Consider the following 72,089-nt stretch of genomic DNA (forward strand, 5'->3'; position numbering starts at 1 on the left):
GCTACAGCGGTCATGTAGTACCAGTGTTAGGAGCAGCAAAAGTCAAAGTGGAACATGAAGGCAGTGCTAAGATGTTAGCAGTAGTGGTCGTCAGAGGTTCAGGGACCAGTTTACTGGGGCAAGGGTGGATGAAAGCTCTCAAGATAGATTGGAAAACTGTACATAAGATATAAGACAGAGAAGAACCACTACAAGAAGTACTGTTGAGACATGACACAGTATTTAAGGATGAGCTAAGGACGTTAAAAGGCTTTGCAGCAAAGATACATGTAGTTAGTGATGCGAAGCCCTGCTTCTACAAGCCAAGGTCAGTTCCTTTTGCAATGAAAAAGAAAGTAGAGCAAGAACGAGAGAGGCTCTTAGAGGAAAAAAATCATTGAACCAGTGAAATTTTCAGACTGGGCAGCGCCTATAGTACCAGTTCTAAAACCAGGCTCCAGAGCCAGGATTTGTGGGGACTATAAGCTAACAGTAAACAAAGTGTCACCCATTGAGCAGTACCCCATTCCTCGAATGGAAGATATGATAGCTTGTCTTACTGGGGGTGAGAAATAGACCAAGTTATACATGAGTCATGCGTATCAGCACACAAGGGACTTTTCACATACACAAGACTACCCTTTGGTGTGAGCTCCAGCCCAGCTATATTCCAGTGCACAATGGAGGGTGTGCTACAAGGAATCGAGAATGTGGCAGTATACCTTGATGACATCATTCTGACCGGAAAGAATGACAAAGATCATCTATAGACATTGGATCAAGTACTGCAACGACTGCAAAATGCTGGGCTACGCTTAAAAAGGAGTAAGTGTCAGTTCATGGAGACTGAAGTGACATTTTTGGGACACAAAGTGGACAAGACAGGGTTGCACTCACTGCCAGCCAAGGTGAAAGCAGTGCAGGAGGCTCCCGCACCTACATCAGTGACTGAGCTTAAAGCTTATTTGGGACTGCTGAACTTTTATAATAAGTTTCTGCCTAACTTGTCGACTGTACTAGCACCTATGCATAAGTTACTCAGAAAAGATGAAACCTGGGTATGGGGGCAAGAACAAAAAAAAGCTTTCGAAAAGTCAAAAGAGCTGCTACAATCAAGCAGTGTGTTACGATGAGAAGAAAGAACTGATACTTTCCTGTGATGCCTCTCCATATGGGGTTGGAGCGGTACTAGCTCACCGTATGGCAGATGGTGATGAGAAACCTATAGGGTTTGCATCACGCACACTCACCGCTGCTGAGAAGAATTATTCCCAACTTGATAAAGAGGGATTAGCTGTCATTTTTGGAGTGCAGTATTTTCATAAGTATCTGTATGGTAGAAAGTTTGCGATTTGTACAGATCATAAGCCACTGATAAGCTTATTTAAAGAGATGAAAGCTGTCCCACAGATGGCGTCTCAAAGAATAATGAGATGGGCTCTGCTGTTGAGGGCATATGAGTATGTCATATTTTACAGGGCCGGTAAAGACCATGGTAATGCTGATGCTCTCAGTCGACTTCCTCTGTCAGAGAAACCCATGGAGACAGAACCAGAGGAACATGTACTGATGCTGGAACAGAGCCCTCTGACAACATCAGAACAGCTGCGGCAATGGACAACTAAGGATCCTATACTCTCAAGAGTCCGTGAGTATGTTCTCAGAGGATGGCCTGATAATCTGGACAGTAACTATATGCCTTATAAACAGAGACAACATGAGCTCAGTGTACAGGATGGTTGTGTGCTGTGGGGAGCTCGCATCGTGATCCCAGTGAAGGGACAAGTTCTGCTGATGGAACAATTATCAATCACACATCAGTCACACCCAGGCATGAGCCGCATTAAAGGACTGGCCAGAGGCTACATGTGGTGGCCCAACATGGATGTGGACATTGAGAAAAAGATAAAGGCATGCCACACCTGTCAGGAACACAGAAAGGCACCTGCCTGTGCACCACTCCACCCCTGGGAGTGGCCTGAAAAGCCATGGAGAAGGCTACACATAGACTATGCAGGACCTTTCAGAATCAGAATCAGAATCAGAATCAGAATACTTTATTAATCCTTCAAGGAAATTGTTTTGTTGCTGTTGCTCCCAAAAAGTGACAGTTGCTAGTTGAATAAAGGTAATACAAAAATATATAAAAATAAGTAAGATGCATTTAAGGAACAATATTGCACAAGTATTCACAATATACAAAGGTAGAATTTGCAAATAAGTTAACAGCGTCTAAGTGTTAAAGAGTGACCAACACTCGGTGGGAGTTTGATGGCCACAGGCAGGAATGACCTCCTGTGGCGTTCTGTTGTGCATTTGGGTAGAATGAGTCTGATACTGAAGGTAGACTGGCTAGTGTGTTGTGGAGTGGGTGAGATGTGTTGTCCAGGATGGTCTTAACTCTTGCCAGCATCCTCCTCTCTGACACTGTGTTTAAAGAGTCCAACTCCACCCCGACAACATCACTGGCCTTGCGGATCAGTTTGTTCATGGGGAAAATGTTCTTAGTAATTGTGGATGCTCATTCAAAATGGTTAGAGGTCTACCCAGTAACTTCATCTACTTCAGCAACCACAATAAACTGTCTTAGGAACAGTTTTAGCACGCATGGTATTCCAGAGATGATTGTCTCAGACAACGCACAGTGTTTTGTCAGTGAACAAACCAGAGAGTTCATGACACGAAATGGAATAACACGTCACATCAGCACCGTATCATCCATCATCTAACGGGTTAGCTGAAGGAGCGGTGCAAACATTCAAAGAGTAATAGGGCACTGTTTAGCTATCGTATCACTCCACAGTCAACAACTGGACTGTCACCTGCTGAGATGTTGATGGGTATAAAATTGAGATGTACACTTGATCTCATACACCCAGATGTTAAAAAGAAGGTGGAAGCAAAACAAACAAGTCAGAAAGCACATCATGACAAACATGCTAGAGAACGCAACTTTGTGGCAGGAGATTCCATCTACACAAAGAACTATGGATATGGACCAAAATGGGTACCAGGACTGATACATGGGACTACAGGACCAGTTTCCTACACAGTGTTGCTAGGAGATGGAAAGCTGGTCAGACGACACGTGGATCAGCTGTTCAACGCAGTGTTTAGGCTATAATTAGGCTATGTCCTGACGTGCAGCCACTCTGACAATCAGCTGATTGTTGTCAGAGGGAGCGGAGTCATATCAACCAGCTGATCAGCATGTCACTGATTTCCGTCAGGCCCATCAGCTGGTGTATATATGTAGGTCAGGAGCGGTATGTGAGTTGCTCCTTTTTTTTTTGGTTAAGTAGATGCATGTTTTTTTGACCGTTTGAATCAAATAACTTTGTTTCAACATGTCAACCAAAAATACAAACAAAAAGGGACCCGTTGGAAAGTTGCACTTTTATTCGTCAAAAAACCTCCGCTGCTTTAAGAACCGTTCAAATTGTTTTTGGTCTGTGGACTCAAAACCCTAAACAACCTGTCAAACTACCACTCAAAGCTCCCTCACCGTATGCATCCATGTCTCCTTTTGTTTATGAATGAATGAATGAATGACGGGACCACTCCGCTTGGATGGACGTTGTCAACTGTGTTTAATGATGGTGCGTTCAAAGGATGTGAATTCAGTGGGAATTTCTGAAGAGTATGGAAAACGCCTTTGGACAAATACAAACAGCTATGCAAAGCAATGCAATTCATTGGAAGTTTGAAAATAAAGTGAAATACAAAAGGAGGACTTGGAGTCAAAATCAAAATACAAAATGGAGTCAAATGAAAGAACTGAGGACTTGGAGAGCTTGGAGAGTGACATTGAGAATGTGTTTGGGGAAAGGCTCAGGAGATTGAAAGCATCAAGGAGTGCAAAATTGGGTGCATTAACAATAAAGAGGAATGAAGTCAAAGAATTGATGAAAAATGTATGTAATGTTGAAGTTGTGAAATCTTAAATGGAAAATGAGTTTCTTAAACTTTTCAAAGAGGTGGAAGAATTGAATGATTTCATTCATGATTTAATGAGCACTCAGGATGCAAAAGAAGGAGAAATTGATCAGGTCGAATGGTACAAACCCAAGGCAGCTGCTTAAAAAGAATTCACAGATGAAGTGACAAAATGGACTGCTGCTCCTCCTGTATATGTGTCTGAGGAAAAGGATGTTAAATCAAAAATTATTACTCCACAGGACAGTGTTTCAAATGTGAAGAGTACACATTCAAAAGGATTAAAGAGGTCCTCACGATCTTCTATTGCATCTGCAAAGCTCAAACTGGAAGGACAAAAGGCTGAATTGTTGGCACGTGCAGCCATGCTTACTCAGAAACAAGCTCTGGAAAGAGAAGAAGCTATCTTAAAAGCAAAAAGGGAACAGCTTGAGCTGGAAACAGAAATAGCGGCTAATACAGCAAAACTGAGTATCATTAAAGAGTTTGAGCAACTACATGTTGCCCCACCCCCTTCAGGAGACGGGATGAATGATTACTTTGAAAATGGATTAATTGGGGACCCATATAATGAAATGAGTGAAGTGTACACTCAGGGAAAGGCCCTGCCTGCAAGTGCAACCCTGGAGCCTGCTAACGCACATACCAAGACAGACAGGCAAAAAACAATTATTCAGGTGAGCAAACCAGCTGCTGAAGATGTCGCTCCAGTTGAAATTAGCTCTCAAGTCGTTGCTCCAGCTGCTGCGTCCAGTGCTGTCACTGCCATAAATGACACACAACACATGCCAAGAGGTACAAGATATCAACGTCAGCAGACATCTTCTGTATCAAGCTCCGGCACATCTTCTGGTATACAGGCAGACGGCAGGAGTAACTTGCTAGACATCATGGAAAGACAGCATGTCATCACAGAAGCACTTGAAAGGCAACAGAAAGCTCTTCATTACCTCCACTCAGTATTCCCACTTTCAATGGAAATCCTTTGGATAACAGTTTTTCATCAGAGCTTTTGAACATGGTATAGAGGAGAAGACTGAGAACAGCAAGGACAGACTGTACTTTTTGGAACAGTGTACTGTCGGCCAACCAAGAGAGCTTGTACGTAGTTGTCAATATATGCAAGCAGATAGGGGATATACAGAGGCAAAAAGACTGCTAAAACATTATTATGGGGATGAATACCAGATTGCTATGGCTTACATCGACAAGGCCCTGCATTGGTCACCTATCAAAGCTGAAGACCCAGAAGCTTTAAAGGCATTTTCAGTGTTTCTTAACGGCTGTCTTAATACAATGGAAACAGTGGACTACATGGAGGAAATGGATTATCCAGCTAACATGAGGGCTGTTCTCTCTAAACTCCCATACAAGTTGAAAGAGAAGTGGCGGGTTAAAGCTTGTGATGTACAAGACAAAGAGAACAGGAGAGCCAAATTTGTAGATCTGGTAAACTGGCAAGAATTCTGTCTCATCCAGTGTTTGGAAACCTAAAAGACAGTCCCATGATTAAACCAAGCCACACATTTGTCCCTGCTATCAGCATGAAAACTAAACAAAGTAAAAGTGGTTTTGCCACAAGTGTCACAGCAGTATCTCAACCAACCTTAAAGGAACCGTATGTAAGAAATGTATTTCAATTAATCACAAAATGGCCCTGATATGTCACTAGACATGAAGAAATCATGTTCATTTCAAATACTTATATCACTGACAACAGTGGTCCGGCCAGGATATTGTCATTTAAAAGTGAAAGTTGCAGCCCTCAACTGATGTTGATGTTGTCATGTTGTGTTTTGGCCTGAGGGTGTCAAGCTATCTACTAATCACGAAGTCAGTAGAGTTTCGTCTTCCGGGTTGCCAGCTCTGCTCTAGTTACCACAGCTGCAGCTACGAACGTGTCGGATAAAACATGTATAACGTTACTAAACCTAAAAGACCTCGTTATGAATACGAAATACGTCGTGACAAAGTCCGGAATGGCATGGAATTGACCCTCGACTTTTGGATGCTATATTCTACCATGTTTGTTGGTATAGGCTAAAAGCCCCGTGCTTCCGTACATATAGACAGTGGATTTTCCATGGTCGCCCGTGCTAAATGCGTTCATAAAAAGCTTTATATCGCACCACTAGCAAGGTATGAAAACAATCTGTGTTCCGACTGAAATGTGGTATTACAGTACATCTTTACGAAATATTTGGCTAATCGCCATTAGTAAATTTTTGCGACACATAATTACTTCGCAAAACATCTCTCATGAAGCATAAACTTTATTAACAGAAAAAAAGTAGGACTCGTCACTTGCCATTGGAAGCTCCTTGTAGCAGCCTACGTTCCTGCTGGATCCTGCAGCTTAGCTGGCAACCTCGAGTCAGGGGGGAGGGGGAGGGGATACACCGTTCTACAGTATTTTGAAAGTGATTGCAGTACCAGTTTTGGCCAGTTTTGGCCACAATCCTACATAGGGGTGGGCGGTACACCGGTGTCAAGGTCATCACCGGTGTGACATTGCGCCACGACATGGATTTTGCAATACCGTCAATACCGTAATAAATCAGTTGTGCGCCTTGAACGGCTGCATTTACATCAATAATAGCCTAATTCTAAACAAGGCATTAAATTTTCTTCAAAAGTTCAGTTATGGTCTGAATACCTGTCCTTATATATATTATATATCTTGTTACAAATAAAAAAGTAAAACATATTCGTATCAGCTTTGCAGGTGGTAAAAAGGGAGTGGCCATTAAATTAGCGTAACGAGCACTTAACCTGGGTAATCAATAAAGAAACGACTGGTGAAACATCGCGAAGAAAGGTCGGGCCTGTAGCCTATATTATCTGAAAAGAGATGAGTGGAGTGTCGGAACCAGACGGAGAGACCGAGGCCGCTGGAGAGGAAACTCTCGTTCCAAAAAGAGGAGGCACCTCCGTTATTTGGAACTGGTTCGGTTTTAAATCATCCGACACGGAGCAAACTAAAGTAATATGCAAGGTTTGCCGCCGTGTTGTGACAGCAAGAGGTGGAAACACAAGCAACCTGTTTCATCATTTAAAAAACACGCACGTCCGTGAATATGAAGAGGCAACCCGGGCCAAAATGAGCGCAAGTGGGACCAGCAGCACCAGCGGAGCACGTCCCAAGACTACACAGCTTTCACTGCAGGCATCGTTTACTGCTGCTACACCTTACGACAAGAGTAGTAAGAAATGGAAAGATATTACCAGGGCAATTGCGCTATATATCGCAAAGGACATGGTGCCCATTCAAACCATAGAGAGAGATGGCTTCAGACATGTGGTTCACACTCTGGACTCAAGATACGAGCTGCCTGGTCGGAAATTTTTTACCCAGAAGTGTCTGCCAGAGCTGTACACGGCGGTACGGGACAGAGTCATGAACGAAATTCGCCACCTTGAAGCCCACTCGGCCACTACTGATTTATGGTAAAGCGGGACTACTGAGCCATACATTAGCCTCACCATCCACTTCATTGACGATGTCTGGAAGTTGCGCAGCAGATGTCTACAGACCACCTTCTTCCCCGAAGGTCACACCGGAGCAATAATTGCGTTAGGACTGCAGGATGCACTTTCTGCCTGGGGCTTGGATGAAGCGCGTCTGGTGTGCATGACAACTGACAGCGGTGCAAACATGGTGCGCGCTCTGGAAATCAATAAATGGATGAGACTCGCATGTTTTGGACACAGACTGCACAACGCTATTGGTAAGTTACACTATCTAAACCTAACATTTCATATTCAGAAAATTTGTCAAGTCCTTTTCTGTTTGTATTAAAAAAAGGAAACAAAAACAAATTAAAGGCCACCACATTAGTATTGTATTGTTCATTGTTAGTATTGTTTAGCCGTGATTCATCTGGGGACCGAATCAGAAAGTAAAAAAAAAAAAAAAAAAAACATAATTATAAAATACAAATATCATCAGATTATATGAAAAATATTATTAAAAATATGTACAATATATATGTGTTTAAAATGAAAAAGCTGTACTATTTGTGCAGGAATGTGCAAAATAGTGACCAACATACATACAATATGTAGGCCTGTTAGATTTGTAATAGCCTAATGTTCAGTGTGTCCATACAGTAAATACTTGTGCTGCTCTACAGTTAATGGTTTATTAAGTTTTTCAACTATGATAACCTACTTTTCCACTTATGCTAATATCTTTATTCGTTCTTTTTACTTCCCAGAGAGGAGTGTCCAACATGATGCTCGAGTTGCACGGGCCACAGGTATGTGCAAAAAAGTGGTCAGCACATTCTCCTACAGCTGGAAAAAGAAGAAGGCCCTGACCAGTGCACAGAGAGAGCTGAACCTGCCAACCCACAAGCTGGTCACAGAATCCCCAACAAGGTGGGGGTCCCGTGTCAAAATGATGGAAAGGGTGTTGGAGCAGGAGAAGGCCATCACTCAAGTCCTGGCAGCAGACCAAAAGTCACGTCATCTTCTACCCACCTGGCAAGACATTGAGGTGTTGGAGGCCATAACCAAAGCACTGAAGCCTCTGCAAGATTTTACAGATGCCTTGTCAGGAGAGGAGTATGTTAGTGTCTCCTATGTTAAGCCAGTTCTCCATCTACTCAATTCAAACATTTTGAAGCTGGAAGAAGACAAAGCAGGACTGTGCGAGGACATCAAGAAGAGGGTCCTGGATTATTTGAATGAAAAATACAAAGATCCTGCCACTGACGAGCTGCTCACCATGGCAACATTCCTGGACCCACGGTTCAAGACCACCTACATGTCACCTGAAAAGTTGGAGGAAGTAAGGAGCAGAGTAGCTACAGAAACCAAAGCACTGGAGGAGAAGACAGCCACAGATGCCTCTTCCACAGAGGACCAAAGCGAGAGGGAAACTAGCACTGCTCCTGCACAACTGAAAAAGCCCAAGAACACCCTGGGAAGTTTCTTCAAAAAGTGTAGCAGTGCCCCACCAAAGCAGCAGGGCATTGACATGGAGCTAGATGGCTACCTGCTGATGGTGACGGCTGACAGTGACTCTGATCCACTGGAGTGGTGGCGTCTCCAATGTTCCCACTTCCCTCGCATTAGCCGTCTGGCAAAAAAATACTTATGCATCCCAGCCACAAGCTCACCCTCCGAGCGTGCATTCAGCACAGGGGGCAATATTGTAACAAGCTCCAGGGCATCACTGAAGCCAGAAAATGTTGACAGGCTAGTGTTCCTGGCAAAGAACTTGAATGTCTAGTTTCATCAGAGTTCAGATGAAGAGAGAGTTAGTTTTTGTGAAAAGTACACATTATTACACTGTTCGTGTGTTATTACACTGCTATTTTTTGTTTTGTCGTACACTGTTGAGTAAGATCTTTAGTTTTTTTGCAAAATAAATATGTTGAGAATGCATAATACTCTCCCATGTCTCTTTTTGATAAGGATACCTACCATTTACTTATTATATTATAAAAATATTAACTTTATTCACATAAAGGGACAGGACAGGCTACTCCTCCCAAAACGTACAAAAAAAAAAGTAATACCGCGATATTATACCGTCACCGTTCAAAAGATGAAAAATACCATGATATTAATTTTAGGTCATATCGCCCACCCCTAATCCTACATACGGTTCCTTTAAAGCATGTTAGCAAATTGCCATCAAACCTATGCACATATTGTCAAGGAGAACACAAGCTTGCTGCCTGCCTTCAGATTCTCAAGAAAACGCATAAAGAGAAGTTGGAATTTCTCAAGACTAGAGGGCTGTGTTTTGGGTGTTTGGAGAAAGGACACATGAGTAAAGGATGCAAACAGAGACTCACCTGCAAACAGTGTAAATTGAATCACCCTACTCTCCTTCATATTGCAAGCAAAGAAAAGGAAAGGACTGTTACAAGCGCATCCAGTGCATTAGTGGATATGGATGAAAGTCGAGGAGGGAAGGATACTGGGGCCGGTGAGCCTGAGGGCACCCTAGCTGTTGTTCCTGTAAAGGTGAAAACAAAAAAAAGGTAGCAACACAATAACAGCATATGCCATTCTTGACCCAGGCAGTACTGCCACCTTTTGCACTGAAGCAATCCTCCAGCAACTTCAAATAACAGGACGAAAGGCAGAAATACTTCTGTGAACAATGAACAGGGAGGAATCAACTAAAACATCTATTGCATGGGACTTGGAAATTTGTGGCCTGGAAAATGATCAGTATGTGGAACTTCCACATGTATTCACACCAAATAAAATTCCAGTAAAGAAAGAAAACATTCCATCCCAGGAGGATGTGGATCAATGGTCGTATTAAAGAGAAGTTAAAATCTCTAAAATTGATTCAGATGTTGGATAGCTGATTGGATGTAATGTGCCCAAGGCTTTGGAGCCATGGAAAGTAATAAACAGCCAAGGGAATGGCCCGTACGCTGTTAAAACTATCCTGGGTTGGACGATAAATGGACCATTAAGAAAAATGGATGATAAACATACTGGAAATCCTGTTGTCACAGCAAACAGAATCTCAGTCATACAAGTTGAGGATTTGTTGCAGCAGCAAATTAAGTTGGACTTCCCAGAACATCAACATAAGGAACGTTCAGAAATGTCTATGGAGGATCACAGGTTTCTGGAAAGTGTCTCCAAAACTGTCACATTAGTGGATGGACACTATTGTATTGGACTGCCATTAAAGGATGAAGGACTTGAGTTTCCAAACAATCGATGTGTGGCTGAAAAAAGCTTTAAATTTAAAACGAAAGTTTCTGCGGAACAGCAAATTCTACCAAGAATACAAAGACTTCATGGTAGATATTCTGAACAAGGGTTTTGCCATCAAAATGACACCTGAAAAAAAGATTAAAACAAGTCAAAGCAAAAGGATCTGGTATATACCACACCACGGAGTCTACCATCCAAAAAAGCACAAACTGCGAGTCGTGTTTGATTGTGGAGCATCCTATCAAGGCACATCTCTGAATGCACATCTTTTGCAAGGTCCAGACTTAACAAATAGTCTGGTTGGTGTTCTCACAAGATTTAGGCAAAAAAACATTGCATTCATGGCAGACATAGAGGCCATGTTTCATCAGGTCAAGGTGCCAGAGGATGATACTGATCTACTCCGGTTCTTGTGGTGGCCTGATGGAAACCTCAGTAACGAGTTGGAGGAGTACAAGATGGTTGTGCACATCTTCGGTGCAACATCCTCGCCCAGCTGTGCAAACTTTGCCTTGCAACAGTGTGCAAGGGACAATATGGATGGATTTAGCACTGAAACAATCTCCACTGTGCTAAGGAAGTTTTATGTGGATGACTGTTTAAAATCAGTGGAAAATGACAAAGAGGCATTAAAAATCGCTCATGAGCTCTTGGCTTTGTGCAGTAAAGGTTGTTTCAAGCTGAACAAATGGGTTAGCAACAACAGAACCCTGCTTCTTTCAATACCAGAGGATAGTCGATCTAAGGAAATGAAAGACCTGGACTTGATCAAGACATCCTGCCCGTAGAAAGAGCCTTAGGAGTGCAGTGGTGTACTGAAACTGATTCATTTGAATTTAAGATCAATATACAGGAAAAAACACTTACCAGAAGAGGTATTTTGTCCATGGTGAGCTCCATTTACGACCCTCTCGGTATGTTGGCCCCTGTCATCCTTCCTGCTAAGCAAATTCTGCAAAAATTAACTGGACTGAGACTTGGATGGGATGAAAGGATCCCAAAAGAATTTGAAGAACAGTGGTTCAGGTGGTTACATGACTTCCAATTGCTAAAATACTACAAGGTGAAAAGATGTATTAAGCCATATGATTTTGGACAACCAGTCACAGCACAGCTTCACCACTTTGGGGATGCTAGTGAAAGTGGTTATGGTACAGTCTCTTACCTTCGATTAATGAACAAGTGAAGGTACTTGCAGTAAGTGTTAGCACCCCTGAAGACTGCAATGATACAGTCAATAAGTTGCTCATGCATTACTCACAATGGCATCGCCTCAAGAAAGCTGTTGCGTGGGTCCTACATATTAAAGCTATACTGAGAGCCCGCCTAAGAATAACAGCTATGAAAAAGAACGCCTCTCTGTTGAAAATTTTACAAAGGGCAGAAGTTGAAAACATTGAGTTTTGTCAATCCACGTCATTTATGGATGAGATGAATGCATTGAAGAAAGGATTTGGAGTGAAAAAGAGCAGTCACCTTCACAAACTCTCACCCATTATGCAGGATAACCTGATCAGAGTTGGTGGTAGGCTGATGAGGTCCGCAATGCCATCTGAGGCCAAAAATCCAATCATTCTACCCACAAACCACCATGTGACTCAATTTCTCATCAGACATGTTCATGAGAATATAGGACATAGTGGAAGGAGTCACACACTCTCACATTTGAGGCAGAAATATTGGATTCCTGGTGGAAATTCGGCTATCCGGAAGGTCATCTCAAAATGGGTCACCTGCAGGAAACTAAGTGGAGTAAGAGGAGAGCAATTCATGGCACACTTGCCAGAAGAAAGAGTCACACCAGATGACCCACCCTTTACAAATGTGGGTGTGGACTTTTTTGGCCCATTTGAATTGAAACGGGGAAGAGTCACAATCAAGCGTTATGGTGTGATTTTTACCTCTCTGAACATCAGAGCAGTTCACCTAGAGCTTGCACACAGTCTCAACACTGACTCATTTATTAACGCCATCAGGAGGTTTGTTGCAAGAAGAGGCCCTATTAAAGTAATGAGATCAGATAACGGGACCAATCTGGTTAGAGCTGAGCGTGAACTGAAAGAATCAATACAAAGTTTAAATCGCACACAAATTCAAAACAAACTTCTGGACAAAGGCATAAGTTGGATATTTAACCCACCGTCAGGTTCACATCATGGAGGAATCTGGGAAAGACAGATTAGAACCATTCGACGCATTCTCAATGCCTTAATGCAGCAACAAACGCTTGATGAGGAAGGGCTCACCACCCTGTTCTGTGAAGTGGAGGCAATCATAAATGACAGGCCTATCACTAAAGTGTCTAATGACCCTGGAGATTTGGAGCCACTTACACCAAACCATCTTTTGTTACACGAAACAAAGCCTTTTCTACCACCAGGCATATTTGACCCAAATGATTGTTACGGATGAAGACGGTGGCGTCAAGTACAATACATGGCAGATTTGTTTTGGAAACGATGGACAAAAGAATATTTACCTGACCTCCAAGAATGACAAAAATGGACAACGACAAGTGCAGGTTCAGACCAAAACCAGCACACCGTGTCGACCCATAACAAAGCTTGTTCTGCTGTTGGAGGCCAAAAATGGACTGTAACATCGCCCCCCCCCCCCTTATTTTTTTTTTTTTACACACACACACACACACTCACTGCACCCATGGACTATTTATTCATGTGTTGAAGATGGACATTACATGAAATGGACTTTATATCATTGACATGAATTTAAAAAAAAAAAAAGAGGGTTGTTGACATGTATTGGCTCTATTATATATTATTTGTAATTGTCATGAGATGTTCTATGTCAATTAGGGGCCGGGATGTTGGAGCCAAAATTATATTTTGGTAATTTGAAGAATCTTGGTAAAATTATTATTATTGTTACTTTATTATTTTGAATTGATTCTGGCCGAAATTGATGATTCGTTAAATTAGGCTATGTCCTGATGTGCGGCCACTCTGACAATCAGCTGATTATTGTCAGAGGGAGCGGGGTCATATCAGCCAGCTGATCAGCATGTCCCTGATTTCCGTCAGGCCCATCAGCTGGTGTATATATAGGTCAGGAGCGGTATGTGAGTTGCTCCTTCTTTTTTTTGGTTAAGTAGATGCACGTTTTTTTTGACCGTTTGAATCAAATAACTGAGTTTTTCTTTGAGTTCATTTATTACATTTTGTTTTGTTACTTTCAACTTGACACTGCTGTGTGTGCTGCTACTGGTAAGGGAATCTTGTTTATTAAGAAGAAATGGACAATAAATATAACTAAAAGGAATCGTGGACTCAGTTCATTTTTTAAACATGTCAACCAAAAATACAAACAAAAGTTGCACTTTTAACCACTTCTATGCCGAGTTGGATCAACATGCCACCCGTCTTCAGAGCTTGTTCAGGAATAAAGCTGCACGAACGGGCAGAGTAGCAGAAGTTTTGGACCTTTAGGAGAGTTGGTTACGCTTCTTGATGCTTGATAGTGATACTACAGTGGATTATATTTGTTAGAACTCTCATCTCTGCAGTTATGGGAGGGTTTTCCTTGTGATGTATAGTATTAAAGAATATGTTCTCACACTCAGGAACAAGTTGACATCCACGTCAAACGTGCTGCTGTCCTGACACCAGGTTTCTGAAACTCTGGGATGTAAGTCAATATTATGTGTAGCCTATAAGCATAACAATGTGATCATCACACTACAATACAACAATAATAATGTGCCAAATGTCTGCACAAGATGAGAAATACTATAAATGTTTACCTGACTGTATGTATGAGAAGGAATCATTCTTAGTCTCTAAATTGTACTACATTTTCATAAGAACTGTTTCAAGTGTTAAATTAGCAAAATCAGCCAAGCTTGAATGGAAAAATGCCAGGTGCCAGACTTGAAGCTACAACTTGAGTGAATTCTGAGCTGCAGATATAAAATGCTGTCACATGAGAACACAATGTTCTGTAATGAAGATAAACATCGGTTTTATTTCACATTTCATATTGATTGATCATTGTGAAACAAACCATATTTATGGATTGTGATTAATGTTTGACTCTTTGGCTGTCTTCTGATATGTTACTGACACATTATTCATCAAATGACTTTTTTAGATCGTTCAGACAATCTTGGGTAATGGGTAACTTTTGTCTGTTGTCCAGGCATCTGAGTGTAATGAACCAACCATCAGTGACGTACCGGTTGGACTCCTCTTGAGCGGTGCAAATGCAACAGATGCATTGTTCTCCAAACCAGAGAAGATTGCGGTTGTCATTGAGGGTAATGCTGTTATTGAGTTGCCCACATTGGCTGAAGCATTTGTCATGCTTTTTGCACTGATGTATGCCCTGCATTTAAGTTACCCAAAAGACTTGGCCAATACCTTTGACTTTATCCAGAAAGTTTTGATGGGCCTGGAAGATGGGATGTTGAGGCCCAGGGTGTTGACCCTTAAAAATGACCTTTTTGCAGTGGAGTAAGGTATGTCTGAAAAGACAGCAGTGCCTGTGCTTATAAAAAATTCTCAATATTGTAATTTAATGACCAGGTTCCGTCTGGTCTGCAAAAGTTGAAGATGTTTAAAACTTCTTGCCATACATTCTTTGTTGTTTATGGCTTGTATTGTTCCTAAAATGACTGAGTGTTTTTAAGTAATTTTTTACTTACTGTTGATAAAATGGGGACTTGCATTTTGTCTGTGTTCATGTGTTTTTTAGTGTTACTGAGAGTATTTGAATTTTGGGATTGTGAGTTAAAGAAACGTAAAAATAAATGTAATCTGTTTCAAAAAATGATTTAAGTTCAAGTATAAGCTACTTAATCAATACCTATCCTTATACTTATTATTTAGTTACTTTTACTCAAAATTTTTGATGTAATCAGTTTTTAAAAGAAAATGAGTTGAATTAACTTATCGGGTTTTATTTATCAGGTAGCAAATGCTATGACGATGAAAGAAGAGTGAGACTTGTACAGATATCGTTGGCAATTAAGCTGGTAAGATGACTGGGACCCTTTTGATATGATATCTCCCTAAATGGGAGATATCATATCAGTTTCACTTTAGCACTCCACGAAACCTTTGGTCCAATTTTCAGTGAAAGCAGAATGAAACTGTTCTGCATTATGGTTTTTGTTCATTTGAAGAGTGAGACTAATGCAGATATTGTTGACAATTAAGCTGGTAAGATGACTGAGACCCTTTTGATATGATATCTCCCTAAATGGGAGATAGAAATTAACGTCAGGTTGTTCAGATTAGGTATTTCATACATATGTCCTACAGAGACAATAATTTGTCTGTGGGGAAATGCCTTGGGACTGGCATACATACCCATGTCAATCTGAAAACAGGCCAGTGAAACACTGATGCTTTGACTTATAGCAAATACAAAAGAAAGTTCAGAAATTTCAGAGCATCAACCTGATCAATTTCATAACGTCTGTGACCAGCATTGGGCATCATTATTTTTTCTGGACTGCGATGCTTGATGTCAAAGCAGTCTGACTGTAATGGTGGAAAGGGGTAAAAGCATTAGCAGCAGCAGGAGAAGTAGATGCAAATGCAATTGACAGCAGCTGATGGATGGTGCAGCAGCTATGCCTGATCTTCCATAGGGCCATCTGACATCTCAGCAATCTGTGAAAGGCCTGAGACTGATCATTTGCAGTTGGCTGATGGAGTTCCATTCTGGAAGAATTCTTGACTAGAAAAGTACCACCTGCAGCTCTACAGTGATGTCCCACACACATCAACTGGGATTTCATCTTTCCAGTCCTCACTGATGTGTAGGTATTCAGTTAGCAGTGCAATGGATATCTTGAAGGAGGCCAGTGCGGCATGTGCCACATCATCAAATGAACTCTAATATGACCTGAAACAAAGACCAAATTGGATCATTTTCAAGATCATGCCAGGCCTTATCTGGCACAAACACAGTTGCAAATGAAACATAAGTTATGACAAACGCCTAGTGGCAGAGAATGTTCCAGGAAGGGGCAGAAAGGTGACCTCCTTTTGTTGCTGTCTCTTTGTCAACTCACATATACAAGATCCCTTTAGAACTCTTGATATCTTCCAAGTAAAAATGTGAGTGAATGGATCAGTGATTTTTTTGTGGACATGGGTTTTAGCAGAAGGGAATGGTACAGAACTGAAGCCAAGGCTGAGAGCAAAGCTGATATTGACTAGCGAGAGCCCCACGCACTCAGCAGGTGATGGGTGAACATGATGGGATGTGAAGATATTGTCAGAGACAGGTGCAACATCCTGGTCAATGGATTGCCACAATTGTTCTCAGAGAGGTCTTCAACGAGTTCTGTGGATTTCATGGCTTGATTTTTATCTTTATTTGCAGAGTGGATCGTGGGACTTTTTGGGCAACTGTAAACACTGTATAAGTTTCCGCATAAAAACAGGATTCATACGGCATACAGCACAAGTGAAAATAATTTGTTAATTAGCACTGCTGTGTGGATGGAATGGCCACACCCATGACTGTACAACAAACACCATACTTACTTCATCAACCCACGTCACAACACCACACTATCTCATTTGGGTGGACGGTAAAACTATACTAATGGTTCTTTAACGAGCCTGGGTGAATTTTGGTAATCGCAGCCTTCCACTCACACTGAGTCACTGTAAAGTCTTTCTATTGTTAAAGATGCAAAAACAAACAAAAGGGAAAAGTGGTAATCACTCATAGATCTGAACACACCATGGATAGATTTAGGCTTTGAGTCAAAATATGATAAAGCAAATACAAACACTCAGAAGTATTTGTTAAAGTCTTTATTCGTCTTATTCATTCATTTTCTATACACAGTTGTTTCTGTTAAGGGTCGCGGGGGTCTGCTGGAGCCTATCCCAGCTGTCATCGGGCGAGAGGCAGGGGTACACCCTGGACAGGTCGCCAGTCCATCGCAGCTAACACACAGAGACAGACAACCATTCAACAAACTCCACACAGACAGGCCAGCCGGCCCATGGATTCGAACCAGTGACCTTCTCGCTGTGAGGGATCAGTGCTAACCACCTCGCCACTGTGCCGCCAATTTGTCTCATATCATTATAAATTCCATAACTGGTAATAATGCTGGTCTATTATTCCCACAGGTCTAAATTAGATTTGGTTGTTCTGGGTGTTTCTACTTGAACATTCAGTGCCAAAGCTGTTGAGCCTCTGAGCGCGCCTCAGACAAAGACAAAGCCTTTGCTTTACTTTTTAGTGGCTATTTCCACAGGTACAAATCACATTCATCTACTCAGAAACAGTGTTTATAGCATATATTGCATTTAGACTGTATCATCTGTGTACATCAAAGATGAAAATGAATGTGTTAGAGGAGGCAGGTTTGATTCTTGATTCTTGATTTGAACAGCTTATCCAGATCAGTAGACTTGAATTTCTTTGACTAATAGGAACCTCTGTACAGCATAGAATTAAATTATTTTTAAAATATAATAACACTTTTTTTTTAAAGCAAGAAGTTCCAGAAGCTTAAAGGTAAAGTTTAAATGTGTTCAGACAGACAGTAATCTCCAACATTCTGGTTAAATATGAACCAGATAACACATAGGTAAAATGGTGAGACAATAGTATGGAAAATATTTCTTCGAAAGTTTCTTCTAAAATAAATCAAACCACGTAATTGCTTGCCTCTACCAACCAACCAATTTACCATAAACATTACATCCATGTCTGTCTTTTGAAGGGGTTTAATAAAATGCACATGAGAATGTCACCACACTGACATGTAGTACTCCCGTGTATAACTTCCAGTGAGAAACATTCTTTATCAGAGACTATTTCACTGCATGAGGCAACAACAATCAGCTGGTGGATTCCAACTGGGTGAAATTTTGTTAGTGGTATGCATTCTGTAGCTATGGACGTGTTTTGTACAGTCACAGTGAACTTTGACAACTAACTAAGAGTTAAATCTTGAATGGAACCAACAAATGGTCAGAATAGTGGATTTTCAAAATTTCAAAAACTTTAAATGCTGGATTTACGTCCAAAAGCTGGCCTTTGTGAACAGAATTCCTGTTCCAGAAAGTTAGTTTTGTTGATGGAACCAAAATGCAGTGTTCAAACCACACTGGGTCTGATGCACACCATGGCCGTCATGGCTGTAGATGTCTGTATGAGTATCGATGGTGCTTTTAGATGTTAGACCGTCTTCATCACACATGCGAGGTGACCATCTGTTTGCCAGTCTGTACCTTGTAGGTCATATCAGGAGTGTGGAGGGGAATGAACAAGGATTACGGAAACAAACAGAACACAGGGCAGGACCCGCAATTATGAATCACTACATGAAGGTATGGGAATGCCACTCCTTCACCTGCCAAGACCTTGCCCCCAGTATAAAGGACTGGACTTTCTTTCCATCTTTCACAGAGTTAACGCAGAGAAGCAAATGGATATGGCTAACAAGTGGCTGCTATGGCTGAGCCTATCTGCCATCGTAGCTGCTTTGCACAGCGGTACGTACATTTTTCATCCATGTGTTACAGCAAAGTTCAGCCTTATTATGCTATAATGTGGTTTGAGATGTGATTACTGTTTATCTAACAAATAGCTCTTAACTGTTTCAACAGAGGCAAAGTCTACTGTGAAAACGGTCTCCTCCATGTCCCAGATTCCTGAACAAATAACAGGTGAGCTTGTTGTTGGACTTCACTTTGTTATCATCTATGCAGTGTGAGGATTCATTTTCGCAGGTGAAGACCAAAAATGCGGTTCTCTGTTCACATCCTGATCTGTCTTTACAGATGTGAGTCCCATCCACAATGGCCAGGTTTGCAGTACGTGGGGCAACTTCCACTACAAGACCTATGATGGGAGTATTTTCCAGTTGCACTCGACCTGCAACTACATCCTGACTTCCTCCTGTAGAAACACTTACAACGACTTCAACATCCAAATTAGAAGACAGGAGGTTGACGGCTATCCTACCATCAAAAACATCATTCTGAAGCTGGAGGGCGTATTCGTGGAACTCTCCAAGGGCTCAGTGATAGTTGATGGGACTGTGTGAGTTGGCGTTAAAAAACCTTTAAACCCTGTTCACCCTGCCTGCATAACTCATTGCTTCAGAATGAATGGTATAATTCAGTCTTATTCCATAATGTCTCTTAACATCCAAAGGGCTTTATCAGTTATTAGAACAGTACCCATGTAGAACCTAACCACATTAGGCACAGATGTTAATTTTCCTAAAAACACTGGCATATACTGTCACCTTGGAAATATTCCAACATGGTGAGCTACCATTTGATGAAAGTTAGAAAATGTTCATATATTGTGACTTCTTTTTTCCTTCTTTTTGCAGAGTCGTCCTACCATGCAGTCAAACAGGAGTACAAATTGAGAAAACTCCCACCTACATCAAAATCAAAGCAAAACTTGGACTTGTTGCTATCTGGAATGAGGAGGACTCTTTTCTGGTGTGATTCTGACTACACAGAAAATTATTCTATTCTCTTTACAAAGGCTTAGGCTGCACACTAAAGTAGTGAGATTTTTATGAAGTCATCTTTCTTAGACTGTATGTGAAAGACGGACGTAGCAACTGTCACACTGGTTTGTGGATGTCTGATTATAGATTTAGCCAGAGATTTTTTGGAGGGACCTAGGGACCATTAGTGTTAATGCACTTTAAGATACTTTAGCATTGGCCAAATTAACATTTCAGATTGGGTGGCTACGTCAATTTTTTAATATCCATTAAACCTTTCCCACAGCTCCTAGCTAGTGTTTCAACTGACTAATTGTTGTTCTCACAGGTGGAGCTAGACACAAAGTACAGGAACCAAACTTGTGGTCTTTGTGGAGACTTTAATGGGCTCCAGATTCACAATGAGTTCTACAGTCATGGTAAACTATGAACCACATTAAACAGTCAGTCAGTTCAGGCAGGGTCACAGAACTAAATATGATTTTTTTTTTCTATCTCTCAAACAGGTGTGAAAATTTCCCCCATGGATTTTGCTGCCTTCTGGAAAATGGATGGTCCAACTGAAACCTGTTCTGGCTACACTGTGGAAACAACAGAAAGCTGTGACGATTTGGTGAGACTCCACTTTAATCAGAGTGGCAACTTTGAATTCTTTCCTCTGTATTACAGTATTTAACTGATAATAACAAAAAAATAACATATTACCAACGTGTTTTGCAAAGTCAGCAAGCTTAAGGTTTCAAGCTTTCGAGTAAGAAAAAGCTAAGTTTGTATGCACTGTTATTTACTGAAACTGTAATAAAGTTTTATTTTTGAAATGGATAAAGTGCCAACATGCCCCATGCTTGTCAGTATGCATAGAAATTTAGGGGCCAATCCCTCCGCAGGTGGCTCCCACCACTGCATATTGTCCAATGTTCTTATAACTAACTATATGTATAAGGCACATGTGGTTAACTGATCATATGTCCATCTTGTTGACACTGGATTGATTGGTTGACATTAACTCTGCATCAGAAAAGAACTGAGGTGGAAATGACAAATTTGCTGCAATCTCACAATATATATAGTATATCTGACTCTGATTTTGTGCTGTTGATTAACACACAGTCACTGTAGATGTTAAGAACATATTCTTCACTCTATAAATCAACCCTTGAACCTTAATTAAACCATGCTTTCCATAGATTTAAGTTAAACCTTAGATGCCATGGCCTCTACAACCGTTTTGGTAAATTCAGGATTCTGCAGCTGGGTTCACACATCATCTGTGATAATGCAATTTATATGACCATGCAACTTTAACCCAGACAACACAGAAGCCAACAGCTAATCTAGTAATGAATCACATCTTAGTCCACTAAGCATGCATATCAGTTGAATCCCCAAGTACCTGCACCATAGCCTCACACAGGAAAATAATTACCAGCCATTAGCCACATTAATTTCTAAAAACTCCACAGTTTGCCACGAATTATCAATGGATAACATGTCTGTTCCTGGTCTTTTACTGTTCATCTGTCTCTTTGCAGAAACCTTTGTGTCAGCAGATCCTCACCGGTCCGGCTTTCCAAAGCTGTCACAGTCTGCTGGACATCGACTCCTTCACTTCTGCCTGCATTTCAGACCTGTGCCACTGTGGCAGTGGGGGAAAAAAAACAGTAGATCCCTCCTGCCTGTGCAACACCATGTCTGAATTCTCCAGGCAGTGTGTCCATGCTGGCGGCAAGCCCGATAACTGGAGAACCAAAGAACTCTGCTGTGAGTACTGTTTAGACACGGCTAATTAAATATTCTCCAACACTGATTCCATCCAGTCCAGTTATTCCAGACATAGACAAGTCTATGACAAATGTTGAAGAACTACACTCTGACACCAGACAACCCAGAAATAAACATCATTCATGTTTTCCCACTACATTTTTATGGAAAATACTGTGTAGAGTTTTTTTTTTTAATTTTATTTAACATACTCATTAAATAATCCTGAAGCTTATTCTAAGCTTCTTCTTGATGATTTTGGACTGTGGCAGAAGTTTCTAGCTATAGGTTGTTCAAGGGTGTGCTTGTTGACACGGACTAAACTAGTCCCTAATTAAACACTGAGGCCAGTGTGAGTAATGTGAGTGAGCTGATTTTTAAAAACATGATCATCATGTCCTCCATAACATTAGGTTTGCCTTAACACATCTCAAAGCTTAGGAGTTAGGAGTTTAGAATACTGTAAAACTGTGGCAGTCCATTCAGAATCTGGAACCAGGCTACAATACAAATGTTTATGTGCATGAATGTTAATCAGAGAAGTAAAGCAAGTTAAGTAGTAAGGAACAATTGATGTATTCACAGGGAAATCTTGTCCCTACCAAATGGAGTACAAAGAGTGTGGGAGTCCCTGTGCTGATACCTGCTCCAACCCAGAGGCCAGCCATACCTGTGACAACCACTGTATCGACGGATGCTTCTGCCCTGCAGGTGCAGCAGACAGTCCTATGCATGCAATTGCACACATACACATTGTGTTTCAGTACACTACAGTATTACTCTGATTGCTTACAGGCATGGTGCTCGATGATTTAAATGGAAAGGGCTGTATTCCACTGAGTGAGTGCTCCTGCAGCTACAACGGCAAGATCTATAGTCCTGGAGAGTCCTACTCCAGCAGCTGCAAGAAATGGTATGACATACAGCACGTCAGTTTGTCTTGACGTAAAAGAACATGCAGCATTATGGCAAATGTGTGCACTTGCTAGAACCAATATATGTGCACAGAAGCACAATAGGTCCATTGACGTGTATCTAGTCCAGTCTATAACAGCTTTGGAGATGTTTCAGATGGATTGATCAAATCCACTGGCAATTAAGATTAAACTGTGTGCATTGACAGTGTGTGTGAGGGCGGTCACTGGAGGTGTACAGAAGAGGATTGTTCAGGAACCTGCGCTGTGGACGGAGGAGCTCACGTCAGGACCTTCGATGAAAAAGTCTACACCTTTCATGGGGACTGCTCCTATGTTCTGGCTAAGGTAGAAACACAATAATCACCGCTGTTATACCCCACACCTGCACAACCTTATGGTTCAGACATGGCAAGTTCAAAGCTATATAGATAGAAGGCTGTGGTTAGTGTGAGTGAAAATAATAAGAATAATGGAGTAGAGTTTGTAATCTCTTATACATCCCATATATTCAGTCTGTTCATTTGAATATTAAAACTAATTGGACACTGGTCACTTTTTAAATTTCCTAATACATCTTTTAATAACTATACAGTAATGTAATACAGTGTGTGATACATTTATATTACTTTCTTTTTTCATAAAAATAATGATGAATGGAACATTTTCACTACTTTTAAAAGTTTGCTTTAATTAAATATATACTGTATAATTCCCTAATATTATCCCCTGATAATAACTTCAACCACTACTTGTATATGTGCTGCTCACAACTGTGCAGCATACTACAGCTAACAAATACACGCTTGCTCTCCTATTTTCCACTGCATGTTCAGTTCAGAAATGTTTGAATAGCTTTGTGTGATGTGTGTTTAGGACTGCAGTGGAACCAAGTTTGTGGTACAGGGAGAACTGGTACAGTGTGGCATGACGGAAAGTGAAACCTGCCTCAAGTCTGTTACCCTGGGTTTGTCTGGAGGGGCTAATGTGAGTGGAACACACAGATTCTCTCTTTCAACACACACACATGCCTATGTACTTCTCCCGTTTCAGACAGAAAGTTTTTCTGTATTACAATCAGTAATCATGTAAATGTGTCAATACTAATATTGTGTTTCCTTCTATACAAAGGTTATCACTATTCTCCCCAGTGGTGTGGTTTTCATGAATGGCATCTATGCTCAGTTACCCTTCTCTGCTGGTGAGTTGTTTCACTATACATTATGCACCCCTGACTTTCTCCCAACACATAGCATGTACAACAAGACACATACACCAACGGGCTACATTATAACGACACTGTTTTTTTCTATATATTTTTCAAATTTAACAATGTGAAGAAGGGAGGTGTGTAACAACACTTGAATTGCTGTAAAGCTTCTTAGTTTTTTTCTTTGAAGGCCAAACTAGGATCTCTTTCTTGACTCCATTAACTGCTACTGTAAATACAGTTTTGACTTCATCCTTTAGTATGTTTATACAGTATAATGTACTGTAGAAATGTGTGCTATCTTCCTTTTTTTTAAATTCTGTAAAGTGAAATATTATAAGACACAAAATATGGCATATTGTGGTTAGAGCTGCTGTCCATGGCTCATTATAGAAATAATTCACAGTACTGGCTGACAGTAAATGCAAGTATAATACAGGTGGAGAACGATGTCCTCATCTATGCAGTTGCAACACCTACTGGTCAGCACCAGCTCCTACACAAAAATTAATGCAGCGTTAAAGTTGGGGTGTGTAATACTCTACGTGTTAGAATAGAATAGAATGGAATGTCTTTATTGTCATTGTACAGGTACAACAAAACAGATACACTGTACCTGTCTTTGTCAGGCAACAACACAGCATCCAGGTCGCTATCACACCTCTGGAGCTCAACATTACCAACAAGGACTGCCATGTATATGGAATGATAATAATGCAAATAATGAATTAAAACGCTTATAAAAGCACTAAGAGGGCTTTGGGAGAGAGACAATGAGAGTTTATATAAGACATTTCTCAACAGCACATGCTGAATTTGTGTTTTGGCATAGGCTCAGTAATGTCATTTCTCATTATTTTATAATATCTATATTTATTTCTCTAAACATCCAGTGACTGTTTTCACACAACCCTTCCCTACAAATTGACCATGTCTATCTATCTACCTGACTGCGGGTCTACTGCTGAAGTACCTTCCACTTTTTGACAAGCTCACCTCCAACATTTCTCTTGACCTCTAGTTGGGATCACTGCCATCGGAGGATCCTCATTCTATCTGCTGGTACAGACGTCTGTTGGCCTTCTGTTGGAGGTGCAGCTAAAGCCAGTGATGCAGCTCTACATCACAGTGACCAGCGATTACCAGGCCAAGACCTGTGGTACGTACACTAAAGTAATATCAGACTGAAAAAAATTAGAAAATATAGGGCTAACAGGATATACAATGTATACCGATATAGAATGTATTAGAATATAGATATATGGACTAAGCATGAGATATAATGTATTATATGTATATATAAAGTCTAATATAAAGAGTTTTATAAGATATATAAGTTATGAGATACAGTATATAAATTACATATCAAATATATAGTAGTTACACAGTCAGGATTTGGCAAGCAAATCCAAATGAGTTGAAGGAGTTAAATCTGGTTTAATCTTAATCTAGAACTAGATGAACAGAAACACAATGAAGCCATATTGCTATCAACACTGTAAAAGGATTGGTACTGTTATTAATACGATGGTGTCTGTCTGCAGGTTTGTGTGGGAACTTCAACAGCAACCAAGCTGATGACTTCCTTAAGCTCAGTGGTGTTACCGATGCCACAGCAGCTGGTTTTGCCAACAGCTGGAAGACACGTGCTGGTTGCCCCGATGTTCAGCCCAACTTTGAGAATCCCTGCAGCCTCAGTCTAGAAAATGGTAGGTGTGACACAGCTGGATTCTCTGTTATCACTGTGGGTTCTTCAGAATGACTGATGGCTGTCCTTGTGTGTCAATGACAGAGAAGTACGCCCAGCACTGGTGTTCCATGCTGACTGACCCTCATGGAGTGTTTGCCTCCTGTCACTCTGAGATCAGCCCTGACGCTTATAAAGAGGTACTCACTGATAAAGTCTGGACATCTCTCTGCTTACTGTACCTGACAAGTACCCTGACAGCTGATTGGAACTCACACGGTTTACTTTGTTTTCTCACAGAACTGCATGTATGACAGCTGTAATTCTGAGAAAAGTGAAGACTGCATGTGTGCAGCGGTCTCCTCCTATGTCCATGCCTGTGCAGGTGCAGGAATCCAGATCAGTGGATGGAGGAACACCATCTGTGGTGAGTAGTGAGAAATAGTAAGACAGAGGAGTTCTATGCATAACTATTATATCGTATTAAAGAATAGCTCCTTAATCTTTCCTGCAATTAGTTTGTGAACATTGTTAAATTAAAGCTGAGACTCTGCACTTGTTCCACATTCATTATAAAACTGTAACTTGATAATGTTTTGGTAAGCACTGTCCAAAAATATACTGACCTAACTGTACATACCAACAAACAGATGACAACAATTAAATGTGCCTGTAAATTGGGTTAAGTACCAATAGGTAGAAAAGCACTTTGCATCTTCACACATTATCATCTTTATCAGCCTTGCACCCTCCTCTACAATAACAACATTAACAACAGTAATCATAATACCATTGCAGTGCAATATTCTCACAGTTTTTCACTGATTCTGTGGTCTGACCCTCCCTCAGGGAAATATGCAAGCTGCCCCAGCAGCATGGTGTACTCCTACAACATCACATCCAACAGTCGCACTTGCCGCTGCATCGGCTCCACAGACCTTAACTGTCACGTCTCCTTCCCACCCATCGACGGCTGTATCTGTGCGGAGGGAACCTACATGGATGACTCTGGGAAGTGTGTCCCATCCAAGTCTTGTCCCTGTTATGACAAAGGCACATTGGTTCCTCCTGGAGAGGTCATCAACAAGGATGGGGTGATGTGGTATGAAAATCTTATACTGTACAGTATTTTACATATGGTTTGGCAGGTTCACACTGATTTCCATGTGCCACAGTCAGTATGTTAGTCTGAAAGATCCAATGTGTAATGTTTTGAACACCAAAGTAAGTTCAAACGCTGTACTATATAGATTGGTTTTGCTCTTGTTTTTGTTTTTAAACTGTTTATAACTGACATTGCTTACCTACTGGGGTATGGAGACAACAGTGGCAGGTTTTGAATTTTCACTGTTGTTCTTTAGATTTTGATTATTTGGTCTTTTTTGTGATATAATGAATATATTACAAATATGTTAACAGCTGCTGTAAGGTCACACTGTATGTATGTTGATGTGTTTTTCATATTTCCACTCAAGCACCTGCAAGGAGGGCAAACTCCGCTGCATTGGAGAGGTTATTGTACAGCCACGTAAGTGACACTTGACTATGTAACGGCTACTTTATTTCTTGTCACATAATCATATAGGTACTTGTCTTATATGAGTCACATGCTAGGTCAGAGTATGAAAAATGAAAATTTTATGATTTGATTTACCTTTGGCATGATGGAGAGGGAGCTGAGCGGCCCATTCAGGGAGTAATTGATACAGTATTGTATTTAACCTCCTTGGTTTACATTGGGAAATCGAGACATGTTCTGTGTGGTCAAATACCCTGAGAAAATCCCCAAACTCCATTACCGCCCTCTTCTGGCGTTAACGAGTAACTAAACATTGGGTGGAACCAGCACTTGTCATGCACAGCAGTCTCTGCACGGTTAAGTATCCACTTTTATTCTATACACCAGAATAACCCATTGTCAACGTGTCCTCTCACACACCTGTTTCCCATTATTTAGAACCATTTGAGCACTTGTCCATATTTACAGGTAAATGTTATTGTGCTCCTCCCCGTGCTCCTCCTCTGTAGTTTAAAACACTCTTCTGTTTAGTTTTATTACACTTTTATAGTGAACATTACATAAACTCCAAAAAAGCAAAACGACAAAAAACACATGAGTAATGACACACCCAAAAACTGGTTTTGTTGTTTGTTTTTTAACTACTTTGAGTACACAGGTCCAGCTATTGTGGAGGACAAACATTTCTCCTGCCCTCTTCATGCGTCCTGAACTTGAAGAGGTTTCCAGAGCTCTGTCAGGCTCCCGTGAGCTCTGACAGTCCTTTGGTGTTGGGTCAGAGACAACACTGTCAGAGTCCCTCACATCACTTCCTGGGACACCATGGTGATCCCAGTCGGCTTCCATGTTTGTTTCAGTCTTTTTCTGGAGCCACATTCTTCGTCTTTGCATTGAGCATCTGATTTACATGTCTCTTTACTCATGTTCCATTTACATTCACCAAACATGTTACAGCACCCAAAACATCAGTAATTACAGTTGGCAATACAATGCTGTAATGGCAATGCTGCTTCATTCTTTGCAAGAGACCATTTGAAGTTCTGGACCAATCTTTCAGCCTACTCGTCGACTGGTTGATAAGCTGGTCTTATCAAGTCTCTGTCAAGTCTTAACAGGTGAACTGCATTCATCTCAAGGAATGACTCAAATTCACTGGAAGTAAACTGGGGTCCATTGTTCGTCACCACCTCTTCTGTCAACCTGTAGGATGCAAAGAGATTTCTTAAAACCTCAACAGTTTTGCTGGCTGTGTTGGTCTCTTTGTGAATTATGTCAGGCCAGTGAGCATTACATCCCTACCAATCAGACACAACTGCTCATTGTGCTCTGTAAAATCCAGGTGTATTCTCTCCCATGGACCCATAGCCCATTTCCATTTCCATTTCCATAATTTTCAATGTCCTTAGCGAGTGTTAGCCATCAAAAAAACTTCTGGACAGAGCCTTTCATTTTCACCATTTCCCAGTGGCTGTCATGTAACTATGCCACTAATCTGCTTTGTAAATTTTCAGAAACCACCACTCTGAAATCCCTGAGAACACAATCCTCTTCTATTGTGAGCTCAAAACATCACTTGACGTATGACTGCAGAACCTCCTCTGGTACTTTGGCTTTTGCCAGCACAGGATCTCTTTGGGTTTCCTGTCCAATATCTTTTGCAGTGAGACACAGTCTGTCTAAGTAAGACACCCAAGTGTCAAGTGCCTGAGCTTGGACATCCACATGTGCATAGCATATATTTTTTCCCTTCCATCCAGGAGCGGCACGCCTTGGCAATGTGTCCTTTCTTTTTACATGCTCAGCATTCCACCTCCTTGAAACAGCAGTCGCATGGCAAGTGTCCTTTACCAGTGGATCTGTAATATGGCTGTATACCTCTTTTTTCGGTGTGGCTGTTTTTGCAGTGGCATTAGCTTTGAAGGACTTGTGTGACCACTGCTGTGCATTCTGCTTTATCACCTCAAGAGCAAGTCCCATCTCATACGCTCCTGCCAATGTCAAATCTTTAGTTGTGAAGGTCAGTACTTTTAACCTTGCACTCATATCGGCAAGTACTCACTTACAGACTCCTCTCTCTGATTCCTGGAGTTGGACCTGTATCTTTTTGCAATGAAGTAAGTCTTTGGCACAAAACGCCCCCACAGCAAATCAGTTAACTCTGACAACATTTTCTCAGACATTTTTAGCGGTGCACATTAGTCCATCAGCAAGGTGTGGTTGTTCTTAAAAGAATTTTAAGACCAAGACTGATTTTGGAATACAGTCATTTATTTTAGATGTGTCTTTTCTCAACAGCCTGCGCTTCTCCCATGATGTATGTCAACTGCTCTGCTAAGAGTCCAGATGCAAAGGGTATTGAGTGTGAGAAGAGTTGCAACACGTTGGACATGGCTTGTGTAAGTCACAATTTCCCAAGCACTGAGTAGATAAACAAAGACTATTTTGGATAATCATGATAGTGGCATCAAATAAAATGTTTACTGTAAAATGTGTAAAATCATACCACATGTTTGAGGTGTGGTCTTTTTCTGTAGGTGTCTACGGGGTGCGTCTCTGGCTGCATGTGCCCATCTGGGATGGTATCTGATGGTAAAGGGGGCTGCATCAAGCCAGAGGCCTGTCCCTGTTTACAGAATGGTGTCTCCTATCAGCCTGGAGAGACCATCAAAGTTGACTGTAATACCTGGTAAGTGAATCATGATTAAAATTAAATGAAAAAGAGCTAGAAAATCCACGTCTTTTACTATGAGCCAGATCTTATCTAATCTGTATGCATTCTCAGCACATGTAAAGACAGGAAGTGGCAGTGCACCACTGACCAGTGTGATGGAACCTGCTCCGTCTATGGTGCTGGACATTACATGACTTTTGATAAGAAGCGCTTCACTTTTGATGGCAGCTGTGAATACGTTCTTACTCAGGTATGAATGCACATGAAAACAGATGGTGAAGTAACTGATGGGCATGTGCTAATGCAGTCCAAGCAGCAATAAGTATTCTGCTGGGCAATTTAATGCAATATCTAACATATTTTTTAAATATTTTAGTGTAAACTAGTTAATTTCAGACAAATATCCATTTTCTCTGACCAAAAATGGAAAAGAGTAACCAACAAGAGACTAATCACAAATTTATTTTGTGTATCCGTGTGTGTATCTACCCCTCTCAGGACTACTGTGGCAGTGCTCAGAGTAGTGGAACATTCAGAGTGATCACTGAGAATGTTCCCTGCGGAACCACAGGAACCAGCTGCTCCAAGACCATCAAGATCTTCTTGGGGGTAAACAGTCCATTTAAAGCAATAAGTGTGCCGAGACAAAGGCAACTTTTCGAGAGGCAAAACTGTTGACTATGATCATTTCATCATCTTCACTAAGCATTATACAAATAGGAAGAGTACAATTATCTTGCCATTTGCATTGATGAAACTAAACTTTTAAATGTCATGTCTCTAAAATGTAGAGAAAATCAAAACAATTGGTCTCTTGTACACGTATAAAACACGTTTTCCTCTACATTGAAAGACAGATGTGTTTTGAGGCAACAGAGCTTTGAAAATGTTTCATTTCATCTTACACATCCAGCTGTTCTTGTTTTGTTAGTTGGCTTAAATCATTCAATAGTTACATTTTTATAATTATTTTTCTCAAGTTTCTCATTTGTGTTTCTTTGTAACCAAGGCATGTACCTGAATGTATGAGAAAAAAGTTGATGTTTCTGTAAAATTGTTCTACAATCAATTTTTAAGGAACAACGTGATGTCTTTTCCCTTGTTCAGACTGCGGAACTGGTTCTAACAGAGGGAAGTTACCAGCTGCTTTCACGTGGAAATGAAGAAACTGTTCCATTCAGTTACAGAACTATGGGCATCTACTTAGTTGTTGAAGCCAACAATGGACTCATTCTCATGTGGGACAGGAAGACCAGCTTGTTCATCAGACTCAGCCCAAAATATAAGGTAACCTGGAAACACAGTGGATTAAGGTTTTTGTTTTTAATATGACTGCTAAGAGCACAAAATACCCAGCTTTATTGATCAAAGTGATATCAGAAACTTTACTTTTTCAGGGTCATGTGTGTGGATTGTGTGGCAACTATGACAGCAGTGCAAATAATGACTTCACTACAAGATCTCATGCTGTGGTGGTAAACCCCCTGGTATTCGGTAACAGCTGGAAGGATTTACCAAGCTGTCCCGATGCTCACAACATAACTAGCCCTTGCACCACCAACCCGTACAGACAGTCATGGTCTCAGAAACAGTGCAGTATCATACAAAGTGATGTCTTCTCTGCCTGCCATTCCACTGTAAGTTCTTGTTTGAAATCATGTTTTTTTGTTGTAGTACTTCTTTTTTCACACTGCATGCAACACCAAATAATATGTCATGTTAAGTCAAAGCTTATAACTTCTCCATTAAATAGAACCTCAAAGATTAATTACTTTGAATGACAATAAATTTACTTTCACCACCAGCAAATTAATCACTGGGCAATATTTTCACTTCTAAACAAGAAACATGAATATATACTGTATGTTGACAGGGTTTTGGGCATATACAGTCTTCAGATGTGAAATTATTCAGTGTCAGTATTCTTATTTAGACATGTTCGCAGTCACAACTAAAGTTAGATACCCAAGAATTAACTTAAAACAGAACAAAACATACAATAATAAAGAAAGACAAAACAGACAAAAAAGACCCCAAGGTGAAGGGTGATTTAATCTCAAACAGTGTGCTTTATAGTCCATAAATTGCACTATACTAAAATCTTACTTTTTGATTAGTAACAGTAGCTGTTAGATATATGGAGCAGAGTTAAAATGACAGTGTTTGCCATTGAGATGTAATGAAATGGAAGTTATATGTTGAGGAAGTGTTCTTTTATACTTGTTTAACTCATTAGCGTATCTTTATACATTTCTCTGTAGGTGGATCCCACTCCATACTATGACGCATGTGTGTTTGACTCCTGTGCTTGTGACACCGGTGGAGATTGTGAGTGTTTCTGCACTGCTGTGGCTGCTTATGCTGAATCCTGTAATCAAGCTGGCATCTGCGTACGTTGGAGAACCCCTAAAATCTGCCGTGAGTAGTCCGAATTCATACAGTTTGTCTGAGTTTAACTATTTTAATGACAAAGACAATCTATTGGGCATTCATAAGGTACATTAAATATAACCTTTCATATCTAAATATCTACCAGAGTAACAATAGTCTTGCAGTAGTCAACTAGGAGTCTAGAAGTCTAGTCTACTAGGTAGCCAGTACGGTTTCATTGGGGTATTTAGGTTATATCAAAATACAAAGGATGATTTTGTAGTTTGACAAAACTTCTTAGAACGTCTTCTTTTCTGAATGTATTCTTTCCTGCCCCTAAGCTTTCACTATAAATAATGCAAAATCATTGCAGCAAGCCACAATTTGAGATAGTAATACCCTTTCAAGAACTTGTTGACATTCAGTAGTTCACTATGCACTGTGTTCAATATACACTTATTCCTACTTATTTTTTTTTAACTTAACGAAACACCACTGAAGGGAGGTGCTCACTTGAAAACCCCAATGACATGCTGCATACTGCTGTTGTCTAGGCCAGGTTCCCGATGTCTTCATATTGTTTGGTAGCTATGGTTAGCTGCTGAGCGGGCCATACAAGCCAGCAGCGTTAGGTTAGCTTATGTTTCACAATGTTTGAATTATCCTCTGCTGCTTTGTGGGCCTACAAGCCAGCAGCATTTACTTAGTTTATTTAGATTTTAGGTTAAGCTAGCCAGTAGCATTTGGTTAGCTTATATTTCACAAGGTTTGAGTTAGCGTCAGCTGCTGAATGGGGCATACAAGCCAGCAGTATTTACTTAGTTTATTTAGATTGTAGGTTAAGCATCATATTATATGACTGTAGGTTTGTTAGGATTTCTCAGCTGGACAGGGCCTCTAAATGTGTTTTGCCTGGGATTTTGGCACAAGGGATTGTTACATCTAATCCTGTGTATTAATGAATGTTTCAATGATTTTTATATGTATATTCTATTCTTTTTGGAATTTAAAATTTAATCTCCATAAATATTCTCTCGTCTCTTATGCATTTTGTGTTCTTTTTTAAACCTTTAAAACACTTTATAAAAGGCTCCAACAGAAGTATAAAATCAAACATATCTGTGAAGGTTCTCAGTCATCCAGGTCATGGTATATCCAACAAAGGTTCAAAAAAGGGACTTGTAGAGTTTTTTGAGAAGACGTTTCACCACTCATCCGAGTGGCTTCTTCAGTTCTAGGGGACTGGTGGGAAGTTTGAGATTTATTCATTCACACCTTGACACTGGAGCCTCTGATGGACAAGGGTTGTTAGAGCACCAGTCATAGGGAAGAGAAGGGGGACAAAAACAGTCCCCCCTCAAAAACAGGTAAGTACCCAATCGTTAATGGAAATTAGCTGCACCAGTTTCTGGTTGTTAGCATAACACACAAAATTTCAGGAGGAGTTCTTATTTAAACCTCAAACTTCCCACCAGTCCCCAAGAACTGAAGAAGCTACTCGGATGAGTGGTGAAACGTCTCCTCAAAAAACTCTACAAGTCCAGTTGCCTTTTTTGAACCTTTGTTGGATATAAAATCAAACAGGAAAGTAAGAGGGGATTAATTTACACACAGTGTATTTTAATGGTGTGGTTTGTATGGGTGGCTTCTATATAAACAAGTTTTATTATTTTTCCAGCTCTTTTCTGTGATTACTACAATCCACCTGGTGAATGCGAGTGGCACTACATGCCATGTGGTTCCCCTTGCATGAAAACCTGCAAGAACCCATCAGGCAGCTGTTCAACACAAATACCAGCCTTGGAAGGTATGAGATAAGGTTTCTGTATTTCAATTCTTTTCAATTTTCCTTTTTTTCTGAAGCTCTATGGAAGGGAACAAGTATACATGAATTTAATAATTTCATGCACTGTATGAACAGCTGTTTCTTTTTGATTAGGTTGCTATCCAAAGTGCCCTCCGGCTCAGCCATACTTTGATGAGGATACAATGACATGTGTCTCAAATGAACAGTGTGGTTGCTACAGTAAAGAAGGAAAACACTATAATAATGGGGACAAAGTACCAACAACTGAAAACTGTCATACATGGTAGGCCATGCATACGTTATATGTGCAAATTTAGGTAACATATTAATGGAGGTATATTACCTCCACAATATAAAATAAACCATGAGATTAAAATTGACAAAATTTGTATTGTTTTTCTCTTGAAGTACATGTAGTTCACTGAGTATCGAGTGCCATTACGACGCCCAAGGTATGTAAAGATTTAGAGAGATTGAGGATTGTAAAAATACATACTGTACATAAAAGTGTTAATAGGTTAAGAAAACACCTGCTCTCTTTGCAGCTTGTACTTGCACATATCAAGGAAACAAATATCCCACCGGCAGTACCATTTATAACACCACAGATGGACACGGTAACTGCATCACAGCAGTGTGTGGGAAAAATGGTACCATTGACAGGCGTTTATACCCATGCCCAATAACCACAACAACAACCACTACAACTATGACTACATCTTCAACCACATTGTATTTCACAACCACGCCAGGTATGTGCATGTTGTTAATTTTGGAAACTGAGGACAGTATAATATAAGATTTACCACATAACCAACACCTGTATTATGTCTATCCACAGAAATTACCTCAGGTCCATGTAGTCCATGTAAATGGTCGCCATGGTATGACATTAGTTTCCCCACACTGGGATCTCCTGGAGGAGACAATGAAACCTACGAAAAGATTAAAGAGGCAGGACACACGATATGTGACCAACCCAGTCAGATTGAATGCAGAGCTGCGAAATTCCCAGACGTCTCCATTGATGACGTGGGACAAGTGGTGCAGTGTGATCTGGCAAATGGGCTGACATGCCGAAATGAAGACCAGTCAGGTCCGCTAGCCTTGTGCTTTAATTATCAAGTCAGAGTTCTGTGTTGTAACGATGATTCATGCCAGACAACAAAACCTGCAATTTCAGGAACAACTAAACCCAGTACAACACCTTGTCAAGAAGAAGTGTGTGACTGGTCCCAGTGGATAAATATAAATTATCCTCAATTTGGACCTCTTGGTGGAGACAGTGAAACTTTGAATGGGATTATCGAGAAAGGATATAAAATCTGTGAAAATCCAGTAGAGGTGAGGTGTCAGGCTGTGCGCTATCCAGGGGTACCCCTAGATCAATTGAGACAGAAAGTAACATGTAATACTCAAGTGGGATTCGTCTGTAAAAACAACGAACAGTTCCCACCCATTTGTTTAGATTATGAAATAAAGGTGAAGTGTTGCACGACAGTAGAATGCAGCACAACAACAAAATCTGTAGTTCACAGGACAACAGTAACAGAACCAAGCACGACAGCGCAACAACCAACAACCACAACTAAAACAACAACAACTAATCTACTTACAACCACAAAACCTTCTACCACAACTGGAACTACAACTGCAACAACTACAACAACAACTTCTACAATCCCAACACTTCCACCCACCTGCCCTAATGGACATGAAATGACATGTAGTTGGTCACAATGGATCAATCTGGGAAGACCTACACCCGGCCCTGATGGTGGAGAGGATGAATCCATTCAGAAAATAATCTCTGCTGGTTATCATGTTTGTTTTGCTCCACAAGAAGTCCAGTGTAGATCTGTTCTTTACCCAAGTCTTAGCATGTCACAGATAGGGCAAGATGTGATTTGCAACAAAGATGTGGGTCTCTTATGCAACAACAAGCAACAATGGCTTCAGCAGGAGTGTTTTGATTATGAGATACAATTCAAATGTTGTGAGTGTGGACCATCTACAACTCCTTCTACCACAACTAGAACAACTACAACCCAAACAACCACAGGATCTACTACTAAAACACCTGAAACAACGACTACACCTCAACCACTTAGAACTACAACCACAACACGTACTACCACAACTACAACATCTACAATCCCGACACTTCCATCCACCTGCCCTAATGGACATGAAATGACATGCAGTTGGTCAGAATGGATCAATCTGGGAAGACCTACACCCGGCCCTGATGGTGGAGAGGATGAATCCATTCAGAAAATAATCTCTGCTGGTTATCATGTTTGTTTTGCTCCACAAGAAGTCCAGTGTAGATCTGTTCTTTACCCAAGTCTTAGCATGTCACAGATAGGGCAAGATGTGATTTGCAACAAAGATGTGGGTCTCTTATGCAACAACAAGCAACAATGGCTTCAGCAGGAGTGTTTTGATTATGAGATACAATTCAAATGTTGTGAGTGTGGACCATCTACAACTCCTTCTACCACAACTAGAACAACTGCAACCCAAACAACCACAGGATCTACTACTAAAACACCTGAAACAACGACTACACCTCAACCACTTAGAACTACAACCACAACACGTACTACCACAACTGCAACATCTACAATCCCGACACTTCCATCCACCTGCCCTAATGGACATGAAATGACATGTAGTTGGTCAGAATGGATCAATCTGGGAAAACCTACACCCGGCCCTGATGGTGGAGAGGATGAATCCATTCAGAAAATAATCTCTGCTGGTTATCATGTTTGTTTTGCTCCACAAGAAGTCCAGTGTAGATCTGTTCTTTACCCAAGTCTTAGCATGTCACAGATAGGGCAAGATGTGATTTGCAACAAAGATGTGGGTCTCTTATGCAACAACAAGCAACAATGGCTTCAGCAGGAGTGTTTTGATTATGAGATACAATTCAAATGTTGTGAGTGTGGACCATCTACAACTCCTTCTACCACAACTAGAACAACTACAACCCAAACAACCACAGGATCTACTACTAAAACACCTGAAACAACGACTACACCTCAACCACTTAGAACTACAACCACAACACGTACTACCACAACTGCAACATCTACAATCCCGACACTTCCATCCACCTGCCCTAATGGACATGAAATGACATGTAGTTGGTCAGAATGGATCAATCTGGGAAAACCTACACCCGGCCCTGATGGTGGAGAGGATGAATCCATTCAGAAAATAATCTCTGCTGGTTATCATGTTTGTTTTGCTCCACAAGAAGTCCAGTGTAGATCTGTTCTTTACCCAAGTCTTAGCATGTCACAGATAGGGCAAGATGTGATTTGCAACAAAGATGTGGGTCTCTTATGCAACAACAAGCAACAATGGCTTCAGCAGGAGTGTTTTGATTATGAGATACAATTCAAATGTTGTGAGTGTGGACCATCTACAACTCCTTCTACCACAACTAGAACAACTACAACCCAAACAACCACAGGATCTACTACTAAAACACCTGAAACAACGACTACACCTCAACCACTTAGAACTACAACCACAACACGTACTACCACAACTACAACATCTACAATCCCGACACTTCCATCCACCTGCCCTAATGGACATGAAATGACATGCAGTTGGTCACAATGGATCAATCTGGGAAAACCTACACCCGGCCCTGATGGTGGAGAGGATGAATCCATTCAGAAAATAATCTCTGCTGGTTATCATGTTTGTTTTGCTCCACAAGAAGTCCAGTGTAGATCTGTTCTTTACCCAAGTCTTAGCATGTCACAGATAGGGCAAGATGTGATTTGCAACAAAGATGTGGGTCTCTTATGCAACAACAAGCAACAATGGCTTCAGCAGGAGTGTTTTGATTATGAGATACAATTCAAATGTTGTGAGTGTGGACCATCTACAACTCCTTCTACCACAACTAGAACAACTACAACCCAAACAACCACAGGATCTACTACTAAAACACCTGAAACAACGACTACACCTCAACCACTTAGAACTACAACCACAACACGTACTACCACAACTACAACATCTACAATCCCGACACTTCCATCCACCTGCCCTAATGGACATGAAATGACATGTAGTTGGTCACAATGGATCAATCTGGGAAAACCTACACCCGGCCCTGATGGTGGAGAGGATGAATCCATTCAGAAAATAATCTCTGCTGGTTATCATGTTTGTTTTGCTCCACAAGAAGTCCAGTGTAGATCTGTTCTTTACCCAAGTCTTAGCATGTCACAGATAGGGCAAGATGTGATTTGCAACAAAGATGTGGGTCTCTTATGCAACAACAAGCAACAAGGGCTTCAGCAGGAGTGTTTTGATTATGAGATACAATTCAAATGTTGTGAGTGTGGACCATCTACAACTCCTTCTACCACAACTAGAACAACTGCAACCCAAACAACCACAGGATCTACTACTAAAACACCTGAAACAACGACTACACCTCAACCACTTAGAACTACAACCACAACACGTACTACCACAACTACAACATCTACAATCCCGACACTTCCATCCACCTGCCCTAATGGACATGAAATGACATGTAGTTGGTCACAATGGATCAATCTGGGAAAACCTACACCCGGCCCTGATGGTGGAGAGGATGAATCCATTCAGAAAATAATCTCTGCTGGTTATCATGTTTGTTTTGCTCCACAAGAAGTCCAGTGTAGATCTGTTCTTTACCCAAGTCTTAGCATGTCACAGATAGGGCAAGATGTGATTTGCAACAAAGATGTGGGTCTCTTATGCAACAACAAGCAACAATGGCTTCAGCAGGAGTGTTTTGATTATGAGATACAATTCAAATGTTGTGAGTGTGGACCATCTACAACTCCTTCTACCACAACTAGAACAACTACAACCCAAACAACCACAGGATCTACTACTAAAACACCTGAAACAACGACTACACCTCAACCACTTAGAACTACAACCACAACACGTACTACCACAACTACAACATCTACAATCCCGACACTTCCATCCACCTGCCCTAATGGACATGAAATGACATGCAGTTGGTCAGAATGGATCAATCTGGGAAAACCTACACCCGGCCCTGATGGTGGAGAGGATGAATCCATTCAGAAAATAATCTCTGCTGGTTATCATGTTTGTTTTGCTCCACAAGAAGTCCAGTGTAGATCTGTTCTTTACCCAAGTCTTAGCATGTCACAGATAGGGCAAGATGTGATTTGCAACAAAGATGTGGGTCTCTTATGCAACAACAAGCAACAATGGCTTCAGCAGGAGTGTTTTGATTATGAGATACAATTCAAATGTTGTGAGTGTGGACCATCTACAACTCCTTCTACCACAACTAGAACAACTACAACCCAAACAACCACAGGATCTACTACTAAAACACCTGAAACAACGACTACACCTCAACCACTTAGAACTACAACCACAACACGTACTACCACAACTACAACATCTACAATCCCGACACTTCCATCCACCTGCCCTAATGGACATGAAATGACATGTAGTTGGTCACAATGGATCAATCTGGGAAAACCTACACCCGGCCCTGATGGTGGAGAGGATGAATCCATTCAGAAAATAATCTCTGCTGGTTATCATGTTTGTTTTGCTCCACAAGAAGTCCAGTGTAGATCTGTTCTTTACCCAAGTCTTAGCATGTCACAGATAGGGCAAGATGTGATTTGCAACAAAGATGTGGGTCTCTTATGCAACAACAAGCAACAAGGGCTTCAGCAGGAGTGTTTTGATTATGAGATACAATTCAAATGTTGTGAGTGTGGACCATCTACAACTCCTTCTACCACAACTAGAACAACTACAACCCAAACAACCACAGGATCTACTACTAAAACACCTGAAACAACGACTACACCTCAACCACTTAGAACTACAACCACAACACGTACTACCACAACTACAACATCTACAATCCCGACACTTCCATCCACCTGCCCTAATGGACATGAAATGACATGTAGTTGGTCACAATGGATCAATCTGGGAAAACCTACACCCGGCCCTGATGGTGGAGAGGATGAATCCATTCAGAAAATAATCTCTGCTGGTTATCATGTTTGTTTTGCTCCACAAGAAGTCCAGTGTAGATCTGTTCTTTACCCAAGTCTTAGCATGTCACAGATAGGGCAAGATGTGATTTGCAACAAAGATGTGGGTCTCTTATGCAACAACAAGCAACAATGGCTTCAGCAGGAGTGTTTTGATTATGAGATACAATTCAAATGTTGTGAGTGTGGACCATCTACAACTCCTTCTACCACAACTAGAACAACTACAACCCAAACAACCACAGGATCTACTACTAAAACACCTGAAACAACGACTACACCTCAACCACTTAGAACTACAACCACAACACGTAGTACCACAACTACAACATCTACAATCCCGACACTTCCATCCACCTGCCCTAATGGACATGAAATGACATGTAGTTGGTCACAATGGATCAATCTGGGAAAACCTACACCCGGCCCTGATGGTGGAGAGGATGAATCCATTCAGAAAATAATCTCTGCTGGTTATCATGTTTGTTTTGCTCCACAAGAAGTCCAGTGTAGATCTGTTCTTTACCCAAGTCTTAGCATGTCACAGATAGGGCAAGATGTGATTTGCAACAAAGATGTGGGTCTCTTATGCAACAACAAGCAACAATGGCTTCAGCAGGAGTGTTTTGATTATGAGATACAATTCAAATGTTGTGAGTGTGGACCATCTACAACTCCTTCTACCACAACTAGAACAACTACAACCCAAACAACCACAGGATCTACTACTAAAACACCTGAAACAACGACTACACCTCAACCACTTAGAACTACAACCACAACACGTACTACCACAACTACAACATCTACAATCCCGACACTTCCATCCACCTGCCCTAATGGACATGAAATGACATGTAGTTGGTCACAATGGATCAATCTGGGAAAACCTACACCCGGCCCTGATGGTGGAGAGGATGAATCCATTCAGAAAATAATCTCTGCTGGTTATCATGTTTGTTTTGCTCCACAAGAAGTCCAGTGTAGATCTGTTCTTTACCCAAGTCTTAGCATGTCACAGATAGGGCAAGATGTGATTTGCAACAAAGATGTGGGTCTCTTATGCAACAACAAGCAACAAGGGCTTCAGCAGGAGTGTTTTGATTATGAGATACAATTCAAATGTTGTGAGTGTGGACCATCTACAACTCCTTCTACCACAACTAGAACAACTACAACCCAAACAACCACAGGATCTACTACTAAAACACCTGAAACAACGACTACACCTCAACCACTTAGAACTACAACCACAACACGTACTACCACAACTACAACATCTACAATCCCGACACTTCCATCCACCTGCCCTAATGGACATGAAATGACATGTAGTTGGTCACAATGGATCAATCTGGGAAAACCTACACCCGGCCCTGATGGTGGAGAGGATGAATCCATTCAGAAAATAATCTCTGCTGGTTATCATGTTTGTTTTGCTCCACAAGAAGTCCAGTGTAGATCTGTTCTTTACCCAAGTCTTAGCATGTCACAGATAGGGCAAGATGTGATTTGCAACAAAGATGTGGGTCTCTTATGCAACAACAAGCAACAATGGCTTCAGCAGGAGTGTTTTGATTATGAGATACAATTCAAATGTTGTGAGTGTGGACCATCTACAACTCCTTCTACCACAACTAGAACAACTACAACCCAAACAACCACAGGATCTACTACTAAAACACCTGAAACAACGACTACACCTCAACCACTTAGAACTACAACCACAACACGTACTACCACAACTACAACATCTACAATCCCGACACTTCCATCCACCTGCCCTAATGGACATGAAATGACATGTAGTTGGTCACAATGGATCAATCTGGGAAAACCTACACCCGGCCCTGATGGTGGAGAGGATGAATCCATTCAGAAAATAATCTCTGCTGGTTATCATGTTTGTTTTGCTCCACAAGAAGTCCAGTGTAGATCTGTTCTTTACCCAAGTCTTAGCATGTCACAGATAGGGCAAGATGTGATTTGCAACAAAGATGTGGGTCTCTTATGCAACAACAAGCAACAAGGGCTTCAGCAGGAGTGTTTTGATTATGAGATACAATTCAAATGTTGTGAGTGTGGACCATCTACAACTCCTTCTACCACAACTAGAACAACTACAACCCAAACAACCACAGGATCTACTACTAAAACACCTGAAACAACGACTACACCTCAACCACTTAGAACTACAACCACAACACGTACTACCACAACTACAACATCTACAATCCCGACACTTCCATCCACCTGCCCTAATGGACATGAAATGACATGTAGTTGGTCACAATGGATCAATCTGGGAAAACCTACACCCGGCCCTGATGGTGGAGAGGATGAATCCATTCAGAAAATAATCTCTGCTGGTTATCATGTTTGTTTTGCTCCACAAGAAGTCCAGTGTAGATCTGTTCTTTACCCAAGTCTTAGCATGTCACAGATAGGGCAAGATGTGATTTGCAACAAAGATGTGGGTCTCTTATGCAACAACAAGCAACAATGGCTTCAGCAGGAGTGTTTTGATTATGAGATACAATTCAAATGTTGTGAGTGTGGACCATCTACAACTCCTTCTACCACAACTAGAACAACTACAACCCAAACAACCACAGGATCTACTACTAAAACACCTGAAACAACGACTACACCTCAACCACTTAGAACTACAACCACAACACGTACTACCACAACTACAACATCTACAATCCCGACACTTCCATCCACCTGCCCTAATGGACATGAAATGACATGTAGTTGGTCACAATGGATCAATCTGGGAAAACCTACACCCGGCCCTGATGGTGGAGAGGATGAATCCATTCAGAAAATAATCTCTGCTGGTTATCATGTTTGTTTTGCTCCACAAGAAGTCCAGTGTAGATCTGTTCTTTACCCAAGTCTTAGCATGTCACAGATAGGGCAAGATGTGATTTGCAACAAAGATGTGGGTCTCTTATGCAACAACAAGCAACAATGGCTTCAGCAGGAGTGTTTTGATTATGAGATACAATTCAAATGTTGTGAGTGTGGACCATCTACAACTCCTTCTACCACAACTAGAACAACTACAACCCAAACAACCACAGGATCTACTACTAAAACACCTGAAACAACGACTACACCTCAACCACTTAGAACTACAACCACAACACGTACTACCACAACTACAACATCTACAATCCCGACACTTCCATCCACCTGCCCTAATGGACATGAAATGACATGTAGTTGGTCACAATGGATCAATCTGGGAAAACCTACACCCGGCCCTGATGGTGGAGAGGATGAATCCATTCAGAAAATAATCTCTGCTGGTTATCATGTTTGTTTTGCTCCACAAGAAGTCCAGTGTAGATCTGTTCTTTACCCAAGTCTTAGCATGTCACAGATAGGGCAAGATGTGATTTGCAACAAAGATGTGGGTCTCTTATGCAACAACAAGCAACAAGGGCTTCAGCAGGAGTGTTTTGATTATGAGATACAATTCAAATGTTGTGAGTGTGGACCATCTACAACTCCTTCTACCACAACTAGAACAACTACAACCCAAACAACCACAGGATCTACTACTAAAACACCTGAAACAACGACTACACCTCAACCACTTAGAACTACAACCACAACACGTACTACCACAACTACAACATCTACAATCCCGACACTTCCATCCACCTGCCCTAATGGACATGAAATGACATGTAGTTGGTCACAATGGATCAATCTGGGAAAACCTACACCCGGCCCTGATGGTGGAGAGGATGAATCCATTCAGAAAATAATCTCTGCTGGTTATCATGTTTGTTTTGCTCCACAAGAAGTCCAGTGTAGATCTGTTCTTTACCCAAGTCTTAGCATGTCACAGATAGGGCAAGATGTGATTTGCAACAAAGATGTGGGTCTCTTATGCAACAACAAGCAACAATGGCTTCAGCAGGAGTGTTTTGATTATGAGATACAATTCAAATGTTGTGAGTGTGGACCATCTACAACTCCTTCTACCACAACTAGAACAACTGCAACCCAAACAACCACAGGATCTACTACTAAAACACCTGAAACAACGACTACACCTCAACCACTTAGAACTACAACCACAACACGTACTACCACAACTGCAACATCTACAATCCCGACACTTCCATCCACCTGCCCTAATGGACATGAAATGACATGTAGTTGGTCACAATGGATCAATCTGGGAAAACCTACACCCGGCCCTGATGGTGGAGAGGATGAATCCATTCAGAAAATAATCTCTGCTGGTTATCATGTTTGTTTTGCTCCACAAGAAGTCCAGTGTAGATCTGTTCTTTACCCAAGTCTTAGCATGTCACAGATAGGGCAAGATGTGATTTGCAACAAAGATGTGGGTCTCTTATGCAACAACAAGCAACAATGGCTTCAACAGGAGTGTTTTGATTATGAGATACAATTCAAATGTTGTGAGTGTGGACCATCTACAACTCCTTCTACCACAACTAGAACAACTGCAACCCAAACAACCACAGGATCTATTACTAAAACACCTGAAACAACGACTACACCTCAACCACTTAGAACTACAACCACAACACGTACTACCACAACTGCAACATCTACAATCCCGACACTTCCATCCACCTGCCCTAATGGACATGAAATGACATGTAGTTGGTCACAATGGATCAATCTGGGAAAACCTACACCCGGCCCTGATGGTGGAGAGGATGAATCCATTCAGAAAATAATCTCTGCTGGTTATCATGTTTGTTTTGCTCCACAAGAAGTCCAGTGTAGATCTGTTCTTTACCCAAGTCTTAGCATGTCACAGATAGGGCAAGATGTGATTTGCAACAAAGATGTGGGTCTCTTATGCAACAACAAGCAACAAGGGCTTCAGCAGGAGTGTTTTGATTATGAGATACAATTCAAATGTTGTGAGTGTGGACCATCTACAACTCCTTCTACCACAACTAGAACAACTACAACCCAAACAACCACAGGATCTACTACTAAAACACCTGAAACAACGACTACACCTCAACCACTTAGAACTACAACCACAACACGTACTACCACAACTGCAACATCTACAATCCCGACACTTCCATCCACCTGCCCTAATGGACATGAAATGACATGTAGTTGGTCACAATGGATCAATCTGGGAAAACCTACACCCGGCCCTGATGGTGGAGAGGATGAATCCATTCAGAAAATAATCTCTGCTGGTTATCATGTTTGTTTTGCTCCACAAGAAGTCCAGTGTAGATCTGTTCTTTACCCAAGTCTTAGCATGTCACAGATAGGGCAAGATGTGATTTGCAACAAAGATGTGGGTCTCTTATGCAACAACAAGCAACAATGGCTTCAGCAGGAGTGTTTTGATTATGAGATACAATTCAAATGTTGTGAGTGTGGACCATCTACAACTCCTTCTACCACAACTAGAACAACTGCAACCCAAACAACCACAGGATCTACTACTAAAACACCTGAAACAACGACTACACCTCAACCACTTAGAACTACAACCACAACACGTACTACCACAACTGCAACATCTACAATCCCGACACTTCCATCCACCTGCCCTAATGGACATGAAATGACATGTAGTTGGTCACAATGGATCAATCTGGGAAAACCTACACCCGGCCCTGATGGTGGAGAGGATGAATCCATTCAGAAAATAATCTCTGCTGGTTATCATGTTTGTTTTGCTCCACAAGAAGTCCAGTGTAGATCTGTTCTTTACCCAAGTCTTAGCATGTCACAGATAGGGCAAGATGTGATTTGCAACAAAGATGTGGGTCTCTTATGCAACAACAAGCAACAATGGCTTCAGCAGGAGTGTTTTGATTATGAGATACAATTCAAATGTTGTGAGTGTGGACCATCTACAACTCCTTCTCCCACAACTAGAACAACTGCAACCCAAACAACCACAGGATCTACTACTAAAACACCTGAAACAACGACTACACCTCAACCACCTAGAACTACAACCACAACACGTACTACCACAACTGCAACATCTACAATCCCGACACTTCCATCCACCTGCCCTAATGGACATGAAATGACATGTAGTTGGTCACAATGGATCAATCTGGGAAAACCTACACCCGGCCTTGATGGTGGAGAGGATGAATCCATTCAGAAAATAATCTCTGCTGGTTATAATGTTTGTTTTGCTCCACAAGAAGTCCAGTGTAGATCTGTTCTTTACCCAAGTCTTAGCATGTCACAGATAGGGCAAGATGTGATTTGCAACAAAGATGTGGGTCTCTTATGCAACAACAAGCAACAATGGCTTCAACAGGAGTGTTTTGATTATGAGATACAATTCAAATGTTGTGAGTGTGGACCATCTACAACTCCTTCTACCACAACTAGAACAACTGCAACCCAAACAACCACAGGATCTATTACTAAAACACCTGAAACAACGACTACACCTCAACCACTTAGAACTACAACCACAACACGTACTACCACAACTGCAACATCTACAATCCCGACACTTCCATCCACCTGCCCTAATGGACATGAAATGACATGTAGTTGGTCACAATGGATCAATCTGGGAAAACCTACACCCGGCCCTGATGGTGGAGAGGATGAATCCATTCAGAAAATAATCTCTGCTGGTTATCATGTTTGTTTTGCTCCACAAGAAGTCCAGTGTAGATCTGTTCTTTACCCAAGTCTTAGCATGTCACAGATAGGGCAAGATGTGATTTGCAACAAAGATGTGGGTCTCTTATGCAACAACAAGCAACAATGGCTTCAGCAGGAGTGTTTTGATTATGAGATACAATTCAAATGTTGTGAGTGTGGACCATCTACAACTCCTTCTACCACAACTAGAACAACTAAAACCCAAACAACCACAGGATCTACTACTAAAACACCTGAAACAACGACTACACCTCAACCACTTAGAACTACAACCACAACACGTACTACCACAACTACAACATCTACAATCCCGACACTTCCATCCACCTGCCCTAATGGACATGAAATGACATGTAGTTGGTCACAATGGATCAATCTGGGAAAACCTACACCAGGCACTGATGGTGGAGAGGATGAATCCATTCAGAAAATAATCTCTGCTGGTTATCATGTTTGTTTTGCTCCACAAGAAGTCCAGTGTAGATCTGTTCTTTACCCAAGTCTTAGCATGTCACAGATAGGGCAAGATGTGATTTGCAACAAAGATGTGGGTCTTTTATGCAACAACAAGCAACAATGGCTTCAGCAGGAGTGTTTTGATTATGAGATACAATTCAAATGTTGTGAGTGTGGACCATCTACAACTCCTTCTACCACAACTAGAACAACTACAACCCAAACAACCACAGGATCTACTACTAAAACACCTGAAACAATGACTACACCTCAACCACCTAGAACTACAACCACAACACGTACTACCACATCTACAATCCCGATAATTCAATCCACCTGCCCTAGTGGACATGCAATGAAATGTAGTTGGTCAGAATGGATCAATCTAGGCCAACCTACATCCGGCCCTGACGGTGGAGAGGATGAATCCATTCAGAAAATAATCTCTGCTGGTTATCATGTTTGTTTTGCTCCAGCAGAAGTCCATTGTAGAGCTGTTCTTTACCCAACTCTTACCATGTCACAGATAGGACAACATGTGATTTGCAATAAAGATATGGGTCTCTTATGCAACAACGATCAACAAGGACCTCGGCAGGAGTGTTTTGATTATGAGATACAATTCAAATGTTGTCATTGTCCAACACCTCCACCTCCTTCTACCACAACTAGAACAATTACAACCCAACCACCTACAACTACTACAACCAGAACACCTATTACCACAACTGAAACAACTACACCTTGCGTTTGTCATCATAATGGTACCGATTTCCCTCCTGGTAAGTTCTGATCCAAGTCTTATTATACCATTTGGGGCATTATAATTATAATTATATAAATTATGTAACATTGTACTTGTCAGTCACAGTTTTTGTTGTCTTTTATTTGACTCCACCAACAATGACTTTTAAATTGAAAGTTATTCAAAGAGTAATTATAAGTTGAAAACAAACCTTGGATACATCTTTTATGTTACATTTGTTCAAATCATCTCTCATCAAACAAGTACATATACTGAATATATCAAATGGAAAATCCATGTGCTACTCATGAATCAGAAATGTTGTACACACACTGAAATTCTCCATACCTAAAACAAGAAAGGAATGTGACTGGCCTAAACTATTACAGTTATATGTTTGGACTACTTTACTTTTTGTCCTAACAGAAAACTGACTTGACTTGAGTGAACAGCTGCATCAACCAAACATGACAGTGAAAAACTAAATAGACAGCCATTTGCACTCATTGGCCTTAGCTAAAACAGTTGCACAAATTAGTAACATAGACTGATTGTCAGAACATGTGCATCTTTATATGTCAATTCCTCTCACTTTACAGAGGAAACAGATGCACACTGAGAAGTAGCTGTGGAGAGAGTGCTACTTCATCTGTTAGGGAACCTTTAATGACAACCAGACTAAATGTGTAAAACTGCTTGGAAAGACAGAACAGATGTGGTTAAATAATATTACAAGATTATGCATGTCCTCATATATGTGTCAGTTATACAGTGTATCGTCTCTATACATTACATATGTTATGGGTTCATTTTGAGAAATATTCTTGTGTCTCCTTTTCAGGATCCATTGTCTACAATGTGACAGACTATGAAGGCTATTGTTACAAAGGCTACTGCAATGATACTTGTTATGTGGTGGCAACAAGCTATGCATGTCCTCCTCCCAGTCCTCTCAGCTGTGTCAATGTAGTTCCTCCAAGGAAGGTAATTCTATTTGTATTCCACACACACACACACACACACAAAAAAAAAAAAATCTATTCCTCATTTATTGTTTTCTGGATTTTGCTAAACAAAATGTGTGACCTTCTTTTCTTTAATTTCAACCTGTGTTTCTCCTCGTAGGATGGGGAAAGCTGGAAGGAAAGCAATTGTCGTACGGGAAAATGTGAAAATGGTGAAGTTACATATACCGACACAAAATGTCCACCGAAGAAGCCTATAGTGTGCGCAAATAACTTCCCTACTGTTGAAGTGATGGATGATGATGGATGCTGCTCCCACTATGAGTGCCAATGTAAGTTTGAGTTACTAAAATATTGATAGGTCACACAAAGTTAAAAGTCCATATATATGTGTGTGTGTGTGTGTGGGTGTGTGTGTGTGTGTGTGTGTGCATATCAGATACAACTACATCAAGTACTATCAGATGTGTAATTCATTATCTTTATCATATAAAGGTATCTGCTATGGTTGGGGAGACCCACATTATGTGACCTTCGATGGAACCTACTATGGCTTTCAAGGCAACTGTTCCTACTGGCTGGTGAAAGAGATTTTGCCCAAATACAACTTCAGCGTTCAGATTTCTAACTACTACTGCGGTTCAGTTGATGGCCTGTCCTGTCCTCAGTCCATCACTGTCTTCTACCAAGGCTACAAAATCTTCATAACGCAGTCGGATGTCAATGGGATTTTCACAAACCATGTAATTTTAAAAACACTCAAATATTCTCATATCCTGAAATTATTCTCGCTGCAACTATCCCTTCTTGCCAATAGTTTAGTTGCAACCACTAGTATGGACTGTTTTATTTGACTAACAAAAATATGGAAGAATTTCTTACACTCTAACACATACACATTTGTAGATTCATTTGTTGGCCTGAAACTGGATTTGTGTATTTGTGGCTTACTTTTTTTCAGCTTTCGTGAGCTTCAGGGGCAGTTACTGGTTAGGCCAGCAGATGGCGACCTCCCATTATCACTGTATTCATATTTACCTGCATTATGTAGTATCTGTCACCACTTTTATTTATTTTATGGTGTGTTTGTATTTTTTGTTAAGCAAATAACACTGGCAGGAAGTGATCCACATATCTGCAAAAGCCATTTTACGAGGATATGACTGTGAGATGTGATGTTTGTGAATTGTCTTCTATGGGTTGCAGCTGTTAAAATACCACCACTGTAGTTGCACTGTATTTTGCAAAAAAAAAAAAAGTTTGTTAACGGGCCTTTCTGACGTTTCTGTGACATGCTTCTGTTGCAGATTTCTGTGAATGACAAGCCTGTAAGTCCTGCATATCAGAATGGTGACTTCCGTTTAACTACCACTGGTATTGATACGGTGCTCATCATCCCCGAAATTCATGCCAAGATCACATTCTCAGGGCTCATCTTTAGTATCTACCTGCCCTACAGTCAATTTGCGGGCAACACAGAGGGGCAATGTGGTGAGTCCTGCAGCTGAAATGTACTGTGAGAATATCAGTTGATGATTGAATGGCATTTTTATAGTCACTGAAAACTTTATGTATTGAACCCCATAGATATGTTATATTGCATGTGACTCACTTGAGTTACTGTATGTCATGACTTTACTAATGATTGAGGACTCTCTAGGTACATGTGACAACAACCGGACAGATGACTGCATGTTGCCCACTGGTAAAATTGATCCTTCATGTCCCAATATGGCGCATGAGTGGCATACTAATGACAGCGACTGCAAGCCTCCACCTCCCCCACCACCACCACCTCCTTGCGATCCAAGCATCTGTGAGATCATCAAGAGCAGGTAGGAGGAAAAAAGATCATGTCAAAATCATAATATGTAACATCAGGTTCAAATAATGATTTAATTTCAACTTGTTACATTAATTTGTTATTTTAAATTACAGACCTTATATAAGCATTATTTGCATTTTTTTAAAATTTAATCAGTGACAGACAGTCTTTATATACATTGATTACTTACATAGACCTAGACCCTGCCTGCAAGGGTGCAGGGGTTTTTCATTACTTTTAATATGTTCTACAATATAGAAAAATAAACACAGAAGACACCAAAACAAGAAAATGATAAATATGGATGTATGTATCCAAAAATGCAAAGCTGAAGTGAAGGCAAATGGACTTGTTGGGTCATTTCTTACTTGGATCTGCAATTGGTTTTGTATCTTTATCCCTGCTATTGAATGCCATTAACCTGGATGACTGAGAACCTTTACAGACAAGGATGCATAGTATTCCACCCCATTTTCATGGGAGATTGCAAAATAGTCACAAAATGACAAAACTTGTGCAAAGATACGTTCAGTTTGTGTCCAGTGTTTTTACTGACTATAAATCCCATCTTCCCAGTGTGTTTGAAGCTTGCCACAAGCTCATTGACTACACCCCATTTGTTGTGGCCTGTGAGTTTGATGTTTGCCACATGAACCTTTCTCACATTGGCTGCATCAGCATACAAACATATGCTGATGCCTGTGCTGAGGCTGGAGTGTGTATTGACTGGAGAAGTGCCACCAAAGGACTCTGTGGTATGCAATTGCAATACATGAAACACATCTCACCAAACCCATCACCCAGTAATGACTATAATCAATTTTTGTCTCTCTCCTCTAAATAGAATATAAATGTAAAAGCCCGAAAGTGTACCAGGCCTGTGTCCCTCTTGTGCAGCCTACCTGTGATTCCTGGTAAAGCATTTCACCTACCCTCTTATTAATCACATACTACACGATGTGATTATGACACTGCATGCTGTTGTCTCTGCAGGTACAACGAGAAATTCATCTATAGTGTTGATCAGTTTAGCGCTATGATGAATGTGAAGCTGGAGGGTTGCACCTGTCCAAACAACACATTCCTTCTCTCTTCTACCTCAGATGAATGCGTGCCCACCTGTGGTAAGAGCGAATAGCATTACAGCAATACATGTGTTCTGTTTATGAATGTACAGTTGTCATTAAAGTAAGTATCTGCACCTCATCCAATACAGCAGTCCTTGGCTTGTACACAACGCAGTGCCCTGACTGTGGGTCAAGCATTGTTATTCTTTTTTAAAATAGGAAAGGACTCTTAATACCATTTAAAAGTATCACTAGCTGAGCTCCTGAGCCAGGATAACCAAAGCTGAAATGAATGAATGTCCATTTATGTTTTATATTTTTCTCACATTAGAAATCTGTCGACTGCCCAATGGAAAATGGACAAAGGTAAATCATTTAGCCTATAATGCCAGTCCCTTTCAACATTACCTTGGATGAGTAATTAACGTGCAATATTGTATCCTCAGGCCAAAGCAACATGGACAGAAGGCTGTAATGAGTGTATATGTGAAGAGGACACCTTACAGGTCACCTGCCATCCTGTGTCCTGTCCAGCACAGCCACCACTCAGCTGTGACCAAGAAGGCATGGTCAAGGTTCATGAAACTGTGGGCTGCTGTCAAAAGGAGAAGTGTGGTAAGTGAACAACAAGTTGCTAATATTGTAGTCACCAAGCTTTAGTGACTGAATTTGCACTGTGGTCACTCTGAAGTAAGTTCAGAGAAAACACCCATCACTCAGGAACAGTAATTGTAATAGGAAATGCCTGTTGTGAGCATCAAGGCCCTTATTTGTATTCTATATTTTTCTGTGTGAACTTACTCTTCTTTATTCATCCATCTGTGTCTCTGAACAGAGTGTGATGTGAAGCGGTGCTCCGGTATTGTGCAACCTTGCCCTGCTGGTTTTACTATCAAGACCACGACGGGGGTCTGTTGTGCCAAATACATATGCGGTGAGTGTGCTTGTGTGTTCATGTCACTGTAATTGCATGGCCAGGATTAAATTTTGCTGTTATCGTATCTCATTTATAATGCATTAATCAACTTTTGTTTTTTGTTTTGTTTTCTTCACAGTGCCTAAAAATGACGTGTGTGTGTTTAACAACCAAGAATATCGGGTGAGAGCTCACACTTTCAAGTGAAACTGGTGAAGAAAAGAGACAAAGACACAAATTGTCTGTTAATTCTCCATAATTCTTAGAATATTAGTCTCATCCGACTTTGCACAGGAAGTCAATTTGCCATAACTAATGAGAACACACACAGCTATTACATTTGAATTTAATACACTATACCTCAAATTCAAATCAGATGCAATAATACAGTATGTTACAAAGTATTTTGTTGTGACCTTCTTACCCTGTCCATCCAGGTTGGAGACCAGGTACCGATGAAGCCATGTCAGAAGTGCATTTGTAGTGACCAGATAGATGTCACCAACCATCTTCACACAATACAATGCCAGCCCATTCCATGTGACACATACTGTCCTCTGGTAAGACAAGTCTTATTATGCATGCTGTATATAATAGAATGAAACTGAATGAAACAACAAACAAACATTATGAAACTGTGTGAGTCTATCCCTTCTTTCTATAGTTACCTATGTGATATGAACATACTGTAAAGCTTTAAATGTCAAGCCCAAATCCAAATCCTGACAATAAAAAACCTGATCCATAGTGGATCTTGTGCTGGTTTACATATTGTTTATATGCCGTGTTTTTGTCCATATTTAGGGTTTCGAGTACCGGATCGTCTCTGGCCAGTGCTGTGGAAGGTGCGTCCAGACAAGCTGTGTTGTCACAATGTCAGACAATTCCACGCATACATTAAAGGTTGGTATTTGTCATTGGTATGCCCCGTGTATGGAAGTAGAGCTGAGCATCCTTTCCAATGCTGGCTTTTAAATCACATAATATATGGTGTACAAACTTGTCCTGTTGAAATATGTTGCAAGTGGAATTTATTTTAAAGTGAATTCTTTAAAAGTAGTTTTCAATAATTTAAAATTGTGTAATGTTATTCTTCAGCCTGGCAACATTTGGACTCCTGAAGCGACCCCCTGTGTGAAGTTTGAATGTGTGCAAATTGCAAATCAGTTCATCACCATCGAGGCCAAGATCATCTGCCCAGCCTATGACCCTACTAAATGCATACCGGTAGACTTCACACACACACCTGCATACACTTGCACAGCTGCCATTATCAGTAACACAATTAAGAAACAAATGTAAAGCAAGTGCAATGTCAACAACACTTCGGTACTAAGAAAAGGGCACAACAAAGTTCTCCTATCCTTTATTTAAATATACTGTCAAAAATGTCTTACTTTTCACTCTGATGTCCACTCTAGCTCATATAAGCAAATGTGGGCCACTGAATCTCGAGAAAAAGTAGCCTAGCTCATGTGGAAGCAAGTATCCCTGAACAAAATAAACTCTGCTGGAAGGTTCATGTACGAAGTCCTATGCATAGTTATATAAAACACACACAATGCCACCTATTTAATATGAATGTCTTTAAAGAGAAGCTTGCGTCATGAGAATACTGATGTGAGTGTGTTCATTTGCAGGGAACGGAGACCATAGCTCCAGACGGATGCTGTCATGCCTGTATGTATTCGTCCACAAGTTCTTTATAATTTCCTGTACAGTATTTATGCTCTTGTGTGGCTTGATGAGCCACAAATGAGCAGAACCACTGTGGCCAGTCCTGATAGCTGGCCCAGTTATATAATTATGATTCTTTATGACTTGTATTATATAATGCATGCTTAGACATTTTGAAGGTATGGTAATACATAAAGACATAAGACATTATATCAAGCCTATTCATACTGTATATTCAGCAATTTGTAATTTTATTGGTATTGATTCAGAGCTCAAAAAGGTAAGACAGGTTATTCTGTTTAGCAGCCGTTTTGCTTTTATTTTTCAGACAACTGTGGCAAATTTCCCCACTGTGGGATAAATGAAAGGATTATACAGGATTATTTATACAGTCAATGCTCTCAACATATTTCTCCTGTCTATCTCAGGTATTCCGAAGGGTGACGCATGCAATGCGTCCACAACTAGTGTACATCTGGAAAGCCAAGGCTGCCACTCCAAAGACCTGATCAGCATTACATCTTGTTCTGGGGCATGTGGGACGTTCACCTTGTGAGTTCCTCTTACATCCCATTTCATGTCATTCGTTCCAGAAAAACTCTTAATTGGTCTTAAAAAAACATGTTTCTGGTTCTGAGAAAATGTTTTACCATACATTAGCCCTTTTATCACTTTATTAGTGGCATTTCCACTGAGATGGGGAATTGTAATACTTTAAAACAGAAAGAGTCAACATCATTAGTATTTCAGCATTAGATTAGACCTTTAGTTCATAATTTTGGTCAAGTTTCAAAAATCCTCATTCCTATCACTACCATGATGCCACTCCGTATTATCTATTTACTATGCAATATGGAATGTCTATGACACTACATTAAATGTAATGCACTGGGAATACATAGTGATTTTGTGCACAGCCATATATAAACGCAAAACATAGCAACAGAGTGCTTCTTTAAAAGATTTATTTAACAGGAAGATTATAGATTTAAAATACTTTCTTTCTAGTCACTGTTTTCGTATCGGAATTTTCACAAACTGAATTCAACTTCTTCCAATGTCCTTGCTACCCTATTTCACATCGGCACACCTTTCTTCACTTTCTTCACACCTGCCTTTCTCTCTTCTCACAGTTACTCCACCAAAACGAAATCTTTAGAGCACACCTGCTCCTGCTGCCAGGAGTTGACCACGTCTGAGCGGAAAGTCCAGCTCTCCTGCCCTGACAATACGGAGATCACCTACACCTACACCCACATTGATTCCTGCGGGTGCCTCAAAACAGAGTGCCAAGCACGTGGGAACGGTGAATTGGCCACTTCCAGCATCAGGTCACGGTCACGTCGACGAAGGAGATAAGGAAAACCGGATGAGCAGAGGAAGGGCTACTTGTACCATGCATGAAGTTTTAGGACTGTAATGGTCATAACTGAATCATTGTCACCTTCATTTGCATTCGTAATTCCTCTATTTATGTCTAATGTATTAGTGTACTTAGTTTTAGCTTGATAAGATTGTAAACCCACTGATCTCTATAATAAAGATGTACTGCAAGTCAAGAATGTCTATTGTATGTTTGTTCAACCAATCACCAGACTTTTTGCCTGAAAACAATACAATGTCAAAACTGCAGACTCTGTATTTAAAATACAGTATTTTAAAAATACCAGTCAAAGTTTTGGAATCTACATCATAGAACAACATGGTTGCTGCAGGGGAAAAACATATGGAATTATGTAGACAGAAATAAAAACGTCGAATTTCTACTTCTTCAAAGTAGTCTAGAAAAAGTTGCCACAGTGACTGACCTTCTCAGTTGGGTGTATTCTCTTCTCACTCACTTTCCCTATCCTTCTTGGTCAAACAGCCCTTGTGTGGCGTGGAAGTGTATTCGTCCACTTCAGGAGTAACCAAGTAGGGTCACAGAAGGTCGTGGTATCCAGTATGATTAAATGTGTTTTGATTTCTAGACCTTTAAATTACTATTTGGTAAAATATAAATTATTATATACATTTTTCATTTGATTCATTGTCTGTAGTGAAGTATTGCTAAAGAGAAACAGTAATACCCAGTCACTCCCACTGAAAGAAATCCCAATGTTGATAAAATTGATCATGTACAATTGTATGGGTCTATAATATTTCTAAATAACATTGATTTCTTAAAGACTTTTCTTTAAGAAAAAGAAAGAATGAAAGAAAGAATGTTCAAAATCAGCCCTGAAGAAAGAAAAAAACGATCCCATTTTAAACTAAGTTGATTAAGAAATTTGACATGAATACATTTATTGGCACTTGGCACTGTAGTTTCTGAGGCCTAGCCACCCCGACACACCGTTTCTTGGTGCCTCCAGTAAGTTTCTGCTTCTTTCACCGCTTCCTGTGGCTTCCACTTCCTGCCACACTTGATGGCATTGCTAGCATGCCGGACTTTCTCATCCTTGGACAGTAGTAGTGTACAGGCTGCCCTTGCCTTGGTGGCCTTGAATTCTTCCACAACTGAGGAGAATGATAAAAGGAGCTTTGAAGCATTCTGTTGGGCTGTGGTCGCTTTAAGGTTCCCGCTGTCCTTCAGGGTGCTGTCATAATACTTCCTGTTACGGCCCTAGTGCCTCTATGGTTGTTTTGGTGTGCTTGCGTCTGTCTCTCCCACTCTCCTCCTCCTCCAGGTGATCGCCCCTCCTCCGACCAGCAGCCGTTCCCACTCAGGTAATCAGCTGATCCTGGTTAAAGAGTGGAGGAGAGGTGCGGCCCGGGGAGAGAGAGATGTTGGACCACAGTGGTGGAAGCGTGAGGTTGACTTTGCTTGTTGGAACTCTGAATGGTGAAGTACTGACTAGTCTTTTCTGTGGAAAAGACAGGTACTAATCTTTCTTGGTTTTTCCCCCCAGGTGTGGTGGCGCTTTTGGTTCGTTTTGTCTTTTTTCCCCCCAGGTGTGGTGGCGCCTTTAGTTTGTTTGTGGCTGTCGGTCGTGGTCGGTTGTGTTTAGTCTTGTGACCTGGGGGGTATTCCATCAACGTAGCTAAGAATTGCCAGACTTAGGTGTAAGCTTGAAGCTTGACTAAGCTCCACTTCCCAATCTAGCTCCAAGTCGTTCCATCAAGTGCAATCAGCTGGCTCCACCTGACGCTTAGTCAAGCCTCACCTGTTAAGTCTCAACTTGTGCACGCCCACAGGGAAACTAAAAAGCCCATTATAGTCGAGTGCCGAACACTGTCAAAAATGCCGAAAAGCAATGGAAAGCGTGCAGAAATATTCTCTGCAGCGGAGCAAACCCTCCTCATGGAGGTATATGAGGATTACAGCCACGTAATCCGAAAGAAGGGCAATACCGCGGCAATCAATAAAGCGAGGGATGTGGCGTGGCAGAATACTGCCGACAGGCTGAATGCGTAAGTGACAAAGAAAATTAAGTATTTCAGCATCATCATGTTATATAAATCCCCCATCAAAGGGACAAAATATATGTAGACAATAATCTACCAATTGATTTCTTGATGGTTTTTGTTTTAAACTAATCAATTATGTGGACCTATTAATGCAACCAAATCCCTAAAATTAAAAGGAAAATCCCCAAAGAACAAAAAGACAGCCCTAATAAGTAACATTCATATGAACATAATTAAAATAGCATTATTGTTTCACTGCAATTTATGTGAAATTCTCCTTATTTTATCATTTGGCAGCCCTAGTAGTAATGTTAGAAAGTGATATTCATCACATTTATCAACTGATTGTTATGCAAATCGATGGGATAGCTTTAATTTATTTCCTGCATGGCCAATTGCTCTGTTTAATTGTATAGAATTTATATCATTTTCATTTAAGCCTGTCATTTTTACATGCTGTATTTGTGCTACTTCTGTATTTTGTCCCAGATGCTATATGTTGATTTGTTGTATTTTCATTTTATTTTATGTAAAGCACTTTGAATCACCTTGTGCTAAAATGTGCTATATAAAGTTGCCTTGCCTACATTTTTGATAATGACAGGCTACATTTAATCAAAGTATTTTACATGACTGTCACAAACCTGCAATTGCATAGAATGTCTCCTTGATCCGCTGTGGGTCATGATGGCCAGGGAAGGTGATGTAGATATTAAGGAACTGCTTCAGGGCCAGGTAGACTGCTCTTACCTGTAATGTGTTTGCTCTGTGTCATGTTTAATGTATAAATATGAAAGATAACTATGGAAATTACTTTATTCAAATAAATTTATTACTTCATTGCCATCTGTCTCTGCTTCCAATTAGTCATGGCCTATGACAATATGACATCATGGACGCCCCCATGTGATCATCTCTACTCCTTTGCATAATATGTGGCGATGCTGGAAATCACAAATGAATAGAGGACATATAATTGTTACCCCTCTGCAAACAGTTGCTTTGCTTAACTTCTCAGCATCACCAACACTGTAGAGAAATGTACCACTGGCAAAGAACCGCAGTGCAATACAGACTGACTGCACAGTGGTCAGAGACTGGCTGCGGTGAGTGACCCTCATAATGTGTGGTTCAAGCAAACTGCATAAATACACAATGCTTTGCCTGCTGAACCGGTACCTCTCCCACAGGTATGCATCTGTGTGGGTCAACGGGTTGGTCCTGTCCTGGAAGACCCTTGGTGCTGGTGGTGGTTTTACACATTTACATCTAATTGTGGTTTGGTGTACATATTCAATCTTTTATTTTCAATGCCTCAGTTTCCTTTTATTATATTTTTTGGCTAATTAGTTTAATTTTATTAATTAATTTATTTGTGTTTTATTTTCATGATATTGTTCTTTAATGTACTTATAGATAATATATATATAATTATTAGTATAAATTTCTTTAATACATTTTATTATATATTTTATGTTTTACATATTATTTTATCATTCCATGACAGTTTTGTGTCTCTGTTTCTGTCTATTGGACATTCTTTGATCATAGATGGTGCTAAGCTTCACTTTTAGCCTGCTACAGACCAGGGCCCGTATTCCTAAAGATTCTTAGCGCTAAGAGTTGCTCCTAGTGGCCAAATTCTAAGAAAATTCTTAGAATCATGACGTTTCCCTCTCAAAGTTAGGAGTAGCTCCTAGTAAAGATAAAAGCTATTCCTAAAGAATCTTAGCTCTTAAGAGTACTCCTAAGGTGAGATCTGCTAAGAGCAGGGAGGAGGACTTTTAGGAGGCTTAGGAATTTCTTAAGCAGAGGAGAAAATGGCTGAAAGAAGAGACAGGAGAGATATTCTCCAAACACTGAATGACAATCAAGCTTGTTACAATCGCAATACAGTGGTCCCTCGTTTATCGCGGGAGTTACGTTCTAAAAATAACCCGCAATAGGCGAAATCCGCGAAGTAGTCAGCTTTATTTTTTACAATGATTATAAATGTTTTAAGGTTGCAAAACCCCTCACTACACACTTTATACACTTTTCTCAATAACTTGCAAACATACCGCACTTCAGTCACACTGCCAGCGATCAAATTTGGCAAGCTGAACGCAATTCTGTACTGTACAAGAGACACCGTACGGAGGAGATTGATTGACAATGGGCTACAGTCCCTTAGCCAATCAGGACGCAAAAAACAATGCGCTGTAAAAAAAAAAAAAAAAAAAAAAAGCATGCAAAATTGCACTAAAAAAATCCGCGAGGCCGCGAAAGGTGAACCGCGTTATAGCGAGGGACAACTGTATCATCGGAAATGAAAGTCATCACAACACTGAGGTAGCAGTGATGAGTTGGGGCCAAATCTACGTCTTAAACACTTTAATTCTCATTGACCAGTTGATCCAGAAGCAAACACAGTTCCTCTGTCCAGTTGGGTTTCCTACTTCATTTCTTCTCCACTGCTGTTTGGTTTTTGGAAGATTTGAACATCAACCAACACTGCTTCTTTTGGCCGGTTAGCAATCACAGAAATTGATGAAAGCTGAGCCATTTTACTCTTGTTAATACCAAATGGATGAAGTGCAAAATGTTACCAGTGTGGTAAATGAATGAAAGCAAATAAATAGAACTATCAGCATGTGAATACTGTGCAAGTGGGCCTGAGTTTAATCACACATTTTATAGGATAATTTTTAAAGTATAGCTTACTATTTATTTATTTTTATGTAAAGTATTATTTATAATTATACAGTCTTCATAGAGATTAGATTCTGTTATTAAGTCTATTAATTTGACGTCCATTCTAGGCCAATTGTCACCAAAAGTGTATTTTTATCTAGCTTTTAGGATCAACCAATCACACCCCTTGAAATGATGACTCATACCTAGCAACGGGGTCAACCACACCTCCTCACTAAGATAAGAGTTTCTGTCCATTCCTTGCTAAGAGTTCTCTAAGAATTTTCTGGAATCACTCCTAAGCTAAAACTCCTAGCTAGGAATTTTTAGGCTAAGATAGGCGCTCTCTGAGAGGATTCTTAGAATCTTTAGGAATACGGGCCCAGGTTTGCCCGGCAGGATAAGTTACCATGGTTACTTGGCTGGCATTCACATTAGCCACCTTGATGGAACAGGGTTGAGGCTCAGATTGATCGAACGGAAACCTGAGCCACAGTTCTGGCTTAGCCATGGTTGAGGCTTAGCCGGAGTCATAGTTTCCATGGTTACTGAGTTGGGGCTAATCTCAGCCTCTTTGATGGAACCGAACTCTCACTCATATTAGCCAGACTTGGCCATTTAAGCTTGACTTTGCCTTTAGCCTGCTTGATGGAATACCCCTCAGCTGTCTTAGTTATCATTAGTATTTTGTTTTTGAATAAAGAAACATCCTTTGTACACACAGTTATCGCGGTCTCTGTGTCGCTTTCCTTTTACCCGGAAACAATTTTCTTTTGTTTTCCTCCCTTCATCCCCTGGCTACATACGCGGGAGGTAACACTTCCCTAGACAAATATTCAAATATTACACCAGACCACATCTTGCTGAGTATTTGTACAGTACCTGTGAATAAAGGTCTCCCAGAAAGACCAAGATAAAGCTGCGATGACAGACAAGCCAAACACAGTACATGGAAGCAAAAAGCTGCACACAGAGTCACTCGAAAAACATAAACACTCCCAGTGTGAAACAGTGCTTTTGGGCAAGGCGGAACCACTCTGCACACATTCCCAAGTCAGATCTTTCACAGTCTAATGGGTTATGTTATGCAGCCATTATTTATGGGGCCATTATTGTAGCAAAACTATCTGCAAATGTGTATTTCAATCCGTGTGTGTGTAACTAGATTTGCAAATGTGTAAAACAAATCCGTGTGTGTAACTAGATTTGCAAATGTGTAAAAAAAAAAATCCGCAAATGCGTACATTGATCTGTATGCATAGACAAATCTGTAAATGTGTGATCTGTAAATATCTGGCCTCTCCATTGGATGTGTTCTTACGCGTGACTTTTGCTACACTTCTGCTGCGGCAGATCCGGAAATGCGCGCAGTGTGCCTCCGTAGTTATACAGCTACATACCACCAGTGGGCGCTAGGCTAGCACCAAATGATACTAGCTACCAGCTACCTGGGCTGGCTGGTACCACAGACCACAGACCGTATGGCTGGGATGAACAGTGGTCCCGATCCCGATGCAATGGAGGCTGGATGGTGTGCTGTAACATAACAGGGCTCTCACGCATTAAAATAAGTTCATCCTCCCGGGCTTCCACTTCCAGCTCTTTTCAACTATTTATTTGTAAAGTTTACTCCACCACCACACTGTATATACAGAATGCCTTTATATTTCTAGTTCTTTCTCTCTATATTTTTTTCAGAGTATTGTTATTTCTTGTATATTTTTTGTATATATTTTTCAAAATTTTTGTATTTGTGTTTTTTTGGTAACTTTTCCCTGACGAAGTTGTCACTGTTTTCTGTATATATATATTTATTTTTTTGGCCAAATTCCATGCTACTGTGACAAGGAAATTTCCCATACATGGGATTAATAAACATATCTTATCTTATCTCTTCTTTGACGTGTGCACGCATTTACAGCGCTACTATTTCACCTAGCGACTAGAAATACTATTTTGTCCCATCGATTGGCTGATAGGTCGCTGATTCAAGCAGAGGAGTCTGCGTTCGCCTCATCCATTCATAGATTACTAATCTCTTGTTTTAAACAGTCTATGTTAATAATGTGCGGCAAATTTTATCACTTCTGTGATAAAAGAAGTGTGGCATGTGAGCGTGTGTACTTATTGAAATGGGTACGCGTGTCTCATTTGAGAGCCCTATGTTACAGCACGCCATCTAGTGTAGCAAAAGTTACGTGTAAGAACACATCCAATGGAGAGGCCAGATATTTACAGATCACACATTTACAGATTTGTCTACTCATACAGATCAATGTACACATTTGCAGATTTTTTTTACACATTTGCAAATCTAGTTACACACACACGGATTGAAATACACATTTGCAGATAGTTTTGCTACAATAATAGCCCCCATAAGTATGTCTGCTTATAAAAGAGCATCAGCTCGCTTAGGCCATGACGTTTGTCCAGCCCTTCCTCTGGAGCAGCCCCTGCCATGTGAGGAAGAGGTGATGGATTAGATTGCAGCTTCGGTGGTGATGACGGAACATGATTACGGTTCTGCTCCTAAACCAGCAGTGGCAGTTCTAGACCAGTTTCACTGAGGGGGCCTGGTTCGGGGCCAGGGGTTTTGTCAGAGGGGCACATTCAAACCGGGACAAAAAGACAAAGATTCGAAATCTTATTTGATTTATTTTTATATAACTAGTGACCATTGTAACCAACAGTTCTAATAGAATAATTCAAAACAGAACATTTGAGACACAAGTATAAAAAAAAATGATAAGAACATTTCATAGAATGTACTAAGTGATTGGAGAAAATAATCAGCAGATGAATTGATAATGAAAATAACTGTTAGGTGCAGCCTTGGTTCAGTTTCTCAGTTAATTATGATCAATTATATGCAATTATCAATTATATATACATAAAAAACTATAGACAAAAAGCAATGGAGAGAAATACACAACTAGGGTTGTCAACCGTCCCTTAAAAAACGCGATCGTCCCGTATTTAGAAACAAAACTACGCTTCCCGTATTGAGCTGAAACAGGACACACTTAGTTCCGTATTACCGTGAGAATCAAAAATAGTGAGTAAAATGTCAATGGAAGTAATAAATAACAGGGCGCTTTATAATAAAATTGACGGTAACTTATTCCCAGTCCATCTACAATGAGCTGACAGCGGGAATACCGCTAGGTATACTGTCGCTTGCGAAGAAGATACCTGAAGACAAACAACTTTTCCTCACACTTTCTGTTTGCATTTTTCTTATTGCACTATTAAAAGAGGAATGTTCTGCTTGCTATTGTTTTTTATTAATGTATACAGTTTTAAGTTAAGCAGGACAGGTTTTATTCTGTTAATTTTGTTATTTTGTATTAAAAATAAACTGTTGAATAATAATTTGTTTTTCATGATTAATTCAATTCAGGTTTGAGTCAAATAGTTAAAAAAATTGTTTCACACACACAAATAAGGGCTAAAAGATTCATCACACTGGGAAGGGTGAAGACATTCGGGTCGGCCGGCCCTGCCAATGAGGTGTCCCTTATTTATTTTTCAGGGAGTTGGCAACCCTATACACAACACTTCAGCAGCCCAGTATATAAATTACATTTATCACAATAGGCTACTGTTGCGAGCTTGTTTTTTTTGTTGTAGTAAGGTTTAACTAAAGTTAGCTAGAAGCATGCAATCAAGTCAAGCTGACATTAACGCCTGGTCTGGCAAGCTGCTATTATAATTCATAAAGTTAGCCAACAACATTTTTTGACCAGAAGTCTTACCTTATAACAATATAATATTGTAATTGTTTCACTGCCTCTTGTCGGGTTGATGGTATCAAAACTGGCCGCCATTTTCAGTGGTGTAACGCACTAAAGAATCCGACTAGAATGTTGAGCCATGCGCATTAGTTCCGCTTTTTGCGTCGGCGCAATATCACAATTTTAATAATTACTGTATAATCTTCGTTTGGAGGGGGGGCCACAGGGGGGTCCAGACTCAGCGTTACGGGGGCACTGGCCCCTGTTGCCCCCCCCCCCCCCGCCAGAACCGCCACTGTAAACCAGGTATGTCAGTGTTTGCCAGTGTTCTTAAATGTTTTTATCACAGACACCACACACACCTTTCCAACGATGCTTGTTGCTAGTTTCTGTGATGAACGGTTCGCAAGATAATTAGCGTTGAATTTATATCAAAATTAATGTCACTAATATAGCTCTGCATCCATGTCATACCCATTCTTCTCTGTGTAATATCTCACGATTTCTTGAGATAGTATGATTAGCGGTTCCCGTGTAATCCAGTCTTGAAATCACATCAAATTTCTGCATTGTCTCCAACCCCCCCATTTTCCCCCCACCAAAAAAAAATAATTTCTTTTCCATATAAGAAGTTGTTTTCAGACCCGTTTGTCATATAGCCAGGGCAGATGCTGAAATGTCTTTTCAGGACCGTGAACAGCAATACAGAGAAATATCATGCAGTCCTAACTACTTCCAGTATGCAAGTCACAGACAAAATCTGGGTCAGATGTTTTAATTTCTTCTCTCATCTCATACAGGTGCACTGGATGCTGCTGGAAATCGAGGAGCTGACAACAGAGCTGTCAAAGCTGAAAGTGGGTCAAGTGCATTTTCACCGATTTTGGGTCTCAGACAAAGACATCCTTTTTTACACAAGATTCACGTCAAGAGATGTTTTTTGTGATTTCCATGGTGGTTTATTGGTCGAAAGCTCAGAAAAAGGGACAAACATTTGAACCCATTTCTCCCAGTCCAACACGTAGACTGCAACTGGGCGATGAGTTTTTTCTTTTCTGCTGCTGAGTTGCTGCAGGCCTGCAAGAGAAGGTGCTGGCCGACATGTTTCAGGTCAGTGTGTCCACTGTCTCTGTGTTGTTATAACGTGGGCCAACTACCTTTACCTGCTCCTTGGCTCCTTTCCCATCTGGATGAGTAAACAGCAAGTCAGAAACACCATGCCAAGCAAATTTGTGCAGTACAGTCCAGATGCTCGGGTAATCATCAACTGCACAGAGGTGCGATGCCTGAATCCATCATCCCTCACTCTCCGGTCAGAGGTTTACTCATCGTACCATGAAGGGCTTAATAGGGATTGCCCCATGTAGTGCTGTGACTTTTGTGTCAAGTCTCTTCACTGGCTCCATCTTTGACCAAGAGCTGACTGAACGAAGTGGACTGCTTGAGACTTACTGGAGCCAGGAGATGGCTGCATGGTAGACAAGGGTTTCACCATCGAGAAGCTGCTAGCTGACCGTGGGGCAACGCTGATTATACCACCGGGGTACACCCTGGACAGGTCGCCAGTCCATCGCAGGGCCAACACACAGGGTTTTGTTTCTCTGCCGAGTGAGATGTAAGATGTTAGATGGTGCCATATATTGATTGTAATTCAATCAAACGTGGTAGGACTCAGCTGAGCCGGTTAAATAGACGTCTATTTATTTTTCTTGAGTCTTCTTTGATGGCCAGTTATATGAGCTGGATCTTTTCTTTCCACCGCTACTGAATATTAATTAAAATAAATGAAAATTTATTGGACAGGTCGCCAGTCCATCGCAGGGCCAACACACAGGGACACACTCACATGCACACCTACAGCCAATTTAGAATCACCAATTAACCTAATGAGCATGTCTTTGGCTGGTGGGAGGAAGCCGGAGTACCTGGAGAGAACCCACACAGACACAGGGAGAACATGCAAACTCCACACAGAAAGGCCAGCCGGCCCATGGATTCGAACCGGTGACCTTTTCGCTGTGAGGCATCAGTGCTAACCACCTCGCCACTGTGCCGCCCCAAATTTAACATTTCATATTAAAACTGTGACCAAAATGATAATCTATATGATGTGCAGACAAATGTTTAAAAAGTACTGCGGCACTCACCGAAATAAAAGAAATGAACTCATTTCATCTCTAACCACAGCACAGTTCACCAAAGAGAATGCTCTAAAAACACAAGCAATTGCCCGACTTCGAATCCTTGTGGAAAGAGCAATACGCAGAGTCAAGGAATACTGCATCTGCACACTCTCCCTCTAACCTTGTCTGGGACAGTCAACCAGCTGTGGACTGTTGATTTAAATCAAGGGACCACTTGATTTAAAAGGCTACATCCCTGTTGAATAGTGTTTCTCCCAGTCATTTAACTGTCTACTGAAAACATTGTAAATATGTAAATATACTGAAAGTATTGTAAATATGGAATGTAGTAAATAATGTACTCAATGTTCTCAAAAAAAAAGGGAATTAATAAAATCCTTTAGTCATTAATTTCCTTTATTCATTAAGTGCATTTCACTTTCTGCTGAAGATGCACATTCATATATGTACCAAAGAAGTACAGGTCCACCTTCTTTTTCATCTCTTTTATCATTTCATCATCCCTCCAGACTCTTTCAACTGTGAAGTCTCCCTCAGTGTCTGTTATAAAATCGCACCAACTCAATCCAAGTACGGCCAACTGACCTTGAACCTATGATTCAGCTTCAGTTTTGCTTGACCACTCACCATTTTCACATGTCCTGCCTCAGAAATGCTAGAGATGTCTGGGCATTTCACTTCAGCAAGCCCAAAACACGGAATGGCACTTGGGTCATATACCCTTGCGGGGCAGGCCCCTTTTCATGGCGGGAGTTTGCCGTATTCCCTTAGTATCCGCCCTGCCAGGGTCTCACCAGAAGATGACCCTTTCACGAGGTGGCTAACCTCATAGAACCTACTAGCTGTCACTCTAGGCTTGCGTAAAGCTAATTTATGAGAGTTGAGACAAGCCATGCAGCACTGAGGATATTAATGGTTGGGGCCTGAGGTTTTTCAGTCCTTTCCCAAGAGACAAGACTTGTGGGTCAGGGAGGTATCCTGACACATAAAATGTAAAACAGTAAGTGTTAAATTATCCACACATCTCTTGCAGCTTCTTTTGTTTTTCAATTCTGATGTCAAGAGTCTTTCTGGAGAATTGTTCACTACAGTGTTATATTTGCTACATAATCTATGTGTAGCCAAGTGAACAGGGATTACTGTATTTTTTTGTGTTAACTGTGCCCTAATAGAAGGTGTACTGACACTTTAAGGCCAGTTAGGTTGAGAATCCCGTGAGAACTGGGAGATCACGCGAGAGTTGAAAATATAATCGCGAACTGCTGTCTCCCTAACGCACTTAATGGCGCACAGGTGTATTTTCTGGGTGTATTTCTTGTCTGTGAGAGTGTGGAAATAGTTTTGAACTGTTTGAGCCGTGTAACACCGAGGGAATACGTGACCGAAGTGAAAAGTTAGATCGGACTTGTAACTGAGTCGTTTGACGAAGATTTGTGACTGAAGACTGTGTTTATTTCTCGCCGGTCGAGGGTTTGTTTATTGTCTCCGGTGTGTCGGGAGTCACCCTAGACGACCGCGGGTCAGCGTAAGTGGTATATAGAGTACTGAAATTTTAGTTAACTACATTTTCAGTGTTAAATGTTGTTTATGAAACTGTGTGTTGTCACCCATGTAGAGGGGAGACAGAGAGCTGTATGTACATGTGCTGCCTCCAGGGGAAGGGTGAGGTTCTCAAGCTACAGGCTAGCGTAAGTGCACATGATTTGTTTTGTATCTGTGACACTGTAGAAATATGTTTTTCCAAAAGGATATAAATATATACATTAGAGTTAATTCATGAAGTGTAAAGCTAATTCATGAAGTTTACAGAGTTAAAATCTGATGTATGTTGTAGAATGTGTCTGTTAAAAATGTGAAGAGTGGCTTAGAAATGTATTAATGTATTGTTATTTCCTGTTTACATAGGAATAAGGCCACTACTGTTGTTTTGTTTGTTGTTACGCTAGTGTTTTGCTTTTGGTTTGCTCTGTACGAAGACAGACAGAAAATATTAAGAGAAGAAAGGAAAGAAATCAATTGAATTTATTTTTTATTTTTGTTTGACTGTAACCAACATATCTCTCAAAATTAGAGAATTAATGCTGTGCTCGCTCGAGTGCAGTCGGGGTATTAAAGATCCTACTAAAATATATTTTCTGTGTCCGGTCCCCTCCTTCATTGTCCTGGCCACACTAATTGGTGTCAGAAGTGGGATACCCTGTTTAATTTTGAGATCTTAGTCAGATAGAGAAATTACATGGAGCAAACAAACAACAGTAGTGGTGAAGACTGGACCAGCGTGTGGTGTCCCTGAAGTGGCTGTGCCGGACTGGCTATCCACGGAGAGAAGGGTGTCTGCATCGCTGACGTGGATCACGGGAGGAGCCGATCGTCTGGTGTCCCCGTCTCTAAGACTGTTAGACTGAGAAACATTGAACTTGCTACTGCCTGTGTTATTCCCCTGCAGTAAAGACGCGATAAGAGACTTTTCAAAATGTCAGAAGAAGACAAGGGAGCGCCTGCTCCTGGATTGAGCGATGAGGAGGACAGCGTCGCTGCTTGTGTGAGTGGGGATGAAGGTAACCCTTTGGCATAGCTGCAGTCACAGGTCCTGGAACTGAGTAAGAAACATGATGAAGTGATGTCTAGTATTGTTAATCTAGGTAATGTTCAAACAAGATCCATTGTTTACATTCCAAGAGAAAAACACATTGTGCCGTTCAGTGGTGAACCGGGGAAAGATGCTTACACTGTCGATGAGTTCATAGAGGAGGTAGAGAGGGCAATGAGAGTGAGGGGTTTACACGATCAGGATCAAGCAGATTTTGTCCTTTCGATGTTAAGGGGTCCGGCCTTAGAAGAAGTTAAGTTGTGCATGAGGGGACAGGTGTGGGAACCCAGTGATCTGTTCACATGTCTGAGGGAAGCTTTCAGGGAAAAGCGCAGTACCCCACAACTGTTGCATGCTTTCTATGCCCGTAGACAGTTAGAGGGAGAGGACCTACGAGATTACTCCCATTACTGGAACCGAGCGTCGGGGTCGGTGCACAAGGTGAACAAGGTCCACGCCAGGACGCAGCAGGACGTGAGGACATGCTACAGGTGCAAGGGAGACAACCACTTGGCAATGGACTGCAGGTTTGCCAAAGAAAAGTGTCATACCTGTGGGAAAGTGGGACACATAAGAAGGGCCTGCAGAATGAAGAACTTGGGGAAAGGAAAGACTAAGCATGTATGAGGGGAGACAGGCAAATTTAGCAAAAGAGCTAATTTCATGCAGGAAGAAGGGGAGGATAGTGATAAGGAGGAAGTTTTCACTATGTACCACATAAAAGATAAAAATATTACCATATACAACATGCAGGAAGAAATAGTCATTCCAAGAGAAGAACCAATAAGACAAGTGTTAAAAGTAAATGGACAGGATGTAACCTATGAAGTAGACACAGGCTGTGGCCATACAATAATGTCAGCGAGGGCATTTTACAGGTTATTCCGTGGTGTTAAAAAAAACAGGTTGCTCCGGTGCAAGATAAAACTGAAAAGCTACGGCGGTCATGTAGTACCAGTGTTAGGAGCAGCAAAAGTCAAAGTGGAACATGAAGGCAGTGCTAAGATGTTAGCAGTAGTGGTCATCAGAGGTTCAGGGACCAGTTTACTGGGGCGAGGGTGGATGAAAGCTCTCAAGATAGATTGGAAAACTGTACATAAGATAGAAGACAGAGAAGAACCACTACAAGAAGTACTGTTGAGACATGACACAGTATTTAAGGATGAGCTAAGGATGTTAAAAGGCTTTGCAGCAAAGATACATGTAGTTAGTGATGCGAAGCCCTGCTTCTACAAGCCAAGGTCAGTTCCTTTTGCAATGAAAAAGAAAGTAGAGCAAGAACTAGAGAGGCTCTTAGAGGAAAAAAATCATTGAACCAGTGAAATTTTCAGACTGGGCAGCGCCTATAGTACCAGTTCTAAAACCAGGCTCCAGAGCCAGGATTTGTGGGGACTATAAGCTAACAGTAAACAAAGTGTCACCCATTGAGCAGTACCCCATTCCTCGAATGGAAGATATGATAGCTTGTCTTACTGGGGGTGAGAAATAGACCAAGTTATACATGAGTCATGCGTATCAGCACACAAGGGACTTTTCACATACACAAGACTACCCTTTGGTGTGAGCTCCAGCCCAGCTATATTCCAGTGCATGATGGAGGGTGTGCTACAAGGAATCGAGAATGTGGCAGTATACCTTGATGACATCATTCTGACCGGAAAGAATGACAAAGATCATCTATAGACATTGGATCAAGTACTGCAACGACTGCAAAATGCTGGGCTACGCTTAAAAAGGAGTAAGTGTCAGTTCATGGAGACTGAAGTGACATTTTTGGGACACAAAGTGGACAAGACAGGGTTGCACTCACTGCCAGCCAAGGTGAAAGCAGTGCAGGAGGCTCCCGCACCTACATCAGTGACAGCTTAAAGCTTATTTGGGACTGCTGAACTTTTATAATAAGTTTCTGCCTAACTTGTCTACTGTACTAGCACCTATGCATAAGTTACTCAGAAAAGATGAAACCTGGGTATGGGGGCAAGAACAAAAAAAAGCTTTCGAAAAGTCAAAAGAGCTGCTACAATCAAGCAGTGTGTTACGATGAGAAGAAAGAACTGATACTTTCCTGTGATGCCTCTCCATATGGGGTTGGAGCGGTACTAGCTCACCGTATGGCAGATGGTGATGAGAAACCTATAGGGTTTGCATCACGCACACTCACCGCTGCTGAGAAGAATTATTCCCAACTTGATAAAGAGGGATTAGCTGTCATTTTTGGAGTGCAGTATTTTCATAAGTATCTGTATGGTAGAAAGTTTGCGATTTGTACAGATCATAAGCCACTGATAAGCTTATTTAAAGAGATGAAAGCTGTCCCACAGATGGCGTCTCAAAGAATAATGAGATGGGCTCTGCTGTTGAGGGCATATGAGTATGTCATATTTTACAGGGCCGGTAAAGACCATGGTAATGCTGATGCTCTCAGTCGACTTCCTCTGTCAGAGAAACCCATGGAGACAGAACCAGAGGAACATGTACTGATGCTGGAACAGAGCCCTCTGACAACATCAGAACAGCTGCGGCAATGGACAACTAAGGATCCTATACTCTCAAGAGTCCGTGAGTATGTTCTCAGAGGATGGCCTGATAATCTGGACAGTAACTATATGCCTTATAAACAGAGACAACATGAGCTCAGTGTACAGGATGGTTGTGTGCTGTGGGGAGCTCGCATCGTGATCCCAGTGAAGGGACAAGTTCTGCTGATGGAACAATTATCAATCACACATCAGTCACACCCAGGCATGAGCCGCATGAAAGGACTGGCCAGAGGCTACATGTGGTGGCCCAACATAGATATGGACATTGAGAAAAAGATAAAGGCATGCCACACCTGTCAGGAACACAGAAAGGCACCTGCCTGTGCACCACTCCACCCCTGGGAGTGGCCTGAAAAGCCATGGAGAAGGCTACACATAGACTATGCAGGACCAATCAGAATCAGAATCAGAATACTTTATTAATCCTTCAAGGAAATTGTTTTGTTGCTGTTGCTCCCAAAAAGTGACAGTTGCGAGCTGAATAAAGGTAATACAAAAATATATAAAAATAAGTAAGATGCATTTAAGGAACAATATTGCACAAGTATTCACAATATACAAAGGTAGAATTTGCAAATAAATTAACAGCGTCTAAGTGTTAAAAA

At 40.9% G+C, this 72,089-nt stretch overlaps 1 protein-coding gene across 1 annotated transcript; it reads left to right on the top strand.

The window, feature by feature from the left end:
* Nucleotides 1-6,766: 6,766 nt before the first annotated feature.
* LOC311486165 (mucin-2-like) lies at nucleotides 6,767-52,459 on the top strand (the record flags this gene model as incomplete). Its single annotated transcript, XM_084541926.1, has 42 exons — nucleotides 6,767-7,362; nucleotides 8,212-8,936; nucleotides 19,212-19,271; nucleotides 19,386-19,647; nucleotides 19,946-20,060; nucleotides 20,400-20,490; nucleotides 20,578-20,684; nucleotides 21,604-21,832; nucleotides 22,418-22,543; nucleotides 22,628-22,745; nucleotides 22,956-23,094; nucleotides 23,623-23,733; nucleotides 23,878-23,947; nucleotides 24,978-25,115; nucleotides 25,501-25,665; nucleotides 25,749-25,843; nucleotides 25,944-26,070; nucleotides 26,493-26,745; nucleotides 27,119-27,171; nucleotides 29,458-29,558; nucleotides 29,697-29,848; nucleotides 29,945-30,083; nucleotides 30,332-30,442; nucleotides 30,941-31,120; nucleotides 31,231-31,470; nucleotides 32,095-32,251; nucleotides 33,882-34,010; nucleotides 34,143-34,293; nucleotides 34,419-34,462; nucleotides 34,556-34,762; nucleotides 34,852-35,510; nucleotides 36,486-36,612; nucleotides 48,802-48,944; nucleotides 49,086-49,257; nucleotides 49,421-49,668; nucleotides 50,233-50,416; nucleotides 50,586-50,760; nucleotides 51,327-51,505; nucleotides 51,595-51,664; nucleotides 51,744-51,874; nucleotides 52,149-52,183; nucleotides 52,264-52,459. 42 exons carry the CDS (start codon nucleotides 6,767-6,769, stop codon nucleotides 52,438-52,440), a joined length of 7,491 nt encoding a protein of 2,496 aa, XP_084398052.1. The 3' UTR covers nucleotides 52,441-52,459.
* Between the last annotated feature and the right edge of the window lie 19,630 nt (nucleotides 52,460-72,089).

The sequence above is a fragment of the Chelon labrosus genome (assembly GCF_963514085.1).
Source record: "Chelon labrosus genome assembly, chromosome: 3".
Lineage (NCBI taxonomy): Eukaryota > Metazoa > Chordata > Actinopteri > Mugiliformes > Mugilidae > Chelon > Chelon labrosus.